Raw genomic sequence first — 69,891 nt, 5'->3', positions numbered from 1 at the left:
CATGGCTGACTCAATGGACACGAACTTGAGCAAACTCTGGGAGATAGTGAAGGACAAGGAATCCTGGTGTGCTGCAGTCCATGGGGTTGCAAAGAGTTGGACACGACTTAGCAACTGAAAACAACAAAACTGTCATAAGAAAGTACTACAGACTGGGTGGGTTAAACAGAGCTGATAAATTTATTAAATAAATTAACAAATGAGGAAGAGTATACAAATCTCCTGTATAGAAGTTCACATAATTGATGTAGATATTCCATTCATCTTCTCCCGTAAGAACTCCAAAACTGCAGTTTACTGCTGAACAACCATCAATGGGAGAATGTTGGATCCCAACAAAAAAAGATACCCTATGTCCAAGGACAAAGAAGAAGCCCTAACAAGATGGTAGGAGGTGCAAAATCCTGTCTAGAATAAAACCCTATAACCCATTCTGGACCATTTTATTTCACTGATTTCTAAAATGTCAAAGTTCACTCTTGCCATCTCCTGTTTGACCACTTCCAATGTACCCTGATTCATGGACCTAACATTCCAGGTTCCTATGCAGTATTGTTCTTTACAGCATCGGACTTTACTTCCATCACCAGTCACATCCACAACTGGATACTGTTTTCACTTTGGCTCCATCTCCTCATTCTTTCTGGAGTTATTTCTCCACTGTTCTCCAGTAGCATATTGGGCACCTAGTGATCGGGGGAGTTCACCTTTCAGTGTCAAATCTTTTTGCCTTTTCATACTGTTCATGGAGTTCTCAAGGCAAGAATACTGAAGTGGTTTGCCATTCTCTTCTCCAGTGGACCACGTTTTATCAGAACTCTCCACCATGATCTATCCAGTGAATGAATACATTCAAGGGATTAAATCTGATAGAGTGCCTGAAGAACTATGGATGGAGGTTCATGACATTGTACGGGAGGCAGTGATCAAGACCATCCCCAAGAAAGAAAAATGCAAAATGGCAAAATGGTTGTCTGAGGAGGCTTTACAAATAGATGAGTAAAGAAGAGAAGCTAAAGGCAAAGGAGAAAAGGAAAGATATACCCATTTGAATGCAGATTTCCAAAGAAGAGCAAGGAGAGATAAGAAAACTCCTCCTCAGTGAACAATGCAAAGAAATAGAGGAAAACAACAGAATGGGAAAGACTTGAGATCTCTTGAAGAAAATCAGAGATACCAAGGGAAAATTTCATGCAAAGATGGGCACAATAAAGGACAGAAACAGTATGGACCTAACAGAAGCAGAATATATTAAGAAGAGGTGGCAAGAATACACAGAACTATACAAAATGGATCTTAATGACCCAGACAACCATGATGGTGTGATCACTCACCTAGAGCGAGACATCCTGGAATGCGAAGTCAGGTGGGCCTTAGGAAGCATCACTACAAACACAGCTAGTGGAGGTGATGGGATTCCAGTTGAGCTATTTCAAATTCTAAAAGATGATGCTGTGAAAGTGCTTCACTCAGTATGCCAGCAAATTTGGAAAACTCAGCAGTGGCCGCAGCACCGGAAAAGGTCAGTTTTCATTCCAATCCCAAAGTAGGGCAATGCCAAAGAATGCTCAAACTACTGCACAACTGCACTCATCTCACACGCTAGCAAAGTAATGCTCAAAGTTCTCCAAGCCAGGCTTCAACAATACGTGAACCAAGAAATTCCAGATGTTCAAGCTGGATTTAAAAAAGGCAGAGGAGCAACAGATCAAATTGCCAACATCTGCTGAATCATCAAAAAAGCAAGAGAATTTGAGAATTCTGCTTTACTGACTATGCCAAGCCTTTGGCTGTGTGGATCACAATAAACTGCGGAAAATTCTTAAAGAGATGGGAATACCAGGCCACCTTATCTGTCTCCTCAGAAATCTGTATGCAGTTCAAGAAGTAACAGTTAGAATGGGACATAGAACAACAGACTGGTTCCAGATTGGGAAAGGAATATGTCAAGGTTTTATATTGTCACCCTGCTCCTTTAACTTACATTCAGAGTACATCACGCCAAATGCCAGGCTGGATGAAGTGCCAGCTGGAATCAAGATTGCCAGGAGAAATATAAATAACCTCAGATATGTAGATGACACCACCCTTTTGGCAGAAAGTGAGGAGGAACTAAAGAGCTTCTTGATCAAAGTGAAAGAGGAGAGTGAAAAAGCTGGCTTAAAACTCAACATTCAAAAAACTAAGGTCATGGCATCCAGGCCTATCACTTCATGGCAAATAGATGGGTAAACAATGGAAACCGTGACAGACTTTTTTTTCTTAGGCTCCAAAATCACTGCATATAGTGACTGCAGCCATGAAATTAAAAGACACCTGCTCCTTGGAAGAAAAGCTATGACCAACCTAGACAGCATATTAAAAAGCAGAGACATTACTTTGCCAACAAAGGTCCATCTAGTCAAAGCTATGGTTTTTCCAGTAGTCATGTATGGATGTGACGGTTGGACCATAAAAAAAAAGCTGAGTGCTGAAGAATTGATGCTTTTGAATTGTGGTGTTGGCGAAGACTCTTGAGAGTCCCTTGGACTGCAAGGAGATCAAACCAGTCAATCCTAAACGAAATTAGTCCTGATTGTTCATTGGTAAAACTGATGCTGAAGCTCTAATACTTTGGCCACCTGATGCAAAGAACTCACTCACTGGAAAATATTCTGATGTTGGGAAACACTGAAGACAAAAGGAGAAGGGGACAACAGGGGATGAGATGGTTGATGGCATCACTGACTGGATGGACATGAGTTTAAGCAAGCTCTGGGAGTTGGTGAAGGACAGGGAAGCCTGGCATGCTGCAGTCCATGGGGTCACAAAGAGTCGGACAGGGCTGAGTGAATGAAGTGAACTGATTCTGTTCTCAAGGAGGTGGAGCATATCTTCCCTCTCCTTAAATGCAGTCTGTGCACAATGAACTCCTTACAGAGTATAGCATGGAAAGGGATAAGAAAGACAACTCTAAGGTGGAGGCCCTGACAAACAGTACCTCAGTCAGGTATTCCATGCCAGCATCAGTGATAAATCATATTAATGGTATGTACCTTTGATATGATGTGATGAGATGTTCACCTGTCTGGTCATTCTCCCAAAATCCATAACCATAATCTAATCATGAGGGAAAATAAGAGGCAAACTGCAACTGAGGGACAATGTACAAAAGTCTTGACAACTGACTGGTATGCAAAACTGTCAAAAGCATCAAAAACAATATAAGCCTGAGAAATTGTTACAAACAAAAGGCTCCGCAAAGACGTACAACAATTAAATGCAATTATGGTATCTTGAATGGGATCCTGATACAGAAAAGGGGCAACAGATAAAAATGAAGGAAATCAAAATAAGTATGGAATTTAGCTGATGAAAATAAAATTCAAGAACTACACCAAATGTACGAATGATTCCTTAACATATCCTTGTTCTTGCTAAACTTCTTCAAGCAGGATGAATTAGAAAGAGGATAGGCTTTGCCATTAACCAGACCAAATCTGATCTTCACCCCTTGATAGCTGTTGGATCCTGAACAAGTTACTTTTAACTTCACTATTTCCTCATTTTAAAAAGGTTCTATATCTACTCCATAAGATTATTGTTAGGATAAAATGAGATAACTGTACATAACCTAGCACAGTAATTGGCACATAGTAGGGTGTTCATTGGAGGGACTGATGTTGAAGCTGAAACTCCAATACTTTGGCCACCTGATGCGGAGAGCTGACTCATTTGAAAAGACCCTGATGCTGGGAAAGATTGAGGGCAGGAGGAGAAGGGGATGACAGAGATGAGATGGTTGGATGGCATCACCGACACAATGGACGTGGGTCTGGGTGGACTCTGGGAGTTGGTGATGGACAGGGAGGCCTGGCGTGCTGCAATTCAGGGGTTGCAAAGAGTCGGACATGACTGAGCGACTGAACTGAACTGAGGAGCTCAATAAACGCTAAAATCCAATCTGTTCGCAAAGTTGCAATGAGACCTAGTAGTCAAAAAGGGCAGTTCTTGTATGTCATGTAGAAAGTTGAATGTTTACTTTAAATCTCATGTTGCAGATTAATACTTTGCCATATGACACTTAAGCGGTAGATATCACTTGTCAGAAATTAAAATATTTTGAATGCAATATGCATGCCCTGGATGAGGAATAAAGCCTTTCTCAGCTGTTAGAACTTTTCATAAATCTTCACCTTGTATTAATTTGGTCTTTGCTTATTTGGGATCTAATTATATCTTGCCTATTTGAAAAGTTCTTTCTGAATATCCTTTATCTTATTAAAAAAGAGAGCAGGTAAAAGTGAACGACCATTTAATTCACTATAATGGTTGATTAGAAAAGTCATAGACAATGCATTTTGGTCATGAACTGTGCCTTAATAAAAAGTGAGTTTTCAGACTTCCTGGTGGTCCAGTAGTTAAGAATCCACTGTGCAATGCAGGGCATTCCCCTTGGCTCGGGAAACAAGATCCCACATGATGCAGAGCAGCTAAGCCCGAGTGCTGCAACTACTGAGTCTCTATGCCATAACTAGAGAGTCTGTGAGCCACAGCAAAAAATCCCACATGATGGAACTAAGACCCAACCTGATGCAGAAAAATAAAATTTTTTTTAAGATTGTCTTTTTTAAAGTGAGTTTTCTTTCTAATTGCAAAAAAAGGAAATTCAGTAACAGCAACCAAAAGCATTCCAGGCCTATATACCATACTGAAGTACAAAAGTATAAGCCAAAAGTAAAAGTGTCTTCATCTTTTATTTAGATACCAACAACAGAATTGATATGAACCTGAAAATATGTGATAATCATAATTTTTTTTATAAAAGAACTGTTAGTAGCAAAAAGACATCAACATGTGAATAGCAAAGCAGTGCACTTTCCAAAGTAATTTCCTGTTACATATTGACTGTGGGAAAAAACTCATTTCACTAGAGTAGTCCTCTCATATTAAGAGTTAAGAGCACCCTCTAGTGGCAGGTCAAGGATTTTACAGAATGGCCTTGCAGAAACCAAAATGCCTTTTAAGTTCTTTTCACTCTGAGCAAAAAGTACATTTCATCAAAGGAAACTGGGGAAGTTCAGGGGCAAATTTGCTAATTAACTTTATCAAATAATTTCATGCACACTTTTACTGTTCTTAATAGTTATGTTAGGTAGAAAGTTAAATAGTTGGTAAAGAATCCACCTGCAAGTCAGGGTACCCTGGTTTGATTTCTAGGTCAGGAAGATCCCCTGGAGAAGGGATAGGCTACCCACTCCAGTATTCTTGGGCTTCCCTGTGGCTATCCGCCTGCAATGCAGGATACCTGGTTCCATCCCTGGATTGGGCAGATCTCCTGGAGAAGGGAAAGGCTACCCCACTCCAGTATTCTGGCCTAGAGAATTTCATGGATTGTATAATCCATGGGGTCGCAAAGAGCTGGACACAACTGAGCAACTTTCACTTCACTAGAATGAGCACCTAGGGGTGGCCTAGCCAAAAAGTATGCAAGCTGATCTCTAAACCCCATCCCAGACACAGAGGGAAATCTCACAGATATGCAACAAAATAACCACAGAGACTTTTACAACTCCTGCACATATTCCCTAGGCACATAGTGGATACAAACTAACCAGAGGGGCTTCCTCAAGTAACCCTAGACAGCTAGGAGTCCATTGCTGCTGCTGCTGCTGCTAAGTCGCTTCAGTCATGTCCGACTCTGTTCGACCCCATTGATGGCAGCCCACCAGGCTCCCCCATCCCTGGGATTCTCCAGGCAAGAACACTGGAGTGGGTTGCCATTTCCTTCTCCAATGCATGAAAGTGAAAGTGAAGTCGCTCAGTCGTGTCCGACTCTTCATGACCTCAAGGACTATTGCCTACCAGGCTCCTCCATCCATGGGATTTTCCAGGCAAGAGTACTGGAGTGGGTTGCCATTGTCTTCTCCAGGAGTCCATTAAGGGTTTATAAATACTCTATACATTTATACATCAGATTATAACAGACTGAAATATGGAAAGATATCTGCAATAGAGCCTATTAGATAACTTGCAACTGTCAATCAGCCTTGAGCATATGCCCATTTGCATTCCCTTTCTCGATCTGTGGTGGGTACAAGCCCTACTTTGCACAGGGCACAACCAAAAGGAGGAAAGGGGAAACATAAAAAAGGGAAAGCCAAGCAGCCTTATTACAATGACTCCTCTGGAGTCAGTCTACTCCTGTGTTTTGGGAGTGAATGTTTAACAAAATATCTATCTGCTTGATCTGTAACTGAGCTATAACTGGTCATTTGCTTTAAACCCTTTAGTCTGCTGTTCCAGATTTTTGTTGTGAAAGCAACTGAGAGAGAGATAAACTGACCTGACAATTACGTTTTGTGTTATTTTTCAATACATGTAGTTTTGATAATCACATTCAAGCAGTTTCCTGGTGGGGGGTGGGGGGTGGGGGTGGGGTCCAGTGGTTAGGATCCCTCTGTACTCCCACTGCTGCAGCACTGGTTTCAATCTCTAGTCTGAGAACTAAGATCCTGCAAGCAGTCTGGTGTGGCCAAAAATAAAATAAATAAAAACCACAAGACCTTCTAGAACTAACACTCAAAAAAGATGTTCATCATAGGGGACTGAAATGCAAAAGTAGGAAGTCAAGAGATACCTGGAGTAACAGGCAAATTTGGCCTTGAAGTACAAAATGAAGCAGGGCACAGGCTAACAGAGTTCTGCCAAGAGAATGCACTGGTCAGAGCAAACACCCTGTTCCAACAACACAAGAGAAGACTCTACACATGGACATCACCAAATGGTCAACATTGAAATCAGACTGATTGTATTCTTTGCAGCCAAAGATGGAGAAGCTCTATATAGTCAGCAAAACCAAGACTGGGAGCTGACTGTGGCTCAGATCATGAACTCCTTATTGCCAAATTCAGACTGAAATTGAAGAAAGTAGGGAAAACCATCAGACCATTCATGTATGACCTAAATCAAATCCTTATGATTTCAGTGGAAGTGACAAACAGATTCAAGGGATTAGATCTGATAGACAGAGTGCCTAAAGAACTATGGAAAGAGGTTCATGACATTGTACAGGAGGCAGTTATCAAGACCATCCCAAGAAAAAAATGCAAAAAGGCAAAAAGGCCTCTGAGGAGGCCTTACAAATAGCTGAGAAAAGAAGAGAAGGAAAAGGCAAAAGAGAAAAGGAAAGATATACCCATTTGAATGCAGAGTTCCAAAGAAGAGCAAGGAGAGATAAGAAAGCCTTCCTCAGTGATCAAGGCAAAGAAATGGGGGAAAACAATAGAATGGGAAAGACTAGAGATCTCTTCAAGAAAATTGGAGATATCAAGGGAACATTTCGTGCAAAGATGGGCTCGATAAAGGACAGAAATGGTATGGACCTAGCAGAAGCAGAAGATATTAAGAAGATGTGGCAAGAATACACAGAAGAACTATATAAAAAAGATCTTCATGACCCAGATAACCACAATGGTGTTATCAGTCACCTAGAGCCAGATATCCTGGAATGTGAAGTCAGGTGGGCCTTAGGAAGCATCACTATGAACAAAGCTTGTGGAGGTAATGGGATTCCAGTTGAGCTATTTCAAATCCTAAAAGATGATGCTGGAAAGTGCTGCACTCAATATGCCAGCAAATTTGGAAAATTCAGCAGTGGCCACAGGACTGGAAAAAGTCAGTTTTCATTCCAGTCCCAAAGAAGGGCAATGCCAAAGAATGTTCAAATTACTATGCAATTGTACTCATCTCACACACTAGCAAAATAATGCTCAAAATTCTCCAAGCCAGGTGTCAACAGTATGCGAACCATGAAATTCTAGATGCTTAAGCTGGATTTAGGAAAGGCAGAGGAACCAGAGAGCAAATTGCCAACATCTGTTGGATCATCGAAAAAGCCAGAGAATTCCAGAAAAACATCTATTTCTAATTTATTGATTACACCAAAGCCTTTGACTATGTAGATCACAACAAACTGTGGAAAATTCTTAAAGATACGGGAATACCAGACCACCTTACCTGCCTCCTGAGAAAGCTGTATGCAGGTCGCGAACCAACAGTTAGAACCGGACATGGAACAACGGACCAGTTCCAAATTGGGAAAGAAATATGTCAAGGCTGTATATTATTACTCTGCTTACTTAATTTATATGCAGAATACGTCATGCAAAATGCTGGGCTTCATGAAATACAAGCTGGAATCAAGACTACTGGGAGAAATACCAATAACCTCAGATACACAGATGACACCACCTTATGGCAGAAAGTGAAGAGGAACTGAAGAGCCTTTTGATGAACGTGAAAGAGGAGAGTGAAAAAGCTGACTTAAAACTCAACATCCAAAAAACTAAGGTCATGGCATCCGGTCCCATCACTTCATGGCAAATAAACGGGGAAACAATGGAAACAGAGACAGACTTTATTTTCTTGGGCTCTAAAATCACTGCAGATGGTAACTGTAGCCATGAAATTAAAAGATGCTTGTTCCCTGGAAGAAAAGCTATGACCAACCCAGACAGCATACTGAAAAGCAGAGACATTACTTTGCTGACAAATGTCCATCTAGTCAAGGCTATGGTTTCTCCAGTGGTCACGTATGGATGTAAGTTGGACTATAAAGAAAGCTGAGTGCCAAAGAATTGATGCATTTGAACTGTGGTGTTGGAGAAGACTCTTGAGGGTCCCTTGGACTGCAAGGAGATCTAACCAGTCAATCCTAAAGGAAATCAGTCCTGAATATTTACTGAAAGGACTGATGCTGAGGCTGAAGCTCCAATACTTTGGCCACCTGATGCAAAGAACAGACTCATTGGAAAAGACCCTGATGCTGGGGAAGATTGAAGGCAGGAGGAGAAGAGCACGACAGAGGATGAGATGATTGGATGGCATCACCGACTGGATGGACATGAGTTTGAGCAAGCTATGGGAGTTGGAAGACAGACAGGGAAGCCTGGCATGCTGCAGACCATGGAGTAAAAAAGTTGGACACAACTGAGCGACCAAACTGAACCTCAATTCTTTGAAGATAGAGACAGGCTATTAACTGAATGGGCCATTTATTGTCAGAATCATGGGGGGGCGTGTGTGTGTGTGTGCGCACGCGCACGTGCAGTATTCAACTTCAAGGAATGAAAACGCTGATAAAACCTCACTGAAGAGAGACACGGAGAAGGCAATGGCACCTCACTCCAGTACTCTTGCCTGGAAAATCCCATGGACGGAGGAGCCTGGTAGGCTGCAGTCCATGAGGTCGCTAAGAGTTGGACATGACTTCACTTTCACTTTTATGCATTGGAGAAGGAAATGGCAACCCACTCCAGTGTTCTTGCCTGGAGAATCCCAGACAGAGGAGCCTGGTAGGAGGCCGTCTATGGGGTCGCACAGAGTCAGACACGACTGAAGCGACTTAGCAGCAGCAAAAGATAGACATGTTTGATGAAGTCCAACCCAAGTCCAATTTTTACTTATCCTTTTCATCTCCCTAAGTCAAAGGTCATCAGAAGCAGAAATACTCAGGAGAACAGAAATGTCTTATCCATCTGAGAAACAATGAACCTTTCCTGATCTCATTTCATCTTTTCAAAGGGGGGCCTTTTCTAATATATCAAATAAATGCCTTCTGGTTTTATACTCTTGCCCTTCTCCTTCCTCTGAACTCTTCTATACTCATCCAAATCCTTGATTCCTCATTACTTATTAAATTAAAATTAGTAAATAAATGTTCTTCCTCATCAGTTATTTCTACAAAGGCACCGATGTCATCTTTGGATAAACCTCAACAGTGGTGCTGGGATGTGAGGTTTGCCTATAACGACGGCTCAGCTGCTTTGGTGCAAACAACGTTCAATAACACACACGGGAACAACTAGAAAGTTTCGGGAATGTTCAGGGGCAGACATCTGTCAGGTTTCCACAAAGGACAGTGCCGGGGAACCGGGAAAGTCGCCGAGAACTGTGACACGAGCTGCAGATGGAAGTCTTCCTCCCTGCAGTCTGACAGTGGGTCTCCTCCCTTGACTGTAATCAGGCCCCCATCGCTAGAGAACGTGTGGGACGCGGAGCCCGCAAACCTCACCCGCCGGCCTGATGTGTGCATACCCTTCCGGTTCTCTGGAGCCTGGATCACCGTCTGCTCTACTCCGGGAGTGCCGGCGACCGAGGCCTGAGCCGCGCCCGACGCCCGCACACGCAGCCCGGGCCCCGCCTCACGCGCCACCGCCCCCCAGCCCCAGGCTGGCTCGGGGCTCCGGCCCAGGCCTCCCGCAGGCCGAGGCGCCGCTCCACCTGGGAGCGAGGAGCCAGGGGTGCGCGCGGAGAGGCCCGGGGCCGAGCGCGAAGCTGCAGGTCCAAGGAGGGGAGGGAAGGCTCAAGGAAGGCAGAGCGAACTCAAGCCTGAGTGGGACCTACCTAGCTGAGCCCCGGGCGCCGGAATCCCCGCCCCGCCCGCGGGCGCGCGCCGCCGTCCCGGGGCGGGGCTTCTGCCCTCGGGGGCCCGGGGCTTCCCGGGAAGGGCCGGCCGCCAGACCCGGGTTGCCCCACACCTGCACTCAGTCATGTCTCCAGGGAGAAGCTGCCAATTGTTCCTTCCCTTGAGAAGGAAGCGTGGAAACAAAATCTGTAAAACCTTGACAGGCCCCTGACTCCCAAGAGTTCCTCCTGAAATGACTTCCAGGGAGAGTGAGTCATAAAACAATATTACCTTCTTTCATATAATTAATATAATCATTTAATTTTTAGAGTTTCTCTGTTTGTCTTTCACGGATGCTTTCAAATAAATCAATCTAGAATATATTTTATTATATTTTATTTATTAAAAATTCCTACCTCCTCGTGAGAGTGCTGCGATGATGAATTAATATTTGCTAAGTGCTTAGAAGGTGAAAACTACATAAAACTTGATGGAGTTACTCTATTATTATTGATAGAGGAAAACTAACTTGATGGGATTGGTAACCCGTACCATCTGCTTTATTAACTGAAATTACACTGTAAAAAGGCTTTGCCTATTGAGGCAAAGTGGTCAAGTGCAGAAGTAATGATCCAAGTGATTCAAATTCCCCACAAAACGGAATCCTGCTTTGAAAGAAAAGTTGAGTCTCCTGACTGATTAGGTTTTGTTTTACTCTATTATTACTGGTGCATTTAAATTAATTAGGTATATAAATGTAATCAGCTGGACGACTTCTCAATTTCTCCTTCCTGTGATTTAAAATGAATTATTTGATGGCCAGGTCTTGCATTAACGAAATGAGAATTAAATAGTGCTCTCCTTTCACTGCAGCCCCCTATTTTACTTTAAATTCAAGTATTGTGATAGAAATTTAAATAAAATTCCAAAGAATGTCAAGTTTTGTATATGCCACCATTAGTTGCACAACATTTCTGATTAATAGAGAGGGATAAGGTTAAAAATGTCTGATTTTTCTGGTAACCAGAACAAAAACAGGCATTATGTCTAGACTTGGATTTCCAGTTAAACTTACTTCTACTATATTTTAACTATTAGGACAATTGCTTTAAATCACCCTCTTTACTTTGCTGAAGTAACATGGTCATAACCCTGGAAATTACTTGGTACCAAATGTGTTTCAAAAGTAATATGAAGGGTTTTAGGAATAAATAATTTTTTCAATGCAGTTTTTTAATGTATTAATAGTGTGCTGAAATACCCAGCAAACAGCTCATATCAATCATTATGAAACTTCCCAATGTTTAAGCACAGAAAGCATTAAAATTTATACAATACAACAAAAGCAGACCAAATCACTATTGTCAACATGATAGTCAGAATCATTTATATCATTTATTAAATTAGTGCAGCCATCAGAAAGTGAAGTAATACTGTGAATTCACTAGAGGGAGCAATTCTTTTTAGTAAATTAGTATTATTTATGTATTTAGTCAGAGAATTGGATCTGGACATGTAACGTAAATTGAGGATAAAGATATGCAGAATTCAAGGAGATCTCAGTGAAGATGCACTGCCATTCCAAGGGCTGTTGAGAGATTTTCTTGAACATCTGAGAAGAAAAGAGAACTTGAAAACACAAGATAAAGTGCAAGATAGTGATATTCAAACTGAACAACTGTCAGGGTTTCCATTTTGTTTTAATTTCACACATTCATACTTTTAGACAAAAAATTACTGCCTATTAAAATTGGCATACATATGATCCATTAAAAATTCAACATCAATCACAGTAACAATGGCTAGTTTCCAAGTGTCTGAAATAAATGAAAATAAACTTCAGATTCAATAAAAAAAAAAAACTGCTTATTCTAGTTAGCAATATAAGTGACAGATGTTCAGACCTACTCACATTTCTGTTGCACATTTCTGATTTTTAGCTGTTTGTGATTCGACATCAACAATTCATTTATATTAGCATCCTATTTGATATATTTCATGCTTGGGATTTTAACCAGAAAAACGTCAAATGATTCTGTATTAATTTAAAAATTAATTTTAAATTTATGTGAGTTAATAAATAGTATTTATACAACTGTGCCTACCTGTATAGTTTTTAAATTACCTATAAAATGATGTTTAATGATACAGATTTGGCCCTTGAAAACAAAATAAGCTGAGTTGCTATTGTTGAATTGATGCCAAACTTGGTAATACTAAAGATGCTACATCTAAAAATAGTTGTTTTATTTCATTTGTAAAATAATTCATTCAATTCCTAATTAGTGAATTTATACCTGACTCTGTTAGGATCTGAGGATATACAAAGATATATAAGATCTAGTTTAATTCATAGTTTTTTTCTTGGTTTTAAGATAAAATTTCCCCATAATTTAATTACATTTACGTTTAAAAATAACTGTGCCTGCTAAGTCACTCAGTTGTGTCCGACTCTTTACCCACGAGGCTCCTCTGTCCATGGGAGTCTCCAAGCAACAATACTGGAGTGGGTTGCCATGCCCTCCTCCAGGGGATCTTCCCGACCCAGGGATCGAAACCCGTCTCTTATGTCTCCTGCGTCAGAAGTCTGGTTCTTTACTACTAGAGCCACCTGGGAACCAACCCTCCCTCGCCCTCGCCCACCTCCACCCGCGCACACACACACACACGTATGTACTTTAAAATCTCCCTCCAATCTTTTGTTGAAAGGAGTGGCTTTTCTGCCTTTTTTTTTTTTTAATAAATGGAAAACCATCATACGAGCTCAGAGCTAAAGAAAACTTTTGCGTGCGTGCTAAGTTGCGTCTGACTCTTTGCAACCCTATGGGCTATAGCCCACAAGGCTTCTCTGTCCATGGAATTCTCCAGACAAGAATGCTGGAGCGGGTTGCTGTACCCTCCTTCAGGATATCTTCCTGCCCCAGGGATTGAACCTGAGCCTCTTACGTATTCTGCCTTGATTGGTAGGTTCTTAACCACTAGCGCCACCTGGGAAGCCCCAGCGAAGTTTTACAGTGTTCCAATCAATGTGACTTGTTTAGAATATAAATGGTCGATTTTAGCAATTGCAAGTATTTACTAGTATTTATTTGCATGTCGATGGGCCAGACATTCTTCAAACTGCCTTCCTCAAAACACTTTTTAAAGAAATGCTATCTGAATACCTGAGCTGAATACCTCCTCAGTCTTATTTTTGACTAAAAATAAACGGATAAGTAACCATGAATCCCTGGCAGTGTGACTCTCTCTTCTTTCCCATTATACCATCTAAAATTGTATGTATTTATTTCTCCAGTGTTGTTTTAATGCACTGAGTTAATGATAGACTCTTATGATCTATAATGTATCAAAAATTCTATGAAATTATACTCTAAAATATGAAGATACAGACCATTTGTTGCTCTGATAGTGCCAATTAAATTGTAAATATCAAAGCCACAAAGGGAGAACCAATTTATTAGGGTGAAGGATCACACAAGTTGAGGCTGGATTAATTATCTTTAAGGCAAACACTGAAAATTTACTTTAAGCTATGTCTTAAAGAAAAGGGATATTGAACTTTCAAAATATTCTGTATGTCAGTAACAATGAGATATTTTGATATTGGCGTATGATTTATTTTTTAAAATGGTTGAAAAAAGAGAAATACATTCATTGTACATTTTAAAATTTATTTTCTTTTTAAAATTTTAAGAAATTCCCTAGCAGTTCAGTGGTTAGGATTCTGTGCTTCTACCGCAGTGATTATGGGTTCAATCTCTGGTCAAGGAAATAAGGTCCTGCATGCAAAAAAATAAATAAATAAAAATAAAAATTATATGAGATTAGCTTCCATTATAGGAAATAAATACATAGCAATGCAAAATTATATTCCACATTCAAAGACATTCAACATTTTAGTTAGTTTGTACTACAATGTCCTTGAAACTAAATCTTCAAACATAGGTCAACAGTGCCTTTTCAATTAAAAAGCCCTCAGCCTTTCTAAGAAGGGAACTAAATATATTAATTTTTCAGTATTTTAAATATTTAACATTGCCACATGGCACATGTAAGTAGCCATCTAGTATGAAACAGTGGATGCTCCTATCATTCATTACCAGAAATACACCTTCTTATGTTTTCTAGATTCTAAACCCAGACCAATTCAGTTTTTAAAGAAACTGCATTTAATTGCAATATATGTTGAAAATGAGTATTCTCCATTCTTCTTACTGATAATTAATATTACCTCATTTACCACCACTACAAAGAGTGGAAAGCCTATTTGGAAAGCCTTGGCCCTTTGCTTTTTGTGTATTTGCAGTTTATAAATGTTAATCCCAGTGGATCCCAAGGATAAGTGTAGATTCATAGGCTAGAAACATTTTGTAAGAAGTGAGAAAAAGCAGACATTCCCTCTCAGTTATATAGCAAAGAACTTAAAAACTTTGAACTACAATCTAAAAATCTTGCCATATTAATTAAGATTTTGAAAGGCAAGTATCCATGTTCAAATGTTGATATATTTATAAATACTTTGCCTTATATATTTTTCTTCTTAATCTATACTGGTAATATAAAATAAAAATAATGATGATAGAAAAATAGCTCGGGAGGCTTAGCCTGGAGGATCATTGATAAGATGTTAAACATCAGCTTTTTCTAAGATGGCAACCTAAGAATGGGCTTTTACATTCCCTGGGAAGGGCTCAGGACACTGAGCCTGTGTAACATAAAAAAAAAAAAAAAAAAAGTTTACTTTAGACTTAAGGTTGGCATTTTAATATGCGTTATTCAATGAACATATGATCACTGTCTTAATAAATTTGGGAAATGAAAATTTTTTTAAAAAGTATTTCACAGTTATCAGAAACATCTTCAAAGCACAATAAAAAATCAGTGTTTGTGTAACATTCGTGTATGTTGTACATAAGTATTAATCCCAATTTATAGATAATAAAACTGAGAAAAGGTTCTTTAATAACTTCAGAGACAATTGGTGAAGAGTATAGTTTTGTTTCCTATGTTTCTGTTTAAAGAAATATTATTACATTAGACAAAATTATCTAATAAAATGTTACAAGCATATTGTTTTTATAATTGCAAATATTTTGTTAGCAATAATTCTGAAGTTATTTAAGGATGAGGACATCAGCTCACCCATCTTCTGTATATTTTTTGTTTTTCTTCTTTAATTATAGTTGATTTACAATGTTATATTGGTTTCAGATGTACAACATAGTGATTCAATGTTTTTTATAGATTATACTCCATTTAAAGTTATTACAAAATATTTACTATATTTTCTGTGTTGTACAATATATGCTTGTAGGTTATTACTTTTTACATAGTAGTTTGAAACTCCTGTGTAGTTTTCCTTCTTATTACTCTAGAAAAAGTAATATAGCTCTTAAGAAACCCCCAAATTGTGCATATTACATTAAGATTTAAGAAACCTCAGCTCTTTTCACAACTCTGTTATCAACAATTATATGACTGTGCTTAGTTTATTGAAAGCTTAACAGTTACAGATACATATAGGGCACATGATGGATCCCCCAGATGTCCCTCAAACAGTAGATAATGAAATGATTCTCAGTGCAGAAAATGGTTTTATTTATGCTCACCTTCTTTGTACTTTGTGATGTACAAGTTGACTTTAAATCTTATAAATCAATCTAATCCACAATGTCCTGCTTTAAATGAGGCCAAAACAATTGAATCTTAGCTTCAGAAAATACATCTATCCCAGGGAAGTTTTTTAAAATCTTCGGAACTAATACAGTATCTTTCTTCTATAGTTATCTCTCTGCTTTGTTTCTAGATGCTCATGTAATTGGGAAAACACTAATTATATTCCATGGACCTGCAAAATGTCTACTGTGTCACCTGTGATGAAACTGCTATAAGATTTTAGAGGTTCATGTAAGGGAGTTCCTATAAATCTGCTCTTTACTGCAAGTAACTGAATAAATATATCTTAAGACAGATGAGAAAGTAGCCTTGAAGACAGTTTGCAGAGTTTATCCAACATCCTAATCCAGGATTTTTCTGTTCTGCATTTTCATAGGTGATGATCTAGCCTGTGTTTCAATTCTTCCAGTGAAGACATTGTTCTTTAGTTAGAGCACTAGAAGCATCCAAAAATGCTTCTCTGTGTTATTTAACATCTGTTCTATAACTTTTAGCCTTTTGCTCTTATTCTCCCCTTTTAAGGAACATAGGACATGCTGGATGTGTCTATAACCTGCTTCCTGTGCTAATACTTTAAACACCTGTACAAAGGCCATGTCACCCCCAAGTCTACGCAAAGCATCCCCAGATATTCTCAGGCACGCCAGCTGTTTTCACACACTCTTCATGTTACATTTTGTTGTCTTCACTATCCTGATGGGCTTTTAGTGCTCTCAAAGTGTTTGCTAATGTCTTTCAAAGCCTATGACTCACACTATATACAATATTTTAAGTTGATGTAAGTCTAGAAGTGAACTATTACCATAGCTGATATGGAACCTTTGTTCAGGTGATGCAGTCAAAAAATACAAAATATTCTTAAGCAGTCATTTCAACTATTGCTTCATCATGAAATTCAGAGAAGGCAATGGCAGCCCACTCTAGTACTCTTGCCTGGAAAATCCCATGGATGGAGGAGTCTAGTAGGCTGCAGTCCATGAAGTCGCTAAGAGTTGGACGTGACTGAGCGACTTGACTTTCACTTTTCACTTTCATGCATTGGAGAAGGAAATGGCAACCCACTCCAGTGTTCTTGCCTGGAGAATCCCAGGGACGGGGGAGCCTGCTGGGCTGCTGTCTATGGGGTCGAACAGAGACAGACATGACTGAAGTGACTTAGCAGCAAGCAGCATGAAATTGCAGTTCACTGATTTAGTTATCTGTTATTTCATTAAAACTGCCCCAAATTTTAGTGGCTGAAAACAACAATGAGCAGTTACTATCTTTCACAGTTTCTGTGGCTCAAGAATTTGAGAGCAACTTAGCTGGGTAATCCTGGTTTAGTGTCTTTCATGAGGCTACAGTTAAAATCTTAGCTAGGTCTACAATCCTCTGAAAGCTTGACTAGGGCTGGAGGATCTGCTTCTAAGATGGCTTGCTTATATAGCAGTCAAATTCATGCTGGCTCAGTTCCTTACCATGAATGTGTCCTTAGGGTTGCTTAAGCGTCCTCATGAAATGACATGATTTCTGACTTCCCTGAGAGTAAGTGATCTAAGAGAGAACAAAGGCAGAAGTCACAATATCCTTTATGTCTTTGTCTTGGCAGCCACATGTTGTCATTTCCATAATATTCATATACTACTGGTTATACAAGTCAGTCCTATCCAGTGTGAGAGGGGAGGGACTAAACAGGGGCATTAATATCAGGCAGCAAGAATTATTTGGGGCCATGTTGGAGGTTGACCCTGGAGTCCATCCTCTATCCCTCACTGACTAATCTCCCTTCCACAGATAAGTTGTACTCATACTTTCTCAAGACCACCAAAAGTTTTATCCCATTACATCATCATCTCAAAATCTAGAATCCTTTTTGGTCTCAGTGAGGTCCAGATATGGATTAAGTTCTCTGGGTATGGTTCTTTGAGAACAGTTCATTGATCTGAAAAACCTGTGAATTAAAGAGATAAGACATCTGTCCACCCACCTCTAATACCCCCCTGAACCCCGCAACATACAATCATGGAGGAAGAATAGGATAGCATCTCTTATGTCTCTTGCATTGGCAGGTGGGTTCTTTACCGCTAGTGCCACCTGGAAAGCCATAACCATTATATACGTTCCTGTTCAAAGGGCAAAAAGCAAGAGAAAAATAGGAATCCCTGGTTCATAGTAATTCTATAGTCTAGCTAGGCAAATGCTGGAAGTTCTTTCATTAGAACTTATTCCTACTGCTTATTGGGAGTGACTTTCCATGACTCTTGGCTCTGACTTTCAAGCTCTTGGTTTCTGCCTTCTGAGTTAACTGATTTTTCCATGAAAGGTGGCCTAGGTTTGGATCTGTGTAGTTTTCTCAGTCTGGTTCCTGCCTATAGGTCCAAAGCCTCTTTTCCTTTTGTTCTTTCTCTGTTCCGTTCAGTCCAAGCTGCTGCTGTTTCTAACAATTAAATACTTTTTTAAATGGGTCTCCCACAATGGCAACCCATTGCAGTACTCTTGCCTGGAAAATCCCATGGACGGAGGAACCTGATAGGCTGCAGTCCATGGGGTTGCAAAGAATTGGACACGACTGAGAGACTTTACTTTCACTTTTCACTTTCATGCATTGGAGAAGGAAATGGCAACCCACTCCAGTGTTCTTGCCTGGAGAATCCCAGGGACAGGGGAGCCTGGTGGGCTGCCATCTCTGGGGTGGCAAAGAGTTGGACACGACTGAAGCGATTTAGCAGCAGCAGCCTGTGAATCTTACCATATTTCATTATACAAAAGCCACACCTACATATCTGCTCGAGATAATCCCTTATCTATGTAGAGTTTCTACTGAGATTACTGATGGACAGCACCCTTAAGCTTCCTTGAAGCGCTAATTGTCTGGCCAACTCTCATGAGTGATAATCTTAGCTCTTTCTAAAATCTTAGCAAAGGATTTTATAGTCATATCCTCAACTTCATTTTTATACAGTGATTGTCTGACAGTGCCTGGAGTTGATCTTTGCTTAGAAGCCAATTCTTTGTTTCCCATTGGTTCGCATCTTGAGAGGCTGGGAATTTTCAAGACTAACAAGTCTTGGCATTTTTTGGTTTAACAGTTGTTCTTTTAGCTTATCTTCCCCCTCCTTCCTTTGACCATAAACAGTGAGAAGAAATCAAGGAGCACCTTTAGCACTCAGAATGAACACTTTATCATATATTTTACTAGATCCATTTTTCTAGTTCCTACATCACTGCAGGTGACAGTGTTGCTCCACTTTTTGTCACTGAATTAAGAGTGACACTCTTCGAGTTTCCAATAACATTTTCCTCACTAGCAGCCTCCTCAAAAGCCATCAGACTTGTAATAACAGTCTGTTCAAATATTTTCACCTTGCACTGGTACTTTCTTCAGCATCTTTTCACTTTCACTTCTGCCGCTGCCTCACTCCAGTGCCTCTCCCTCATCTACTGCTGCTGCTGCTGCTAAGTCACTTCAGTTGTGTCCGACTCTGTGCGACCCCATGGACTGCAGCCCACCAGGCCCCTCTGTCCATGGGATTTTCCAGGCAAGAGTACTGGAGTGGGGTGCCATCACCCAAATCTACTAGCATGTACCAAATTACTACAAAATTCACTGGCTGAAAACAACAATATCTCAATTTCCATGAGTTAGGAATTTGCAAACAGCTTAGCTAAGTGGTTCCTAATTCAAAGTCTACTGTGAGTTGGATTCAAGAGTATGGCTGAGGTTGTAGCCATCTGAAAGGTTGACTAGGGCTGTAGGTTCTGCTTCAGAGATACTCCCTCACATGGTTGGGAAGTTCAGACTGGGTGTTGGCAGGCAGCCTCAGATCCTTACCATGTGGGTTTCTTCATAAGGCTGCCTAAGTGTCCTCATGACATGGCAGCTACTTCTCCCCGAGAGAAAGTGATCCCCCCAAAAAGCTGCTATATCTTTTATGCCCCAGCCTTGGAAGCCACACATTATCATTTCCACAAATCCTACATAGATTAACTTTATTTAATGTGAAAGGGGACTGCAAGATGTGAATTAGAGGAGCCTGGAATAATTGGGATCATCATGAAGGCTGTCTGCTTTATTCACTAAAATCCCTGATAACTTAGCTTTTAGGAGTTTCTATTAAGCCAACTTCATCACTTTGGGTGTTTATTGATTTTTTTTACTATAATAATTACCTATATCATTAAATTCCAGTAGTAGCTTTAATTCTATATTTCGACCTATTCAGATCTTTTTGAATGTTAATTCTGTCGTATCAGCAAGATTCCTCAGCTTTGAATGATTGATAAGTGGGTTATATTGTGGAATTTTAAAAGTACAACTTATTGATAAAAGAACTTGCTAAATACTTGTGCCTCTAGGCCTATTTAGACTTTTAAAGTTGATAAAGTAAGTACATATATCTTAACCTGCACCATTATAGAAATAACACATACATTATTAAGTTAATTTTCTATAAATAGGGGTCCAGTCCTCCCATGCACCATGTCGATATAGTATGCTAAATAATGGGCAGCTCCAACTTCATCAGGAAACTCTAACACATTTTGAAAGACTGATGAATCAGATAGACAAAGCCCTCAAGAAATACATACTAAAGATTATAATGTTTTAAATTTTCTAATTTGGAAACCCAAAACATGTAACCTATTTGCTATGGATGTACACAAAATATTAGCCTTTGGCAAAATTATGAGGTGAAATAAATTCATTATCCTTTGCCCACTAAACTGCTTTGTCATTGTTTTCTTCCCCTGTATTTAGCAAGATGCCCTATGCCCAACTGATCCTTAAAAATAGCTTTTGATTAATAAATTATTAAGAAATCATGAATTTCCCTCCCTCAAGTTTCTTGGTACCCAGTTCCTCTTGTCTGTATCAACACCTTACCTAAGTCCAAGATAGGAGAGCTTTTAAAGCTATCAAATTTTGACTATTTTTGATTTTTAAAAGAAGTTGGACAATCTAATGACATTTAAGGAGCTTTTGTTTTCGAAGTCTGAATCCATATCAAGCTATCTAATGGTATGAATTTTCTTATACAGTTGACAAATAAATGAAAAGTTTTTGTCAAGTTTTGGCTGCCTTAAAAGTCAGAATAGGTTGCCACCAACTTGCTGCTGCTTCTGCTGCTAAGTCGATTCAGTTGTGTCCGACTCTGTGTGACCCCATAGATGGCAGCCCACCAGGCTCCCCCGTCCCTGGGATTCTCCAGGCAAGAACACTGGAGTGGGTTGCCATTTCCTTCTCCAATGCATGAAAGTGAAAAGTGAAAGTGAAGTCACTCAGTTGTGTCCGACTCTTCGAGACCCCATGGACTGCAGCCTACCAGGCTCCTCCATCCATGGGATTTTCCAGGCAAGAGTACAGGAGTGGGGTGCCATTGCCTTCTCTGCCACCAACTTGACTTCTCAGTAAAATCATTCTTGGTTGAACGTGACAGTTGGGGAATTTTTACCAGGAAAACCTAAACTTCCTGATGTTGGGATTCCAAAAATGTATTTCTCCCTATCTGCCTTGCCATGATTCCTTTTCCTATTCACCCAACTTAAGAAATTACTCTTCAAATGAATAGCATTTCCATATTTCTGCTAATGGCATCATCATTTAGTCAGAATAACTGAAGTTTGTAACTCAGACACTTTAAGTTTATCTGAATTTGTCCTTTCCATAAACCCTCTCATCCAATGTAGTTTTTTGGTTACCTTTCTTAGCTCTGTCTCCTCTTTTCTCACTATCAATACCACGGTTTAAATCTTCCACTACTTCCCCAGGTTGGATTATTTTTGGTTCACTAAACTCATCCCATAGTTGCTATTAAATCTTTATCATGCTGTTTCCTTGCGTGAAATGCTCTTCCTCCATTTCTATTAAAACCCTGCCCATTTTTCCAAAGTCAAAAAAAAAAAAATCTCAAACACACCATCTTCATCCTCCCAACCAGAAGTACACTCACTCTTTTCTGAAAGCCCAAGGTACTTTGTACCACTCATAAGATACTTACTCAGTTCTAACTTCAGTTCAGTTCAGTCGCTCAGTTGTGTCTGACTCTTTGCGACCCCGTGAATCGCTGCACGCCACGCCAGGCTTCCCTGTCCATCACCAACTCCTGGAGTTCACTCAAACTCACATCCATTGAGTTGGTGATGCCATCCAGCCATCTCATCCTCTGTCGTCCCCTTCTCCTCCTGCCCCCAATCCCTCCCAGCATCAGGGTCTTTTCCAATGAGTCAACTCTTCGCATGAGGTGGCCAAAGTACTGGAGTTCAGCTTTAGCATCATTCCTTCCAAAGAAATCCCAGGGCTGATCTCCTTCAGATAGCTTTCATTTATATGCTTACGTGATTTACCTCTTCTTGTATATCTTAAACTTTCTACCTACATAGGCTGTATCATTCTATGTGTCATAGTTAGCACATCTACATTACTTAGAGGTGTTTCTGAGTTGGAGCCTTCATGGAATGAGTTGAGTGTTATACATTGATTCAGGTTAACAAGTAGAAACACAGTAGTGTGGTTAAGAGAAAAACCTTTGGAGGTCAAACAATCCCAGGTTTAAATTTAGTTTTACCAGTTTCTAGTTAGGTGACTTTAGGCAAAGTAATCTCTTGGCATCTCAATTTCCTCATTAGTAAAATGGGAATTTGTTGTTGTTTAGTCGCTAAGTTGTTTCCGACTCTTTTGCAACCCCAGGGACTAGCCCATCAGGATCTTCTGTCCATGGGATTTCCCAGGCAAGAATACTGGAGTGGGTTGACATTTCCTTCTCCAGGAGATATTCTCGACCAGGGATCAAACCTGCATCTCCTGCATTGGCAGGTGGATTCTTTACCACTGAGCCACCAGGGAAGCCCAAAATGGGAGTAGCAGTACCTATTTCATTGATTTGTTATCATAAAAGATGTTGGATATAGAACACTTGCCTTAATAAATTATTATTACCTTTGTAACCTCTATTGTTTCTAGCACAGAATCTTACAACAGTGTTTGATAACTTTTTATTAAATAAATTATTTAGAAAACAAAACATTATGAATGTATTAAATATTTAAAATATATGTGTATATTTAACCATTAAGAAAAAAATTAGAAAGGTAGAGAATACAGAATAAAAACTGGAAAAGTGAAGTAAGAAGTCAATAAATTACATTTTTTTAAAAAGTAAGCAAGAAAAAATTTAATTTTTGATGCAGACTTATAGTCTTAACTCTACAGAATATGCTAGGAACACCTTTAAATTTTCCAATGGGAAAAATCTAATTACCCATTTTTAATTAAAACAGTTCACATCTTAAATTACATATAAAATTTATGTTTAAATACTGTAAGTTATGGGAGGCCCAGTCAGACTCCAGAATCTCAGCCACTGAGGAATTTCTGTGCTGGACCACCCACTGCAAAAGTGAAAAGTTAGTACCTTTGCCAGTGTGGAAATTTCTTCAGAAGAGAGCTCTAAACTGTCATAACCATCTTCCCCCAGGAAGACCGAGGTAGGGAAAAACACATGAAAAATTACTGGACAGACACTACTTGTCCAAGTTTCAAAGTAATAGTCAAAGTTGGAATTAATGCCTTTAACACTGCAGCTCTCCCAAACTTAAGTCTGTTTATATAGATTTGGGCTGACTTGTTTCAGTCCGCTTCGCTGGAGGATACAGACTTACATGAATAAAGCTAGAATTTCAAGGCAAGTCACGCTATTTAGTTATAGTTTAATTTGGACTTTTTGTTCATTTTTCATCGCCTTTTTAAAAATGTCTTTAGAAACAAGTCATTCAAATAGTAATATTGAAATAGCATTTGCATTTGAAATCTTGCTTCAAGTTTCTTGGGCTAACCTTTTATTATGAAAGCAAAAGAGACACCCACATGATGCTTAAACCTGGAGAAGGTATAGAAAGGTGCATAGAATGAGCCTTTGCTCATAACTTTCCTAATTCATAAAGACTAATATTTAACATCTTTTACATGAAATGTATTATCTCATCTATAATTAGGAACAGTCTGAAAATCTGGTTTCTTAAATTAATGCAGAACAGATGTTTGTGATAGTGCCTGAAATATAATAGACCTTCAGTAAATATTATTGTGTTGGCAAAAAAGCTGGACAGGTGTGAGTGTGTGTGTTTATGTACACAACTCTCCTTCACCCCCTCAATACTCCCCAGGCAGTGTTAGCAAAAAGCCACTGGAAGATGAGATTTTCTACATAAGTAGAAAGTATATATACTTTATACTTACTTTCTATGTAAATATAACTTACTTATAAGAAAGTAAGTTATACTAACTTTCTACGAAGTATAACTCTGGAGCCCCTGGGGACCTGAGAAGTTTATCTCAAATCCCAGCTCCAAAGACACTTTCTTCCACTCTCGTTAGGGGAGATGACTGTTTATGGGGGTGGAGTGGGCACGGCTGAAGTAAGAACTCCTTGGGTTGCGCTAACAGAAACTAGAATTGAACTACCATGGGCAAAACAAGTAATATGCTGACCTGAGCAGGAAAATCTCAGGAAGGGCGTGGATTCAGCTGGACTTCCAGGATCACAGGAACAGAGACATCACTAAACTCTCTCCAGCCAGCTCTCATTTCTGCTCCTCTGAGTCAGCTTTCTCTTACTAGACACGGCAACCTTCTGTTCTGAAGAACCTGACTTTTGATGTCTCATCTCTTCATTGTGAAAAAGACTGCTTTTCTTCTTTATATCTCATTTGAAAACTCTCAGGATAGGACCAGAGTTACCAGCCTTCTGACTAGAATGACAGAATTTGAGTAAAGAGAAGAGCAGTTCCTCCTGAAGGTAGTCAGCTCTGTTTACAGGAGTATGATGCTGGACAGACAAAGAAATTATTCTTAAAATTATATATGTAAAAATAAGAATTATATTTACTAAATATGAAATTAAAATTTTTCCAGTTGCTTATTTTCTATAAAATACTTTTCTGCCTCTTAGCATCTATCTCATATGTCTTCTGTCTCAAATTTTTTTATACAGCATTGTTAAGTCCAACTCTTTATTCTCTTCAAATCTGTACTTAAGATTCACCTCCTTGAACTTCTGATAAAATGTGGAGAATTGAACACATTTGTTTATTTTTATTTTCCCCTCAATACAATTAAAATGGAAGCAGAAAAGGGAAAAATAGAATAAACCTCTAAATGCAAAGGAAAAGGGGAAAAGACTGTAACAGATGAAAAGTGAGAAACTTTCAGAAGACAGGAGGTAGATACAGTGCACCAGTTACCTATTGCAATGTAACAAGTTATTCTATAACTTAGCATGTTAAAACAATAAATATTTATTATTTCACACAGTTTTGAGGGTCAGGAATCTGGAAGGAGTTTAGGTTGCAGTCAAGCTGTTGGCCAGGGCTGCAGACATTTGAAGAACTGGTGAATCCTCTTCCAAACTCACATACATGGTTGTTAGCAGGAGTTTTCAGTTCCTCACCATAAAGCTGCTTGTGAAATACTAACTACAATGGGGGAAGTGTGACAATACAATAGAGAAACTAACAGACCCCACCTTCATTACGGTATCAATGTGACATCACCAAATATTGTCTAAGTGGACATTGCGCGCCTGAGGACATAGCTTCACTTCAATAACATGGAAGATACGCAAAGTGAATCTAATCACCTGAAATTATCATGCACACACACACACAAATGAGACATTCTTCAAAATAACTGGCCTATAATCTTCAAAGGTGTTAATTCATGGAAGTGTGTTGTATGCTGTGATATGGGTGTGGGAGCACACAGGAGGAGCACCTTAACCTGATTCAATGCCAAGATGTCAGTGAGGCCTTTTCCACACTAAGGTTGTCTAGGCTGAGATCTAGAGTCAGTCTCCAAAGGGGCAATGGAAGTGAGAGTGAGAAAGAGGGAAGCAGGTTTTAGTCTACAAGACCAAGAAAAAAGTCACTTGATCGTATGCCAACTGACGTCTCTCTGTGTATGTATCCTTTCTTTAATAAAAGCAAGTTTGCTCCTTTACCTATCATACCTAAAATGTCACATTTCAAAATATCTTTAGGTTGTGTTTATTGCTTTAGTCTAAGAAATGTACCGTGAAACACACGTGAAAAGTGTAGAACAACTTTACCTTTGATTGCCTTAGTCGCTGTAATCATCATTTTTTCAAACACTATTCATCTCAAAAACTGAGCAATATCATTCTCATAGCACTTTTCATATATTTCCCTAACATATGTGCCTCTTATGAAGGGTGTTTTATGATCACATCAACAGAAAATGATGCAGAAGACTAAATTCCTTCACACTGGTAGTTTGCTAAGTGGTTATGAGAACCAGCCTCTTGTCAGATTGTGCCTGATTTGAGTCCTGCCCTAGGCTCAACTCTGCCATTCATTAACCAGGTAGCCTGAGGCAAGTTACTTTTGAGCTTAAATTTTCTCACCTGTCAAATAAGAAAGTAATAGTACCTAATTTATAGGATTGTTGTGAGAACTGATTGAGATAATATATGAAAATCATACTGCTCATTGACTCAGAGAAAGAACTCAATAACTCAGATCTTCTGTATCACTTTTTATATACATTTAGAAAAATTCCTAGTAAAATAAAATCAAAATACAATCATAAAAATATATGTAGAGTGCTATCAAGATAATATTGGCCCATTATTTTATGAGTGTGTAGTTTTGTTATTTTTTTTTTAAATGATGGCAATGGCACCCCATTCCAGTACTTTTGCCTGGAAAATCCCGTGGATGGAGGAGCCTGGTGGGCTGCAGTCCATGGGGTCGCTAGAGTCGGACACGACTGAGTGACTTCACTTTCACTTTTCACTTTCATGCATTGGAGAAGGAAATGGCAACCCACTCCAGTGTTCTTGCCTGGAGAATCCCAGGGACGGGGAAGCCTGGTGGGCTGCCGTCTCTGGGGTCGCACAGAGTAGGACACGACTGAAGCGACTTAGCAGCATAGTACCTGGACCAATCAGAGATATTTGTCTACATTATCACATTTTGTAAGTTCCCAATCATCCTCCTTCTTGATTTTTTTAATCCTCAGTAATCTAACCCTCCTTAGAGTGCCTTGTAAGAGACAGCCAGGCCAGGACTAGTGATTCTCCAGCAGAAACTGGGATTTTTGAAAGGTCTACAGGCACTGCAAAACCAACTACACTGTAACTCCCTACCATTCCAATCTTTACTTGTTTGTTCATTTATTTGGCATGATAAGGCAAAACACTTATTTTCTGGTATAATAAGAAATATTAAGTGCTTCAGAGGTGTCTTATCAAAAGTAACGCCACTCTCCCATTGGTATACTGAAGCATGTTTATTTTTTACAGTAGCAGCTGGAAAGTGGGAGTGGATGGGATAAGTGATCTAAGGGATATTTTGTCACCAATAAACTAATAAAAAATATTTGAAGCTTACTGGGCAACAATTAACAGAGATAAAATTAGCTATGGTTTGTTTAGCTTATGACTTTAATCAGTGTCTAATTGGGTTAACACTTTTTTGTTGTTTTTAGGTTGACTAACATTCTTAACTTTTCAAATTTCTTCATCTCTTACTATAAAAGTGAAAATACAACTTATTCCAAGTATATTTTGATGCACTGAATTTTACTGTATATTTGTGAATACTGAAACTGTTAAAAGCGTAAAATAATTGTGAGAGCTGGAGATTATAATCTCTTTATTAATAAAGTGATCCTAGGTTTTGACACTGTAAGCTGGAAAATTCTGTCATCTATGTGTCTCTATAGCCCCCTCCACACTCACACACACACACACACACACACACACACACACACATCTCCTTTCTGTCTCCATCACCACACACATGTCCCAAGCTATGTATTTTTTAATTTTTAATTTTAGTAAAGATATATTAAACATTAAAATATCTACAGTATCTTATGAACCCCGATAAGAAATATATGATTCATCATCATCCTAAAAATGCTGACATAAATATGATAGTAATGATGATAAAAAAGATTAAGATGAAATTTCTTCTATAGAATTCTTTTACATATTTGATTTGTCAAGAAAAGATTAGAGATCAATTAGAATTAATCTGAGATTTAATTTATGACAATTTAACATTTTAATATTTTTGAACCCTAATTTTGTGAACAAAGTTTTAATTATACTGTTTGATCAATTCGCATTTATTGAACATCTACTATATAGCAAGTACTATGCCAGGCTCCCACAAAAAGCTTAAAAGAAAATGACCCCCGAAATCTTAACTCACATTAAAACATCCCACATGGTAATTGACAAAGGCATAATATGGGGGGAAAAATAGTTTTCTACAATGGAATATTACTCAGCCATAAAAATAATGAAATAATGCCATTTGCAGCAACATGGATGGATTAGAGATTGTCACACTAAGTGAAGTAAGCCAGACAGAGAAAGACAAAAGTCATGTGATATTGCTTATATGTGGGATCTAAAAAAAAGTGATACAAATGAACTAATTTACAAAACAGAAGTAGAACCATAGGTATAGAAAACAAGGGGACAAGCAGAGGATGCTTTCTCCTGGTTACCACAGGAGAAAGTCAGTGGATAAATTAAGAGTTTGGGAGTAACATATACAAACTACTATTTTTAAAAAAATACTGCTAAGCATCTTTTGCAGCACAAATACTGCCAAGATAATAACAATAGGATATAACACAAGAAAATTAAATGCTTTTTTAAGTGGAAAAATTCAGAGAACTCACATTAGTATATAAACTCTACACAGGACTATTATGTTTTCTCCTGCAATGTATAATTTTTACAATGTGTACAAACCCACAAGTGATAGTTTCAGGCAGAGAAGGTACTTCCAAAATAAGAAGAGTAAACTGAATTGAGATTTACTACTTTGGTAGTCATAATGCTAAGGTTAATGCTGCCTGGGATGAAAGGAGTGTGCTCACCGAACCTTCCAGGATACCCAGGATGCAATGCGGCTTTTTAAAAGAATGTGCGCAGTGCCTGATGCTAGGAAAAGGCAGACTCCTGTATCGCGTGCTTTACCTATTGGCTCTGACACATTTACTGTTTATTCAAGCACTCCATATTTATAAATACAAATGGTTTACAAGAAGACCCTCAATTAAATAAAACATTGCCTATCTGGAAGAGTAAATACTACAAACACTCTGAAGCCTTAATTCAAATGGGGACAAGCAGAGGATGCTTACTCCAGTAGCAGCTAGAATTCTGGGGAGAGGCTCCAGAGATGGGCGAAGGGCAAAATAGGAATACATGAAGAAGGCAGGAAATAATGGGGAGGTGAAGAAAAGGGATGTGGAGAGATACTGAAATTCCACGGATGAGGCTGTACAGTTAGCTCTTCCTGCTTCCCTGTTCCCTGACAAGGCACTGCACGTGATGCAAGGCCTGGCAGAGATTTGGCGTTGCGAGGCTGCTCCAGCCACTGCGGCCTCATCTTCTCTCTGCCATCACTGTGGCCCTCACTCAGATTCCTTTCTTGTCAAACTTGTATCCAATCACCCAAGCCCTGTAGTCTATGACCTCTTGGTCAAACTGTCTGTTACCCAGGACACAAATAGATTGAGGGTGTCAGATAACATGGTAATTTGGTGAGGGAGGAGATAGTGGGAGGAGATAGTTGGAGCACTGCAATACCCTTTATAATACCCCTTTCCCCAACCATACACATCTTTTAAAGTATTAATAAATGTCCTTTATCCATCTATGTTTCTCTGTATCTCTAAGTCACCAGAGGGCAATTGAGCATGACTCCTACCGTTTAAAAAATTCATTTCCTTTCATCTGTTCATTCTCTCTGGGAAGCTAAGGGTTAGAACATTTGAGTCAATTCTCTTTTTCTTGGGGGAAGAGGGGTAACACAAAGCTGGGTGATGACAAAGTGGGCTGTATTGCTCGATGGGAATCACAAAGAATTTTGTGTGCACTGAAGTTAGAGCTGTGACACTGCCTGAAGCAGTGGACATCCTGCAACCACATCTTAAATTCAAAGCCATTTCTTCTGGAACTGATTAGTACCCAACTAATACATATACATAATACTCCCACATACTTGATGCCTGCTGATTCTCTGAAAAACCTTGTTCACCATTGTCTCAGTTACCACCCTCCCCCATCCCTGGAAACTCTCAGTTTCAACATGAACACACTGAAGGAGAAGCAGTGGCCTTTGAAGAAGCTAGGACATGACCACGAGAGTAATGGAATGATGCAGAGTTCATCCCAGACATCCACGCCACCACAGCCACTTCATCACACACCCAAACACAAAGATTTGGGTGAATGCTCTCAGTAAAAATTATGAGCTGGTACGGTGGAGGTGGGGAGGGGAGGGAAGTTCACCTGTTCAAAAAATATTTTCTGAGAGGTTATTATGGGTCAGGCAATCTATTCTGAGTAAAGCAGCTATTTTGCATAGAAATAAACCAATCTTCTTAAGAGGTTCAAGAACTGTTGTGCACTTTGGTTGGCGAGTCCTGAAAGCTTTTGTAACATCACATCTTTCTCGTGTTTGTAGACACTTTCTTTCTTTCCTTGAATCGGGGAGAGGGAAAGGAGACAGGCAGAGACAGACATACAGAAAGGGAATCACCTTCGTAACGTTTTCAGGTGAGGGCACAAGAACTCAGGAGGCGCACTGCTTTTCCAGCTCTTGTTATCTTCTTGTAGGTTCTGTACGTTGGACTGGGCACGTGGATCTAACACGCGAGTCAGCACCCTTGTAACTTTCTATCATTTACGTTTAAAGAAACAAGAGGTCTGAGTAGGAAGAAGGCAGGACCGGGCGAGTGCGGCTTGGCGTGGGACCTGAACTTGGGATTTCAGCCTGAAATCTCCGGCCAGGGCTTTCGCGGTCTCAAGACTCGGGACCCGGACACCCGCCCCTTGCACCGCCCACTGCACGCCTCCACTCGGGACCGGCTCCGGCTCAGCTCCCTGCCCACCCAGCCCTGCCTCCCGGGGTCCACCTGGAGCGCCAGAGCTAGGGCTCGATCCCCGGAATCAACCGCTCAGCCTGGGCTCTCCAGATCCCCTGGGCTGCATCTCGTCCTGGAACAGTAGCTGCTCCCACTAACCTTTGGAAGAGAGAAAAAACTGTTCCAGACCTTTCTGTGTACCTCAGGTGTGGGAGGAAAGGACATAAGCTTGTGTTAGAAGGTGTAGACATTAGGTTCCTCAAGGAGAAAGACTGATCCGAGAACTCTGAGCCCTTCAGCCCCCACTAAACCCCAGCCGCCGGCATTGGTCCTTGGGGAAGTGGCCGCCAGGAGGGTCGGTGCGTCGGACTGGTAACATGGCCGAGGCAGCGCTAGACGCCGAGCTCGCTATAGGCTCTCTCTCCCAGGATCGGATAGATGATTCATTTTTATATGTAATGTTTTACTCCACTCTATAGCTCCGACTGGTTAATGTTCAACCCCGGGGCTTGGAGGGGCAGCTTGGAGGGAGGCAGCCAGGGAAGACCCATTCAAGGTATATGGCCGCTTGGGAGCGAAGGCGAAGAAGCCCCAGAGAGGGTGAGGGGGATGCGGTGGGGCGGGGTTGGGGGGGGGGGGTCTCCTCCTGCCAGGGCCTCCCTAAGCGGATTCCCAGAGGGCAGAGAAGCAGGCGGATCCGCGGTCAGAGCCCAGCGCGTCCCTGGAAGCGCAGCCGGGAGGCCGCGCCCCGGCCGGGCCCCTACCGCCCACGACGCCGCCGCCCAGGCCCTGAGCGGCGCGTGCAGGGGCGGCGGGCTCTTCGGCCCAGCGGGACTCTAAGGGCAGGCTGTGGCGCCCTGGCCGCCTGGGTCCGACGCTCGCCCGGGGCGGCAGGCAGGCGAGGCACGCCGCGGGAGGCGGGGGGGAGGGGGGCGGGCGGCGGCAGCTGCGGATTAGATTCCAGTTTTGTTGTCCGGAGGGACCCGAGAAGAGTCCCCGGAGGTGCGTAGGTTGCCCTCTGGGCCGCCGCTTCTCCGGGTGCCTCTGAAAATACCGTCAGGGTCATGCGAGGCGGCACGTCTGGCCACCGCCCTTCTCCCACGTCGCCGGCCAAAAAATGGAACATCAAGATAAAGCAGCTGTTGTGGTCAATACAAAGTGGTGCTGGAGCCACAGTTCGGGCGTCCAGGGAGGCCCAGGGTGATGCCGCCTGCCGGGAGCACGTTCAGGTGCGGCAGCGGCTCCTTCGCGGGTCCCCCGCAGGGCTGGGCCGCGTGGCCCTGCAGAATCCAGGGGTCCAGAACGCCCGGGTCAGCTGTCCAGGCTGGCACTCCAGGCGCGGGGCGCTTGACAGGCCGGCGGGGCTGCACGAGGCAAGGAGGCTCCGGGCTGGGGAGGGGAGCTTCGCGCCGGGAGCTGCAGCCCTGAATTTGCAGACGGGATTTTTTTCGCCCCTGTCGGAGAATCTGACAAACAAGACCCGGCCTCATCAGATAAGAGTGGCTCCTATGATTTCATGGGTTTTAGGCTGGGGTGGAGGCACTGAGGTTAGGAGAGCCGTGTGAATGAACATCGCCCGGAGGCCCAGCGCCCGCCTAAGAAGGGTTTTATTTTACTTTCTTTTGTTGAATATTATCTTATTTCCTAACAAAGTGACCTGTCGTCTGTCGCCCTGGGCTCTGGCAGTTGGCAAATCCCTTTCTGTGGCGCTGGGGACAGCCGGCAGGGTCTCCACCTCTGCCGTGGCCACATGCAGCGGGGTGTATCAGTCAGACTCACGGTCCATCCAACACAGGCGGCCGCGTAAAGTGACACTAGAGAAGTCTGTGCCAGTTCATCCGGGAGGACCGAGAAAGATGCCACCAAGTTTCACCTGGGTGCAGTAACCCCACCCAGATATCCGCCTAGAGAAGCAGGGTTGAGTGAGTTGGGTTGTTGGTACTAAGCAGAACGGAGAAAGTGCCCCCAAACTAGGTTACCATTAGTCGTGGTTCCAAGTCACGTTCCATATGCTGTTCCACCGACTCTTCGGGGACAGCAGAAATTACTCCAGGTCTCATCTCCCCAAAGGAAGGAAGATAAAGGTTCCTGCCCAGGACTGCCTGCAGGGGGGACTGCTGCAAATTATTGGAGGAGCCAGAAAGACTTCGCAGCTCCTGGACGGAGGAAGCATTGATAGAGGGAGTCTCGGAGCTCAAAGGAAACTACCCCAAGCCTTAGTCCTGGTACAAGTGAGCGGGTCATTTTCTAAGTTGTTAGAGAACAAGCAAGCAAGCATATAAACAAAAAGCCCACTTTGGAGTGGATAAAGAAAACAGAAGAGGGGGAAAGATAGGGGGAGAAAAAGATAGAAAGCAAGGGGTGGGGCAAACACCTTAAACATTTTTGCAGGAACAACAGAATAGGAGAAATGGCTCAGGAAAGATCCATCAATGTCAGGGGATGGTGATACACACCCTGCTCAGGGAGGGCCCAGTGAGTCTGAACTTCTCTTAGCCCTTCTGAGAGGAGAAAAAAAATGCAGCTCCCCACACAGCCCCCTAAAAGTAAACACCTTTACCGTATACTCATTAATGTTTTTAAATTTTTTCTTTTAACAGGAGATGGTTCTTTCAATCAGTCGTTGACTGAGTAACTTTAGTTTCCACTATCTCCTGTTTTCTACAACTGCCATTGAATTGTTAACAGCGCACTGTTACAACAGGAGTAGCAATGATTTTTTTTAAAGGTAACTAAGTAGAATTAAATACATCTTTAACAGGCTATTTTATTTCTTCCAGGCCTTCTCTAATCTTCAAACAAAATCTAAAATCAACATTTATATAAAGTGCATAAAATGCTCAGCACGGAAGTGAATGGAGTTATGCATCCCATGCACAATAAATTCTGTTTTCTATCTTTTCAGATAGAAAGACAATGAGAAGTTCTCCTTTTAGGGGTGGGGTGGGGCCAGTGATAAATAAACTTAAGATCAAAGTAAAAACCTGAAAAAGTAAATTAGCAACGTGTCTAAAATCGGATTTCCTCATAACCCATTTTTAAAAAAATCTCATCTTCAATTATTATTTGTTTTCAATTTCAGTTAAAATGCAACTTTCAGATTAGGAAGGCTGGGAGAGAAAGGAGAGCTTTTAAAATTTCCTTCTGAAAATCTGCTATAAGAAATTTCTCCCGTTTACTTCCAGACCTCTCTTTCCTCCATCAGCCACGATTCTGGCTTCTCCTTGTGCTCAGATTAACTGCAGCTTGCAAAGGGGTTTTATAAGACAATCAATAGGGACTCTATATTCATAAATGCCTCTGATCTGATTACACATTCCCCCCCCCCCTCCTTTTTTCCCCATTCCTCTCAAAAATTTAAGCAGCGAGCCGGGGACTTCCAGCTTTGCAGCTTCTGAGAGCGGCCGGAGGCTGGGGAGCCCTGGCGACGGCGGCGAGGGCGCCCGTGGATTAGGGTGTGGATTGCAGGACAGACCTTTGTTTGGTCACATTCTCGACGGGGGTGCGGGGGAGGGTCGTTCTCCTTCGAGATCGCGCTAGATTTTTATAGACTCTTCTTAAAAGAACTCGCCGCTCTTCATAGGGTTAATTTATGGGGCTTTCGAGGAATATTGGGACTTTTAAGACTCTATTTTTTTTCCCATTAATTTTTTTTTTTTTGGTTCTACTCCTAAAGTGACTCCGGGGTTTCAGCACCTCGCAGGAAGAGGGTGGGGGTGGGAGAAAGAACAGGGCCAGGAGGAAAAGGGGAGGATGAGCTTCCTAACCAAACCGCCTACAGGGCCAGGCTGCACAACGTATTTTTAAAAATTAAATTTCTAATCGTGTTGTGGGCCGTAAAACTCAGATTTAGGAAGTGGGGGGAAACTGAAACAAATGTGGGCTCTATCTACCTTTTCCCAGATCTCCACCAATTTGAATTCAGTATTAGGGAGAAGACGAGTTTGGGCCTTAAAAATGTTAAGTTTAAAAAAGGACGACAGGCCAGAGAAAGGATTAGAGTAACAGGTGAGGGGGGCGGGAAGGAAAAGCCCCTGGACCGCGAACGGTCTGCGCGGGGTTCCTGCTCCAGCCCTTCCCAGCTTCAGGGGCCCAGAGGTGGGCGACCAGGACTGAAGGCTCGGGATGCCTGGGTTCCTGGGGGCCCCGACCTCCAGCTCGCCATCTTTGATCCCAAGAGGAGGAGGCTGGTGTTCACGCTATAGATTACGTTAAAAGTTCCTTTAAGCACTTTAATACACAACTAGCTCAGAAATCATTAAGAGACCTAGAGAAGGAGAAAAAATACCCTCACACTCACCGGTAATAAATGTTGACCTGCAGCAAAAATCGATTGAGTGGAACCGAGGTGGTGGCAGTAACGATGGCTGGGGAGGTGGGGGGGGGACCCGCGTGGAAGCGGGAGGGGCGAGGGAACCGACTCCGTCAGCTCGGGAACTAGGCTTTTCTCACTTGAAGGGAAAAGGAGGTGCAGAAAGGGACTGAAAGCCGAGCCAGGGTGGGTTGGGAAAGGGAGGTGAGGAGGGTCATTCTCCCTTCTAGAAGTCCTGGGAAAGGCGCTGAGGTGGGAGAAAGGGCCTCTCTTCAGTCTCCCAAGTCTCCGCCCCCAGCCCGCACCACTCAAGTCGGGGAAGTGACAAGTCTTCCCAAACCTCGACTTCCATTTTTGTTTCCTGCGGATTGATTGATTTCCTCGAAATAAGAGTTCTATTTCAGCACAAGCAGACTAGGCCGAGATCCACCTCCTCACCCAGCGCTCCCAAGTCACTCTTGGGCCTGCAGACGCCAATCCTCCCAGCAGGTCTTGTTGGCGCTTCCAGCCCCCCAGCCCCAAATCCCCTCTCCCCGTCCCCTCCCCCGCCGCCCCTCCCCCGCGCCCGAGCCCGGCGGAGGCTCCGCGAGGCTGAGACCGACGAGCACCGCGGCTCTAGAAGCCAAAGTCCGCCCGTGGGGACCGTTTTCCTCTCCACTGCTCTCAAGTGAACAACAAGGACGGAGGTGAACCTCGTCCAAAGGGCTTTTATCTGCCCACCACTGCCGCGTGATCCCTCCGCAGGTCGGAGGCAGAGCTTAAAAAGGAAAGAAAAGAAAGTTAATGTGCATTAAGCACTGGTCTTAAATCGGGGACATTATCTGCGATGTCTTTAAGTGGCAGCAGCAGTCGCATGCAGAACAAAGACTCAGGGTCTGAACTCCAAAAGCTTATAGGTAGAGTCTCAGTCAGATAAAAGCAACCTAAGCGCAAAATCACAGGTTTTCTCGGCCCCAGAAAACGCGCGGCTACTTTTCGCTCCGGATTCCCCAGGGTGATGTTTGTCGTCGTCGCCCACCGCGGGGGGAGGAGGGGCAGTGATCCGAATAGCAAAAGACCTCAGAACTTCCCCTCCAAACCCCCGCCCCCAACACACCGAGCTCCCTTGCGCCACGGTTATGAAGTCTTTGGGACTAAGTAGTATTTGCTACTGTTTGTTACAAAATTAAATTTCACATTAAAAAAAAAAAAAAAAAAGCTGAAAACCACCAACAAAAGAAGAGTGGGTGCTTAACGCTCTTTTAAACACACCGACCTCATTCCCCGTTTAGATGTCAGAGGATGGGAGGGAGGGCCAGGGCTGTAATTCATCTTGATTTGCTTCATTGTCCCGCAGTTTGCAAACTATAATCCTGTATAATTTCAGGAACAAGCAGGTTTAGAATTAATGGGTCAATATTATTTAAAACAAAACACGGGGAGCATGACCTTTGCCTCAACTACATATTGCTCGACAAGACTCAGGAAACTCCACTCTAACCTCTCAACCCCTGGGCTCTTTGAGAAACTAAAGGGCTGTGGTTATTAGAAATGGGCTTTGTTTCTTTTAAAGTCTCAAAAGGATTTGGAAATAGTAATGTAATATAACATGAAGAATCTCTCTACTTAAGCCTGAAAGATAAACGTGGAGGCCTAAATATTTTGAACTGGAGGTGTTTCCTTGTAAACTTATAGACCTATTCCTCTTGAGAGGAATGTATATAAACTGTACATGTATACACACATACATACTTCTCCAGAACAATTTACTGGGTGTGCTGGTTCCCTCCCCAAAGGAGTAAACCTGAGAGTCATTCCAAGCTAAGGTACTTTCTATATTTCTTTCTCCTTTCTTCTTTCTCTCTTATATTATTTGCTAGCTAGCAATAATGGAATCCCTTGGGTTTCAGCCAAAGAAAAATCTGGGCGACAAGAACAGACTGCAGCTTTTTTTTTTTTTCCTGAGTGCCTCTTTTTTCTTTTGAGTTTCTGATGAATGACTATAATTTATTTCTACCAAATTTAAATAAGTCCTGCTGCCTTGTGTATTTAACTAGGCAGGCAGAGGGAACTGGTTTGTTTAGGAAGTAGTGACTGAGAAACCCTGGCCAGGTGACAGAGGAGGGCAGAAAGAATCCAGACCAATTTGTATGCAGTATATTTTACTCCCATGAAATAAAACACATTTTTTTTTCATATTTGCTGAAAAGTAAAACAATAATATTGTACGAAATGTTATACACAGGGTAGGTTGTACATAGCAGTTTCAGAAACATCATTGCATCCACCAGAGAAACTATTCTAAAACTGATATTCACACATTTTTTTATAATAATAATATGTTAGAAACATACAGTGTGGCATTTAGTATATACATTCCTTTGCTCGCAAGCGAAAAATCCTAATCGCTTCTGTATAACATGCTTTATTTTAAAGCCTAACCTTTAAAAACACTGTTGTGATATTACTAACAACTGCTTTTTATAAAATTAATTTGACATTTCGATATATATACATCCTTTCAGTCATTTTAATGTTAACAATGCTAAACTTAAAAAATAACAAGCTTATAGTAATGTTAAAATGTCATATCCAGTCAAACATTTGTGTGTCCTCGAAACTGTTGGAAATACTTTTAGTGAAAGATGTCAGACGTTGAGAAAATTCCTTTGAAATCAAAGGAGCTCTCTTTAATTCAGTGGTTTCCTTTTCTCCCTATATCTTCTCTCTCTCTCCCTTTCTTTCTTTAGTGCCCACGACCTTCTAGCATAATTCCCAGTCTTTTAAGGGCAGAGCTGCCCCATCCACGGTCCTAGGTTCCCCGTGCGGTGGGGCGCGGCTCACACGGGCCGGTCCACAGCGTACTGGCAAGCACTCAGGTTGGATGCCGGGTTCTGCACGCTGGCGTAGCCGAAGCTGGAGTGCTGCTTTGCTTTCAGTCTCAGGCTGGCCAGGCTCGAGTTACACGTGTCCCTATAAACGTACGGAGGAGTCGGCGGCGCGTAAGGGCAGGCGGGCGTCGGCACCGCGGAATTCAGTGAAGGGCTGCTCAAGTTGTTCAAGTTATTCAGGCTGTTGAGGCTGGAGCCCGGGACGCCGGTCACTGCTGAGGGTACCATACTGGACGACATGCTCATGGACGAGATGGAATTGGGCGGGGAGAACATGCTCTGCGACGACAAGGGGTTGACGTTCATAGAGTTGAAGAAAGGGAAGCTCTTGGTGGACAGGGAGGCCGAAGTGAGGCCCTTGGCGGCCCAGTTATTGTACGAATATCCCGGGTACATGTCGTCGTAGGGCTGCATAAGCCCGTTGAACTGCGGCCCAAAGCCATTCTTGCACAGCTCGGCCTGCTGGTTGCGCTCCCGCTTTCTCCATTTGGCCCGGCGATTTTTGAACCAAACCTGGGGATGGAGGGCAAGGATCGAACAGACGCCACAGATCGGATTAGCAAAACCTTGCTCCCGGAAAGCACTAGCAATCCCCCCTCCGATACATAAGTGTACACCCTCGCCGCCACAAGTTTCCTCAGCCGCCCCCACCCACCTCCCCTCCCCTGCGCCCCAAGCTGCCAGAGCCCCGTCCCAACACAGAGGCCCCGACCGGTTCAGGCTTGCGAGTCCGGCCTCTGAGTCGCGCCACAAACCCCAGCTCAACGCCAGGCGGCCTGCGGGTGGCGTGTTCACTAACCCCGGTCCTCCTCAGGGGCCAAAAACACTTACTGAAAAATAAATGCGGAGCAGCGGGCTCTCTGCCCAACCCTTCCCCGGCCACCTTGCAAACTTGCTTGCATTCCAAAGCCACAGACCCAGGGATGAGGACAAGGGGCTGGGAGGCCCGTGCTCTCTCCCACAACCCCTCCTCCCCTCTGGGATCTTCACTCCCGCCCCGCTACTCCACAGAACGAGCGCCCTCATCAGGCACCCGGCCGCGACCCCCTTCCTCGCCTAGCCAAAAGAACCAAATAAAAAGCAAAAGCCCACCTCCCCAACAGCTCATTAAACCCCATAAGTTTGGCGTGTACATCTCCGGGAACCCTGAGCGAGTCTCTCCTACAGCCTTCCCCACCCCTCGCTCCGCTCCATCACACTCTACGCCCACCCAGGGCAGGCCCGCGCGCCCGGCGCTGCTCCGGCCCGGCCTAGTTGCAGGGCTTTGCCGGCGGTCGCCCAGCCCGGCCAGCCCCCACCCGCGTCCGATGGCCCAGACGCAACCCCGTTCTCAATCCACATCGGGCCCGCCCGTCGCCCCAGACGGCGGCTTTTGTGTATTGGAGTGAGGCCTGGCTCGAGATTTCCGAGCTGACACCGGTGATGTTTCACATTACACATCTCAGCCAGGCCCAGACGCCTAATCCGCTTTTTTTTTTTTTCTTTTTCCCTTTCATTCTCTATTTCCTTTTTATCCCCCTTCCTCTTTGCACCCGACAGCTATAAAAAGCAAGCTTCATTCCCCACTTGGCTGGACAAGCAGCGGCCTAGAAGGAGGCAGGCGGAGGGAGCGAGAGCCCAGCGCAGCGGCGGCAGGGGACTCGCGAGGGACTGCTGAAAAGCGGAAGAGGGTGGGGTAGGGTTGGGTTTTTCCAAAGGGTTCCGGAGACCCCATAGATTGTTTTCATTTAAATTACTTGCCTTTTCTACCCTGGCCGCCTAAACTTTGCCCAGGCGAGAAGAGTACGTGCGAGGCCCGTTCCCCAGAAGCGCAGGAAAGCTAACGAGAAACTGACCTTGCGCAAAAACCACGCGGCCCTGGCCTGAACATAGGTCTGCGCTGTTAAACTAAAACCATTTCCAACTTCATCCTGGTTCCTATATCCACTAGCTTAGCCTCATTCCCTACACAGATGCCACTCAGAGACTGCCTTCCTCTCTCTGCTTTGGGAGCGCATTTTGGTCTATTCTTTTCATCAATAGTGTTATACAGTGTTTTCTCAGTTCTAATTGGGGGCTCTTTTTCCATCCAGAGCTTTTTTTTTTTTTTTAAACAGCAAAACCTCTGGATCTTGCTATGTGTTTTCTACTTCCAGAATCCTAACAAATTTGGAGTTTTCCACCGACCAGCACAAACCAGGATATTGCTACCGTGTAATTTATTTAAGTTCATTTTTGCCAATTCATTAAGCACAGATTTGCTACAAAGGTAAGCCTTTTCTTTAATAAAACTATTATAATTGGGAGGAAGGGTGTAACAGTCTCCTGAGAGAAGATAAATAAACCAAGTAGAAAAGTCTTTCTTCTTTTTTTCTTTCTAAGAGGACAGCAGGATAGCAGTTCTGTGTTAAAACTGCTTCCGCAGATCACAAAACCGAGTATAGGGTGTGGGAGACAACTGAGTGGCAGAAAAACCGCAAAGACCTTGTGATGAGGGTGAGCCGAGTAAAGAAAAGGCCCGGCTAGGCCGGGCACGAAAGTTCTCCAGGGAGGGCCAACCCTTGCGTGTCTCAGGCGGGTTTTCCTTGTTAAATGCGCGCAGGTCGGAGCCTGTCCTCAGCTCCCGGCCTGGGAGGGATTTTATTAGCGCTCGTCTGGCGAAAGCACACCGGGAACACAATGCCCTGTGCAGCGGAATGCACGCGGCCCCGTTTAGCGGAATGCACGCGGCCCCGTTTGGGAGCGCGCTGTGTTAGGGGGCGGTGAGCCGGGGCCGCTCCCGGCGCCTGCTTCAGGCTCGCGGCTGGTCTCGGAAGGGGGAGCTGTGACCTCACAACTGGGGCCTCCGCGAGGCCTTCTGCCTTTGCAAAGGCACCCACCCGAGCTCTCCCGGACGGGTCTGCCTTTCACCCTCCCTCCTGATCTACAGGGCCGGCACCCCAGCAGCGCGCTCCCCGGCTCCGTACGGGGTCCTGCCCGGACTCGTGCTTCCGTTAGGTTGGTGACGGCTCTGCCTTTCGCCCTCCCTCCTGGTCTACAGGGCCGGCATCCCAGCAGCGCCCTCCCCGGCTCCGTGCGGGCTCCTACCCGGACTCGTGCTTCCGTCAAGTTGGTCCACACTGCGATTTCTTCGCGCGTGGACATGTCCGGGTAGCGGTTCCTCTGGAAAGTGGCCTCCAGTTCCTGCAGCTGCTGGCTGGTGAAGTGAGTCCGCTGCCGCCTTTGCCTTTTCTTCTTGGACGGGTCTTCGGCTCCCACGTCCTCATTCTTTCCCTGCTGGCTCTTATCTTTCTCTGAAAACGAAACACAGAGGTCCCCGTCAGCATGCCCACCTGCTGCCTGCCAACGCCAACTGGACCAGGCGGCAGAGGCCAGAGCCGGGCTGTCTGGCGGGGGAGGAGTGTGCGAGCCGCCGCTCCGGGCCACGGAAAGCGCTGCGTCTGCGGGGTGTACAGACGTGAGTGTGGGTGTGCGCGCCCCATTTCCTCCCCTCCCCCAGCGCCGCACGTTTTATTTACATGTTTATCTCACTGCTACGGCACATTCATTTTTATAGCCTGTGCTTTCAAGTGTATGTATGCGCTTCTGAGCGGACACATCAAATCTCTCGGGGCACCCTCACGCGCGTGTTTTACAGAACTCCCCCGGTAGAAAGCTCAGATATCGATGCGGTTTCCAAAGGCTAGGAAAAGTACGCTTTGGGATTCGGCGAGGCACCAAAGTTCCTCTGCCCTTTAGAAGAAGAAGAAAAAAACAAAAACAAAAAACGCCCGTTCTTCTGAGGCGTAGTTTCACAACTATTTTTCTAACAAGCGGAGCTTATTCGGAGCTGAAAGCCGAGAGAAGAACAGGGACCGCATAAGGGTTGGGGAGGGCGGGGGGCGGGGGGGGTGGGCGGCCTCTGAAGGTCTAGAACGGAGATGCTGGGATTTTTGTGACCCAGAAAAAGGAAGGGAGGTCAGGGTCGTAATGGGGGGAGAGGGCGGTGCAGAACGACTCGCGTGGTTCGCGCCACCCCAGCCGGGCAGTCAATGCAGAGCGAAGGGACGCGGGATACGTACAACCCTGGCTCCGGAAGTTCTGCGGGGAGCGAGCCGAACGACCACTCCCACCACGCCTCCCCCAGGAGGGGCCGACTTCCTCGGGGCCGCGCGGCGCCTTACCTGCGGCCTCGGGGCTGGGGGTGTCAGAGATGGTGTGCACCTCCAGCCTGTGCTTGGAAGAGTCCAGGGAGCGGGCCTGACCGGGAGCCAGGACCGAAGCCATGGCCAGCGGCTGAGGATGGTGACAAGAGGAGGACGAGGAGGCGGCCAACAGCTTGGTCCCTGCTGCTCGGTGCTCCAAGTGCAGCGGGCCTTTCATGCAGTTCATGGACGAAGGAGCGCGCCGCCCTACGAGTCCTGGGTTGCTGCCCCGCCGAAGCCCCGTGGCCGCCGCAGCCGCCTGCTCCGCTTCCCGCTCCAGGCACGGAGTTTCCTCGCGGTGGCCGCCGCGGGCGGAGCCGGGAACACAACCCGCGCGGAGTCCTGGAGCCGAGCCGCCCCCCGGCTCCTTGCGAAGGCTCAAGCGAAAGGATCCAGCGGCCGAAAGTCAGCGGGTCAATGGAGAGACATGGGGATGTGGGTAGGAGAGAATGGTTCGGAGCGTCTTTGGGGAGCAGGCTTCCAAGCTCCAAAGCGAAACAAGAGTGGGCAAAGACCCCTTTCTTCCCTCCCTCCCTCCCCCTCGTACCCCTCCAATAAGGAAAGCTAACGCCGTTCGCGCTCTGCCCGCCCCCCGCGCGGCAGCCCTGACAGCGAAGTGTCAAGAGTGACAGGGACAGGTAGCTGATATTAGATCTCCCGTGGCGGCGGCGGCGGCGGCGGCGGCGGCGGCGGCAGCGGCGCGGGCCTCTGGGCGCACCCTCCGCGGTGCGCACACGCACACCCCCTCGGGCAGTAGAGCTCGAGCCTGGCCTCGCCGCAGCTCAGCTCCCAGCACCCAGACGAGCGACGGACCCGTTCTGCGGCTCTAAGCTTCCCTGTTGGCCTAACATCTTAAAACCAGAGGCGGGCTTCCTGGTGCCGAGACGTCACTCGGCCGTTGCCCTCCCCAACCCTCCCCGACCCTCCCCGCCTCCGCCTCCTCCCAGACCCTTCGCCGGCTGGAGTGACGTGGCTCCATACCAATCAGGAGCCCCCGAGCCGTGACGGCGGGCCCATCCTGTCTGCACCTATCAGATGTGCGGGGCCGGGCTAATACCTCGGTGCGCCCGCAGAGTCTACACCCGCCGGCTCCCGGGAATTCTGCTCCGGCCCGGCCCAAGACGATCCGGCTTTTAGTTTTGATGGGGAGGTGGAAAGACGAGGCTGGGAGTAAACAGCTCTTTGGAAAAAAGCGGAAAGGTCGAAGGCTGAGGGGTACAAGGATCAACAAGGCAGGCACCCAGCACCCCCCTCCCCTTTTGCGTCTCACTACACTCATTCCCTACCTAGAGGTGTTTTTCTCCCCCTGCAAGGAAAGGAGACATACTACTTAAAACCAGAAAAAATTTAAAACACCAACAAATCATCTCTCCGATCTTAAATTTTCCAAACAACCTGTCAAGTGAATGCTCCAGCGCTAATCTGAAGAAGCTTTACTTTAATTGCAAAGAAGACAGAGCCCTGAGAAGAGAGGCTAATAAATTAGAAATCAGAAGCAAATGGACCCGTCAAAAGAAAATTACCTTGACTTTAAACGAACAACTGTTTGGTGGTTCACTCTGGATTTATACAAGAATAAAAAGTCGCCTCAGATCACGTTCTCTGTAATGCTTATTAGTCCCCAGACAGAAAACACACAATAGAACAGAAACCCTAACCCAGCATTTTCAAAATGCTGAAAGCTTATCCATTCTACTTAACGTTGATTAAGACACATATCCTAGGGCTTTCAAATTCCTTATACACTGTATTAAGCACCTCCTAACCCAACAGAGAATCTTGCTTTAAATTTGACTCTCTTGTTTACTTTATTATCAATCAGATTCAAATCCATAAAGCCTGTAGAATCAACAACTTTGAGCTAATTATATATAAAATATGCTTTTAATGAATTTCCGTACAATTAAGAATGTTGCCAAATAACCAATTTCAAGGATAATTTTGAAGTCATTTTCTATTCCTAGGGAGCTCAAGGCTGTCTTGAATTGTTGGAGTCCAAGCAGGCAGAGAAGTAGGCTGTGGGTGAAGGGCAAAAGCCTAGGAGGACACTCAACAAGGAAAAATAAAGCCTCGTTCATTTATTTGAGACAAAAGGAAAAAACACCTTTGGGGACACGTAAATCTTTATAGCACTATTTCCACAGAAATTAAAGAAATAAATCCAAAGATATTATTCAAAATAATTTGTGAAAGTCCTTTTGTCCTCTGGCTTAGGTCAGCTGAAGAGCACAAACTAATCTCCCCCGGGTTTCTGCATTGACGATTGCTTTATTGTGGAGTTAGTGTTATCATCCCTGAATGTGTATTTGTTTGACATTACAGTCAATGATTTGCAACACCAGTATGAGGTATCTTCAAAAAACTCCCTCCTTGTTCTTGTTCCCAAGATTGAGAAATTCATTCAGTTTGAGGCGGAGTGGATAAAGCAGACAACAAATATGTTTGTAACTTTTGTGTCTCTCCTTTGCCCTGCTCCCCCACCTCATGGTATCTGCAACCCCTCCCCCATCTTAAACAAGCTTGAGAGCAGTCCAAAGGACCAAATGAGAATTTTTTAGTCTCTGCCCAAAGTATCATCCTAGTGTAAGAAGATTTTAGCTAACAGGAGGAGCTTTCTTCATAGGAAGCTTTAAATCAGCGTTTCTATTTTTTTTAACCTTTTATTCCAGTTAACCCCATTCCATGCACACACACACCTGCTCAGAGCAGAACACATCCCCATGTGACAGGTCTGCATTAGCTGAGACTCATCCATCCAGCTATATTAGGTTCTGAAATCTTATCACTAAATTATACATATTACATAAGCAGCCTGTTGGTAAAGAAGGTTAAATTAATTTACATTCTGCTCATTATCGGGTGCTTAAATGACGCGTTTTATCCCTGAGATTTGGTAGACTCTCCTTCTCAGACCCCCCAGTGTTTCACCGAAGACAATGCTCTTACATTTGTAGTGGTTTTTAATCTGATAAGACTCTAATTTGCTTAAGTCTTTTAAATAAGGGTTTTAAATGTTTCTAGCCATTTTCTTATTGAATTTCCTCTAATTCCCTCAAGATCATAAAGTATATGCGTAAAGTAAATATCTCCTCCCACTGCACTGACAGCCGATGACCTATAACTAAGTCAATATGAATCCAGTTCTTTTCTGCCCAATATGTTTACTAATCATATTCCAATACCTTTTCTTAAACCTCGGCATAGCTACAGTCCCCACAACAGCACATGCTCATGCCTTCATATCACAAAGAAACTCCATCACATCAGAGAATGAAAGATTCTCCTCCACAGTGAACATACTCTCTTCCTTGTTTCTTCAAGTTTCAAATCCTGGAGTTACAATTTTTGGTGAAGGCTCTGAGTGGTTTTCAAAACTCAGAAGAGCTGAGAAGCTCCACAGAGCCATGTAGATTTCTAAGCCCATCTCTCATTAAATGCATGGAATTTTGATTTAAGCTCATTGGCTTTTTCAATGAACGGAACTTTCCTCAAGGCAAATACACACGTATGAAGGACCTAACCTAGACTCCAAAGTGGGTGAAAAACCCAAGGGCAAGTGGGAGCTCCTCACAGTGCCAAAGTGTAGGAGATGTTGCAAGTGCTGGTGATCAGCTTGAAAGCCCAAAAAGATAAGAATCTTAAACTGTATTGATTCACTGCAAAGTCAAGTGGCGAATAAAGAAAGAAATTATTTGAAGAACTCTGGTTAAGTGAAAACAAAATCATGCATATACCCCTCTATAGATAGAAATGAATGTACATAATATATCCTCCCCTCCCCCCCAAAGGAGCAGGGGAGGTATTTCTTTGCATTTTTCTAGCCAGAGGTTCAACTCCCTCCTAATCTTCAGATCACTTTACACATTGATACTGGGTGACACCCTGCCAGGCCCACCCAACATGTTCACTCCATGGTTGGTAGGGGTGCTCCAACATGACAAGTCTAGAAGAGGAAAAGCAAGTGTATAGTACAAGAAACACTTTTCAGTTAAAACTGTAGTGGTGGTGGGCAATTTTTAGATTTAGTCTACAAAAAACTTGTGGGTGCACAGGTCTGGGCAATATAGATGACAAAGGAGTTGAAAGTAAGGGAATCTTAGGTATGTTGCAAGTTCAACACTACTATTACATGACCTATCCCCCACCCCACTCTTTAGCTGGTTCTAGAAATTACTGTGGGACTTCCCTTGTTGTCCAGTGGCTAAGGCTGTGCTCCCAGTGCAGGGGGGTTGAGATTTGATCATTGGTCAGGGAACTAGATCCCACAAGCAACAACCAAGGCTCAGTGCAGCCAAACAAATAAATTTTTTTTTTTTTAAAAAAAGAAATGACTATGTCTTCAGCAGCCATCACAGAAATTGTCATTCCAGAAAAAAAAAAAAAAAAAAATCAGCATAGTTGGTCCAGGGAAGCTGCATGGCTGGGGTGGGCAGAGGACAGGAAGCGCAGTATGGGTTTGGTTTTTCCACTCAGAAGATATCGTTTTGATCAGGTTTTCTTGCTTATTCTTTCAAAGAAAGACCTTTGAGGAGGGAAATGTGTGACACAGGGTTAGGCATGTTTCTAGCTGGTATTTGCCACCGATTACCAGTCTTAAGGTCTTATTTAATTTCACACTCTTTAGTGTTAGTTGCACAAAGGCCCTCTGGCCATCTCCATGAGAGGGGTGAGGCAGCACCGCTAACCTCTCTGCAGCGGGCAGCAGAGATGTGAACTGGGACCCAAGCGAGCGACTCGAGACTCTGGGGGAAAAAAGTCTGTCCTCAAAGCCCATATGAAAGATAGTGAAATTAGATGTCTCCTTGAGCTGTCAAGCCATAGAGGGGTGGGAGTCTTGCTACGGTCCAGATTAGCTCAAGGATGAGATCCTGCCGGACTCAGCTCGAAGGCTTGTGACAGGCATGAGTGTGTGTGTGTGTGTGTGTGTGTGTGTGTGTGCATGAGCATGCAGTGTAGGGTGCAGAGCTCAGAGGGAGACCTTGCACCTTGCCCGAGAAGTGGCTCTGCCTCCCCTCCTTCCTCTGCCTGGCTTTTCTCTGCACACAAATCATGCTGGAAAGGGCCTCTTTGCTGTTCCCAGACCTGAGCCATGCAGCTGGAACACCCAGAAATTAAAGGTTTATTGTGACTGATCCACCCCCCCACCCCAGTTCCGTAAATGCAATTTTAAAAAGTGCAGGTTTGCAAAAAGTGGCAGATTCTTTCAGAATCAGAAGTCTGTAGAGGTACTGAGCAACACCCACCCTCTCTGGGTCCCTGAAAATGGTACCCATCTCTCTGTCCCTCACACAACCACCTCAAGTCTGTGGTAACTGGCTGGGGGGTTCTCTTCACCCCACACTGGCAGGGGAAGAGAAGAGCCAGAGATTGGAGGAAGCTCTGGGTCGTGTTAGTGGGGGTGCTACAATCACTAAGCAGGCACGCGGTAGTGCCTTTTCACAGCAGCCTGTTAATGCTACAGGTTTATTAGGTGCTCATTTAATCGCAGAACACAACTACACGTGGAAAAATAAAGAGAACGGTATACTTGTGTATGGGATACAAGAAAGACAAGGAATGAATAAACATCAATCTCTAGGTCCAGAGAGACAGAAGTGACATGGGACTAACTAAAGTCACTTTTTAAAAAACTGGATTGAAATGCTTCTCTCTTTTTCTCTATTTTTCCCCTCTCCTGCTCATGTCTGTCTCCCTTTCTGTTTCTCTTGTTCCCCTTCTTTCTGTCTTCCCCTCTCCCAGACATGCTGGTAGCTAACATTCAGCATTAGTTGTCATGGTGACCATAAATCACATAAATCCAAAAATACCCACCTATAATCTGAGATGAAGCTTTTATTTCCCTAGTGAAATAATATTTTAAAAGCTGTCAGCTGACCCCCCCCCAAAAAAAAGGAACCCACCTCATTGTAGTAACCCAAGTAATATATTACTTCTAAAGGTTTAAATTAAAATGTCAGCCTGTTAAAAACACGCTGGGAGAATCTTGGGCACTCTTCATGTCAGATCCTCACAGTGGAGTTGACTCCATCACTCCTGATCACTCTTTAACATGTATACATAATTTTGCCTACTACTTCTCCTTCTATTAATTTCTTCCATCCCCTCCCAACTACCTTAGTCCTCACCGATTGTCTGCCTTGGGTTGTAAAAGAATGGAATCTCTATCTTTTTTCAGAAAGGCACTTAATTCTTTGCCTGACTCAGAGGACCTCATATATTGGTCCTCTGTGATCAATCGCTTTTCTAAATGAAAAATGGGTGCCTTGGGGGGAAACGTGCTGAACTGGGCCACAGTGAAGGGTCGGGGGGTGGGGGGCTTTCTAGAGGAATTGAGAAGAAAGAAACGCAGAGGGAAGGGCTGGTGGGGGAGAGACAGAGTAGTGGAGTATGGAGCTGGGCAGCCAGGTTCTGTGGTTAAATCTAGCCCGGGAAAAGTATGCATATTCTCCTACTCTTGCCTTTTTTCTCCTGAGAGGAAACTTTCCCATTTGAAGACCCTCAGTGCAGGGTGGGAGGGAGGAGGGTGACGACCGCAGTTGGGCCTTTTGTCTTCCACCTTGGGCTTGTTGTCTTTTGCCTATCTTTGGATTATAGGGTATTCGCCTAGATGAAGAGCCATTAATTACCCATTCAGTCAATATTAGGAAGACGACAAAGCTTTTTACATAGGATTAAGAAGACATCAGATTGTTCCATTAGTATATTCCTGCTCACGAATAAGCTTTCGTTATACATTTCCTTTTCCCCGGAGTCGCTCTAACAACTGCTGCATATATTACCGGCGGGCGGTGCGGGTTAACTGCAGAGCCAGCCCTGCGCACCTTGGAGCGCGCACCGCGTCGGCGGCACCGAAGAACGCGACCGGTCAAGACTGCCTACCGCTGGGGACTGACTACTTTCGGACAATTTCCCCTCTTGGGGAAAACATATCCACACACACAAAGGAGAGGCAGCTCTGCGGATAAACTGCAGATTTGGCGCTGGGTGGGCTGTGAGTAGAAAAAAAAAAAAGGAATGCTCTCCTTCCCCACGTCCGCTCTTCCTCACTCTCCTCCAGCACATCCCGGTCCCCTTCCCCCTGTTAGCACTAAGATTAACACCACCCTTTTAAATACTCCCCTTTCTCTCTGACCAAGCTCAGGTCCAACCGCCGCCCCACGCAGCACGGTTTTGCTTTTTGCTAGAGGTGGTCTGGGCTGCTTTTGTGGGTCTGCTTGTTAGCATTAAAGTCGTTTGGTAATGGCGTAGAGAAATCGGGTGACTTGCTTTGGGGGACATTAGGAATCAGTGGTGAATGTGCTTCGCGAGCACTTGGTGATTGAATGAATAGGGCTCTGCGGCCGTTAAGGCGTCGGGGTTACCCCGGGTGCTCTGAGGAAGACGGAGAGCCGGCTGCTGCCTCGGGAGGCGGTGTGTGTCGCGGTTGGGGCCTTGGCGTCCTCGTCCCTAGGGAAGAAAGTGCGCGCACCAGAGGCCCGGGGCGAACGCTTTCAGCTCAACTGCTTTGCCAGAACGATTTAAAAATTAATCGAGTCGCTGGGGGAGGCCCGGGGAAGATACCCGCCCCAGGTCTGGTCGCGAAGCCAGGCGCCGGGACCGATCTCGGCAGGTCGGTGGATTACAGCCCCCAATCCAGGGTCACTACCCCGAAATTTAAAGGTTATTGGCAGGGGAGGATCATTCCATCCTCTTCCTGAAGGTCAAGACAACTTTTTGAGTTCTGCCAAACGGAAACTCGTTTTGGGACACCCAAAGAGAAGGAAAGCCAAGGACGTCTGTTCTAGGGAGATGTTCCAAGCGGGCCTCTGCCCCTTCTGTAAGGGGGCCGGGAAGGGGGGAGAGTACTGTTTAACGTGTCAACTCTTCCTCTCTTCACTTACCATACCTAGCCGCTCCTCTCTCCACCCTCTCTCAAACCTCTGGCTTTAGGAGGTCTTCAGCCTACTTCCTGCCCACTCCCGTTTAAGGGTTCGAGCCAGACGTTGGGTCATTCCAAAGGGTATCAAGAGAATGGGGACTCAACTGGGATGGTACACAGAGTAGGGGCCTCCAGGAGGTCGACCCTGTCAACTCAGAGAACGTTTTCAGTCTTCAGTGAGGACAGGGTGTTTGGGGGAAATGAGGAGAGGGTAGTGCCAATATAATAATAGGATATCATGGCCCTTTTTGAAAATCGCATGTCATTATAAACTTTTTTTTCTTTTTAAAAGCAAGTAAGCTAGTTTTTAAGAATCAAATAATCATAGTGACCCTAGTCAGTTATTTCGCTTAAAAAAAAAAAAAAGCAAATAAAACCTATTAAAGAGTTAAGGAGAAAAAATCTTTTCTTTCTTTCTTTCTTTTTTTTTTTATTTAAAGGAAGCTGTGGCTAGGAGTTTGCATACTCCATAAGTTAAATTTACTTATATTCATTAAGGGGACTCTGGCAACCTTCTTTCAGTGGTACTATGTAGCTTTGCCCCACTCGTGTGACATTTTTGGTCTACCCAATTCCCTAGAAGCCAATAACATCAAGATTTTCAGCATTTTTTCCTATCACGTGTCTCTTCTTAATTAATGGCATTAAACATGTTTGGGCAGCAATTTTCTTCTTCAGTTCAAAAGGCAGAAAACACACTATTGGCTGTGTGGAGAAGAGCCTTTTCCAGCACTAAAGTAATCCGGGCCTAAACGTAATGGTTAAGAAAAATCATTTATTATTTCTAGCTCTTTATTTACTTGCTAATTATTAAAAGCAAACACCCAGGCCCACCTGCCCAGGATGTGACTTGTGACTGACTGCAGCGAACAGGACTCCCCGGCTCTCCCCCACTTCTTGCCCACATAGGAAGCCCACATCCCACCTCAGACTTCTCGGTTAAGAGGTCCTAAACTCCCATGGTAACCACCTGTCCTCAAAACCATTCCTGGGGGCAATAAACAGGTAGATGCGTGTGAGAATAGGAAAAGACATTTGGCATCTCTCGGCCCCGAAAGCAGGAGAAATGTCAGCCTCGGCTGGGCGGCGGCCAGCCCGCGCTGTGCGAAGCGACATTGGGGAGCTCCCCTAGTCCGGCCGGAGCCAGGGCTCAACCAGCACAAAGCATTTTCTCCGGGAGTCATCGCTGCTCTTGATTTTTAACCATATCCCAAACATACTCCGGTGTAATAATTTATTTTTACGACCGATTATCAAACAGAAGAAGAATTTAACACAATCTTAATGACAGAAATCACCCGACGTTATCTCTGCAAGGCCCCATTTAACCCCATGGGGTTAATCCTGGACAAGTGAGCGTTTAACTGGCCCAGCAGGAGAACTAGCGATATTTCGCGGTGTCGAGGCCGGTTAGCTCCATACCACTTTGGGCGTTTTATTCCAACAAATGGTGCTTTTCTCTCCGATTCACTGGGAAGCCCAATGCGGAGTCTTTGTTTTCTTCTTGGCAAGTTTACTTGGCGGGGGTCCCAATTCGCCCCCCTCTAGCACATATTACATATGTATCTTTACATTTTAATCCAGAAAGTGGTGGTTAGGGGCGGAGGTCTGTGTGTGTGTGTGTGTATGTGGGTGGGTGGGTGGTTATGTCCTCACATTATCAAAGGTCAACAACCTCCTAAGAATAGGCACTTACTTATTAAGGAGCCTGGAAAACATGGAGAATAGACGAACGGCAAATTTGAGTTTTTCTTGTATTCCTAAGGAAAGGTTGTCCCTTCAACCTCCCTCCCCCTCACACACACACCCCTAAAGACCACGATTCAATTCAACTGGGTCTGTGCATAGAGGACGTTTTAAGTTTTACGCTTGCAGACTTCGAGCAGCAATAGCCCTTGACTCTTCCAGAATAAAACCAGACCATCGATCGCACCGCCAAAACCCAGACCCTGCAACCAGCACCACAGGTAGGTGGTGCCACCGGGTCACACACTCCATTCCCCCCTCAGCTGCTGCGCGCAGTCGCTGCCCTCCGGCTCCGTAGGGCTGTTGTCAGCTCCTCCACCTAGCCACCGGGGCGAACCTATGCTAACCCAAGCCTCGCGCGCTGGCCTTCAGCGGTAAACCCCGCACCCACAAGCCTGGGCGGGGCGCGGCCGAGGGCCGCCGGGACGGGGTGGGCCCTGCTGGTGCTGCATGCAGTGGGACGTAGTGAGCGACAGAGGTCGCTGTTGGACCACTTTTCCACTCCAGCTAGAGGCACGGAGGTAGCTCGGGGTGTGCGTACATCAGGCCACTCATCAGGAGATCATCAGGAAAGAGGGAGAGGGAGAGGTGATGGGTCTCAGGAGTGCAGTATAATTTCGGGAAAGGAATTAACGTTCCTTGGACGGCTGCTTCCCGTCCCAACCCGAGGCCAAGTGTCTTAAGTTCCGAGCAGGCGCGCCCCGTCTGGCGGCCTCGCCCGCGTGCGCCTCACTCGAGCCCCGGAGGCCGGGAGGCGGGCGCCCAGCGCTCGGCCTGCGCCTCGCTCCAAGTCTTACCGTTGGCGCCGGGATGCTGCCGCGGGAAGAGCTTGCTGCTGGCCGCCTCTTTCCGGCTCTCCGGAGAGTCCGTGAACTCGACCTTTTTGATTTCGGAGTCTTTGGAGAAGAGGCATTCAACGGCCGCCGGCTGCACGCCTGGGCCACGCGCACCCGCCCCACGTGCAGGGAGAGAGACGCCCCGGACGGCGGGGGAAAGTATCGGGGTGTGGAAGAGAGTGGGGAGGGAGGCAGGAACGAGGAAAGAGAGGGACAAAGAGCAGAGACCCAGTTAGAGGAAAGAGCGGAGGACGGACCAGTCTCCGGGACCGTCTGGCAACCCGGCGCAGGGCGATGTTCTGTCTCCGCGCCTCCCGGGCTACCAGCGGCTCTCGCGAAAAGCAGGCCCGAGGCTTGGAGACGCGGCGCGCGGTTCCCTCCCCACCCACAGCCCCCCACTAGGACAGTCCCCCGGCGTCCAGGTTCTGATTTCCTTCCTGCCCTGGCCGGCCCCTCCGGGAAGTGCCCCTCGCGCGGCCTCGCTATAAGACCAGTGCCCTCTCGCCGCCCTCGCGTGGCGCGGTCTCAGGTCGGGTGACCCTGGCAGAAGAAACGACTCTTACCTAATTGCACACACGCCGACACTAGTTTGCGGCAGTTGGTCTCCATTCCCCGTTACCTGCAAAACAAGAGAAGGAGGCCCGTGAGAAGCGGCGGCGGGCGGGCGCACAGGGCTCGCAGGAGGCTACCTGTGGGGCAGACGACTTCAACACAAGCCATCAGGCGCCTCTCCGTACTAGGTTTCAGGAGTGTTTCTCGGACCTGGCAGTCTCTGGCAGCACGAGCCTGGCTTCATCCCCACCCTTGCCCCAGGTCCTGGACGTCTGAATGTTTACCAAAGTGTGTGTGTGTGAGGGGGTGGGAGTGTGTGTGTGTGGGGGGGATCTCTCTACAGAGCTGCCGCCAATGGGTCCAGGGGCTCTTGGCCGATAAAGCCGCGTTCTGGGAACCCAAGCTGTGGAACTACTCACAGGGGTGCCTGGGTCAGGGGTTAAAAGCCCGTCTGAACACGAGGACAAGCTTAGGGGGGGGGGATACAAAATTTTGGTGAAGAGGACTTTCTCCGTGGGGAGCTGTGTGCGAAGGCCAGCACAGCGCTTGTCCTTTAGCTGAAGCTCAGTAAACATTTATAGAGTGTTAGAGTCAAGTTGTTCCTGTCCTAGATAGAACCCCCCCCACCCCCACCCCCCACCCCCGTCTCGATTTTCTGTAATTCTGAAACAAACAGGACTCCAAGGCCTAGGATGCTCAGAGCGGACTGGCTTCGGGCCTCTCTTCTATCAGAAGCCACTTTTCCATATTTAGCCACACTTTCCCCTGGAGATACTCACCCGGTCATTTATTTACCCAAAAGTATGATTTAAGATCGCAGAGTAGGGGAACCGAGGTGGAGTGAGTTAGATTGAGGAGAGCGGGCAAACGTCCCCGGAGCGTTTATTGCCCGCCAAGGGTAGAGAAATAGCTCTGAGAGAACGGCTCCCCCCAGTTCTCCCCCTTCTCTTGCCCGGCAAACCAAATCTTTTTTTAAATTTCCAACCACAACGCAGCGAGCCAGGCGTTTAATGCGCGCCCCCTTCTCCGCCACAGGCAAACCGGGAGAGGTGGGTGGCAAGGGGGCTCTGTCGGGGTGGGTAGAAGAGCGGCGGCTGCTTTAAAGACAGAAGAAAAGAATGAAGGTCCCAGCTCCCCAGGCCCCTCGGATCTCGGTGCCTGCCTCGCTCCACGCTAACCAGGGTACGCCGGCGGCGGGAGGGCACCTCTCGCACGGATCCAGGGCTGGGGCTTCGGGCGGGCGTTTGCCCGGTTGTTCGAGGGGCAGAGGTTGGGCAGGGAGCTGGGGGGGGAGGGTCTGGCTTTGGCCTAAGTCGCATTTCTAGGTTCCTCGGCCTCTCCTGGAAGGAGCCGGGACACAGGGGCCTCGGGCCAAGGTCGCTGCCTAGCGCAGCGGCCTGGGGATCCAGGGGGTGGGGCTCTCCAGGCGGTTCCCCCACCAGCCTGGAGACGCGGGTGGACGCGGGCGGGGGCTCTGCCGATCCTGGCGGGCTCGGGGGCCCAGAAGTAGCAGTTTGGCGGTTCCAGATTTAGTGATTCTGCAGTAAAATCACAGGATTAGTCCCTGATTGAGATGTCTGTTCGTGAGATATTACAAAATTCATTATCACAGCTTTCTACTAACTCGATATGAAGTAACACAGATGGGATTTTATTAGTCCAGACTTCAAATGTTTACTTATGATAATTTCGGGGAAAATTTGCATGTCATCATCATTTCGATAATCTTTTTTTTTTTTTTTTAACTTCTGAATTGGCTGCATTATTAGCCGGTAGCCAGAGCTTTGCAGATGGTAACCGCAGATAGTTTTTATTTTTAAAAATAGTAAAATCTATAAAAGAAAAAGATCGGATTGCTCAGTGTAAAGTCAGTCGATTATTACACATTCTCCCCCACCCACCCCCCCCACTCCCACGCTTCAGTGCTGAAGACCAAACAAAGCAATACAAAACAAATCTTCAAGAACTCCTCTCTAAAGACTGAAAAGAAGGTCAAGGCATGTTCCTTAGCTCACTCCTACATGTCCTTGTGACTTGGGGATTTATTTTGCAGTCAAAATGAGTCCTGAGATTTGCACTTTTTTCCCCCTCATATAATGACCAAACCTGCTAGATGAATTGAATCTAAATAACTGGGGAAGGTAATTTTTTAAAAGAGACCTCCAATTCCCTCCCGTCTGCTGATCCTTAAACTTGCCCTGTCAAGACAAGTCTTACAAGACAAATTTGGCTGCCAGATTTAGAGAGGGGCTTCAGTGGCTAATCTCACAAATTAAGATGAGCAACTTTTCCTGTTGGAAAGGTGTTCTCACCCCAAAAGTTCATGTCCTGGTTGGAATGTATATGCCAGGCAATCTTGTTTTGGTCAACTTGAGTTTTCTATTGTGAGCTCACTAAAAAGCACAACACAGCTAATGGGAACACCCTGAACCACACTGGCTAATGCAAGCAGGCAAGCCCTAAGAAATAGAACAATTTGCTTAAAAATAATTTCTGATGATTGCCATAAGATGAAATTGTAGGAATGAAACATAGTCCTAATAATTCCACATCCTTTCACATTTCCCTCCTTTCCATTCACATTGTTATCCTATAACAAAATCTTTGATGAAAGTTTAAAAATAAACATGATAAGAACATATGTTTTAAATGAACTAAATTAGTGAGATTAGTCAGTAAATTAATTTGCAGTAGGTAATCATTTAAGGAAATTAAAATACTGCTTAATGCAGTTCTGTATTTTAGCAGTTTAAGCCTTCTTTTAAACCAATTAATATTGGTGATTTAGGAACACTTGGGGACAAACATGCTCAACTTGAGGAACAAAGCACCTGAATAATTTAAGTGTTGTTTTGCTGAGGTAGAGCAAAACATTCCATACATGAAGTAGCTATTTCATTTTTAGGCAAAGTTTGACTATTGAAACTTTGGATGCTTATTTTATGTAATATCAACAGAAATCCTCAGCCTATATTGCTTATGTGCTTTGTTTCCTTTACATAACTGGTGTTTGTATTTTTAGATGGATTTCCTCCAAAATGATGTTAAAAGCAACATTAATTCTTATTAATGGCCTAAAAAGAATGTGAGGAAATATCTCTAATCAAATTAATTTTTCATAAAGTATTTTAGGATGTATGAACTCCAATATTATTTTAATTCATGGTAGTAAAAGTTTAAAAAATTTTTAGTTTAATAAGACATATTGCTTGCACAAGTAAAATAAAAATCACAGGACCCTATGATGGTTTGACATCTAAATTGCTACGGAAAAGAAATCATTAAATTGTAATAAAAAGAGGAACATATTTCTAAGATTTAGAATCATAATTTTTCCCTTACTGGATGGTTGGAAAATAGTCGTCTCCCCTGTATCCATTTAAAATGTATCTCCCAAAGTGCAAGATTGGAGTTGACTGGTAATCAATTTAAAGGATTTATAATCCGAAGTAATTGTGTGAGCTTGGCATTCAGGCCTGGCTCCCAGGTAATTCGCTTGGGCCTGAGAGGTCACTAACTGCCAGTTAAGATGGAATCTTTTTTCCAATTGGTAACAATGGGAAGGGGGCTAATCTTTCAGTAGCTGAAACTTTGTACCCGGCCCTTCATCTTGAGAATGCTAATCCTCTGTCTGAGGATTTGTCCCTGCAGTGTTGGCACCAAGATTTAAGGGAAGATACCTCCTTTTAAATGCCAGCCATGGTCTCGCTTCCCACTCGACTTCAGCACCCCATAGATTGTTAGTGTCTGTGGCTGGGGACCAGAGGAACAGGGCTTTGCAAGGTCTGTTTGCCAACTGCGTTACCTCGGGGGGAAGACAGCCCCCAAGAGCCACAAATCACCTTCGGAGAAGATTCTCCAAAGTGGAACAAATTTCCAAACTCGCATTATCTCACATCCCTGCGGGAGAGACGGCCTCCACTTACCCGCTACCGGGAGAGAGCTGCAGTCTGCGCGTCCCGCCGCGTCCCGGAGAGATTTCCAGCGAACCGAGACGCGGACTGCACCGCCGGCGCCCGAGAAGCCCGGGCCGAGAGGACTGCGGGGCTCCCGAGGGTGCCAAGTTCCGATAGGGGTCCAAGGGCGCGCAGCGGCCTCCGGAATCTAGCCGTCACTGGCAGTTTCTTTGCGCTCTACTCCAGCTTTCTCGCTCGCTCTCGCACTCTCTCTCCCCTCCCTCGCTCTCATCCCTCTCTCTTCCCTCGGCTCCGACTCAGTGTGGGGAGTGACGTGACGTCAGCAGAGATTCCACCAAACTCCACTGCACAGTGGCGGGCGCGCGGGCGGGCGGGCGGCCGAGCCGGCAGCGCGGCGGGCGATCAAGGAGCGAGCGCGGCGCTCAGGAGGGCGAGGGGGGAGCCAGCAGGGGCGACGGGAAACCCGGCAGGAGCAGGAGGTGAAGGCCCGCGGGCCCAGGAGCCGGGAGCCCGAGGAGGAGCCCGGGGAAAGAAACCAGGCGAGGGAGCCGGGCAGGGCGCTCAGACAGGAGCGGACAGAGCAGCAGGCGCGAGCACTCCCACTGTGGAAATGAGGGCAAGAAGGGAGGATGGGAAGGAGGAGAAGAAAAAGGATTCTGCGCCAAACCAGGAGCTCTCATAAATCAGAGGGGAAGGGCAAGGGCGTCGGGGAGACGTCGGGGAGAAACGTTCTCCTGGAGAGAGAGAGAGAGAGAGAGAGAGAGCGAGCGAGCGAGTGTGTGTGTGTGTGTGTGTGTGGAAACCCGGACGGGGAGGGAGGCAGGGACAGAGAAAGTGGCCTAAGAAATGGAACAAAGGACAGTATGCCTGGGTTTGTTTGGGGGCGAGGCTTGTAGGGTGTGAGTTTGATATGCCTGTGTGTGACCTTCTTTCAGGCCTTGCAAGGGTGAGGAAAGAGTTCATAGATACCAGGGATTGCGGAGGAAGGCCGGAAGCTGGAGAGAAGGTTGCGGGATGGGGTGAAAGAGGATGACAGCAGAAATCTGGAAAAGTGGGATGAGCAGGGGGTCGGTGGGATGGCTGGGTTTGGGAAGAGGGTAGGAGGGAGACAGCTAGAAGGGAGCTACCGGCTTGTCCTCCGCGGAAGGCCCAGCACAGCCGGCGGCGACACCATGTCGAGGTCAAGGCGAGTGGACCCGGCGCACAGCACCCGGTGTCTGCGCGCAGGTGGGCACGGCCGCGTACTGACCGGTGTGCACCGAGGGATTGCGCTGGACAAGGCTCCGGTGCTCATGGAGTCTAGAATTTCCTCTGCTGTACTTACACTCAACAAGTTCACTCCGGGTCACGGCTATCTCATTTTTTAAAATGACGAGGTTAAGGTTCCTGGCGGGCATGGTATTAAATTGCAAGGGATGGCAGTGGGGGTGGGAAAGGAAGCTCCCCTCAAATCCACATTTGCTCCTAAAAATCGAAGAACGTGTGAAAACAGAAGGGTAAAAACAGAAGGGGCATTTGCCCCTCGCTCTCCGAAGCGTGCCCTACTTCTAAACCCTGATTTTCTGATTTCTTGACTCCAGCAAGGGCTTGTGTTTTGGTGGCCAGAAGATATTTTCGCTGTACCCCGCCTTTGAGTGGTAGGACTATAAACACCAGTCGCTGGAAGACCAGGTGGGAAGGCTCTGCCAGGCAAATTGGACAAAGTTCTTTCAGTCTCTAGGGCATCCTGTTAGTGTAGGTTTTTGGAAAGTGTGGGAAAACAACCACAGCTCCTGGTCCTATATTCTCATTAATATTATTTCCTGCATAGGAGCAAAACTCAACCAGGCCCACCATGAGAGAGGCCCCCCATCTTTGGGTCTCAGGAGAGGATAAAATCCCCTCTAAAAGTTGTATTGCTCTTCCTACATCAGTATACCAAATCTCGCAATTTTAAGAAAATATAATGACGCCAGGAGAATGTGTGTGAAATATATACATCTTTGAAAGCCTGGTGTTTAAAATAACCCAGGTCACCATATAGGTGCTGGGCTTTCCCTACATTTGGGAGCTGTCTGGAATATGTTATGTGTTTTCTTGAATTACTCCGTGTTTTGAATTCATTTGAGTTAGCAGTAAAAACAGGCAAACAAACTTGCTCAATTTGTTTTGAGTGCTAAATCCCTTCACTTTGAAATAGCTAACAGTCGACAGATGGACTCATTTTATGGAAAGGGTTAGCCTCTTCAGCCAGGAAGAAAACTGACGAGAAGTCTAGATTTTTAAGCCATTTCTAACCTCCACATAACATCCGTGAAAACTCAAACTTTCTCTCTTTACTGGTGGAAATTCAAGACAGTTTTATTTAAGGGGAGAGAAATGAGGGGGAAATGCCCGCGTGCTGTTTTTACTTTTATTTCCCCTCTGTCTCGGAGGATTTCTATTTCTGATTTCTGAAATCGTGCTGAGGCAAGAAAATCAAATTTCTCCCAAGTCCCACGACTGAAATCTAAGGTCACAACATATCACATAATTTAGTCCAAGAAAGACATTTTCCTCTCTACCCATCAAAGATTTTTTGCCGCCTCCCCAGACCCCTGAGTTATGGTTTAATGTCTGCCTCCTTCTTTTCTTTTATTTTTATAGAGATTAAGAGACGCTCAGAGCAGAACAACCTTGCCTTCATCTGGAGGCAAGGATGGAGAATCTCACGGAAAAGTGGGGAAAGAGTGAGAAAACCAGAGACAGTCGGAGACGCCCGGGGAGACAAGGGAAAGAGAAAGGGACTGCGCTGGAGAGACGCGCAGATAAGCGCGTGCTTTCAGTATTCCGAGGTTTGCAAACCGGGGCTGGGATGGAGGGGCTCCGGGAAGCTCACACTCCCCTCGCCCCCCTTCTGTCTGGAGTCTCGCCTGCCAGGGGCTAGTTAACCCCAGTCCCGGCCGCCGCAGACACCGCGCCGTGCTTTTGGGTCCTCGCCTCGCCCAGCGCCAGTGCAGCTGAAGTGAGCAGCTGGTGGGAAATGCAAATGGCTCCTGGAGAAATAGAAGATACAGAATGATTCTCATTCCCTCCTCGAGTGTGTGGAAGGAGCTGGACATACGTTTCATGCTCCTAATCCTTCTTTTACATTTTTAGTCATACTCCTATTAAACAACTAATTAATGCCCAGAACCACCAGGGAATACATTAGGCATGCAGAGGAAAGGCAGGGTGCTGGGTGTGTGTGTGTGTGTGTGTGTGTGTGTGTGTGTGTGTGCTACAAACCACCGACCGAGCTGATTTAAGACGTGGATTTCAGGTTTTTCTCTCGTCGGAGCAGAAATGGAAGAGTGGGCCCTGGCAATTGTATTTAGATTCCGATTACTTCAAATTAGAAGGGGGTGGAGGGAGCGTTCAAGCAAAGCAAGCAATTCCCTGCCCTGCAGATGTAAACAAGATTGTAGCATCAAAGGTACCAGCTCCTTAAGGGCCAGATCTCCTGGCTGGGAGCCGTGGTGGGGAGACACTGACCTTATATCAGTGAATTTCAAGGATGTTACACTTTTACATAAACAACCCTAGCGCCGATCGCCTGGTGAGATTCACTGTTCTAGATCATCTTACAAATTTTTTCCCCCAGAAGTAAATGTGCTTTTCACTTTTCCAAAATTTTGAACTATGTCTAAAGATAATAACTTTCCATTAAACCTGTGCGCTGCACCATTTTTCACTGCCCATTCCTTTTGTCTTTTTTGATGATCAGGTTTAATGTGTGTGTTGGGGGGGGACAGAGAATTAGACATAAGGCAACCCCTCACCCCAATAAATCAGCATAGGAAAAGTGGTGCTGGTTACATGGGTTCAGCAAAGTTCTAGTGAGATTCTGAATTATGCCCCTCCCTCTAACACTTTGAAACAAGTGACAGAACTGTTAGAATAAGGAGCATATTGTGAAACTCAGGGAGGACATAGCATTTTGTGATCAAAGCAGGGCAAAACCAAGGACAAATGTGGGGTGACCTCTGCCAACTTCCTCTCACCCAAGAGTTAGGATTTAGGAAAGGTACAGTATTATTTTCAAGCCCGCGGTGACTGGCTGCATGCTACCATTTACTTTTTTCACTCTGGATTATGATTTCAGCTCTGGCAAGCAATTTCCCCAGCTCCTTATCTGAAAACAAGCGAGTATGTAAATACCAATGGCTAAAGATGTTTAACTGCCTCAAACATTATTGATTTGTTGGCTGTTCTAAATTTTCTTCCCAGTCCAGGCCTTATTTCCAAATTTATTCAGGAGGTCTGATCCTACCTCCGATGCTACAATACAATAATTGTTTTTTTTTTATAAGGGTGTTAAAGATGAACCAATTGATTTGCATATAAATTAAAATTACGATGTGTTGCCTATTCCGGTGTTTTATAATCATTTCGAAATTAGTACTTAACCACTTGAGCTAAAAGAATATATCAATGTCTGTATTGACTCACTAATGAATTACCTAATTAAAACGTCTCCTGATATTGGGCTCTGGAAAGATTGTCAAATCAAGGCATATTAGGGGAGAGATGGTTATTGGTAGGGGAAAAGACCAAGGTCTGGAACTCAGAACGGAGTTTCCGGTGATTCCAAGTTGTAATTTTGGAGCACGGGCCCTTCTCTGTTGTTAGTGATTTTGTGCTTATTTGTAAATAAATGAAGTGGAAGAAGCGCTCCGGAGGCCGCCGTCGCTCAGGCCGTTTGCTGTGGCAGGACTTTCCAGCTCGGACCTAGAAGCGCTCAATCCTGGGGCCAGCTGGGCCAGCGCGGGAGGTGTGTGGCCCCGCTGGCGGCCTGGCCAGCCAGCTCCTCTCCTCTCCCCTCGCCCGCCGGCTGGCGAACGGAGGCAGCGCTCTCTCGGCCCGAAGCGAGAGCTGGAAAAAGAGCCGACTTTTAATAGATATGCTAACTGAGCACTTACCTTCGTCCTGAGAATTGGAATAAAAGGTAGCTCTTCTTAAGAGAGACGGTGCAAAGGCACGCTAGGAGTTCAGAACAGGCTGGCGGCGGGAAATCTGTAGCCTGGGGGCTCGCCAACATCCCCTTTCATTTCAAGCACTTATTGATTTGCTGTTGTCATCTTTGGCGACGCAGAAGGACACTTGAAAGAATTTCTGATGGGGCTCTGATCTGAGAAAGGAGGTGACCTGCCCAGGCGCTCACCAAAATTCTTAATTACCACATCAACCGCTTTTTTAAAATCCCCCATCCTACCTCCTTCCCCCGTGGCAACTGGGTTTGCTTATTCTGAACTTTTTAATTATTCAGAAACTTCCTTCCCTCTCATTGGCTTCCCTTTTGCAGCGGTTTTCAATACAAGTCTTCCCTTCCTCCTCCCTTCCCCCACGGTAGGGTCTGTATATTGATCCCCCTGACCTTTGGCGCCTCCGGGCCTTCCGAAATCTCTCAATCTTTTTTAGATTTGAGGTTGGAAGTCTCCACCGTCTCCACTTTGTGCACACTCTCAGAGATAGGAAGAGTTACACAGACTGCCCTCAAACCCAGGGGATGCAACAGATGTTCCCTTTTCAGTTGTCTCTCGAAATCTGAAATGCCTGCCTATTTGCACTTGGGATCTCTCCTCTGCATTCACCTTTCAAAGCAGTTTGAACGGTTGTGTCCATGTGCCCACAACATCTCCACCTACATTCTTTACCAAATGGTAAACAAAGAGGAAATCATGCTGTAGATTGGTATACAGATTGCATTAGGAATCAGAATCCCCAATTTCAGGATTCCTCATTCAACTCTGGTTATCATCTACATTCAATCATTCCAAGCAGGAGACCCTCAGGAGCCTGCATCATGGAGCATCAAGTAAAGCCGCAGTAAAAAGAATAATTTCAGGGTCATTTTCTTAGAATGCTAGTTATGTTTCTGAGTTTTGTTTGCAACCACCTATTTTCAGTACATGCAGAGTTAGGAAAAATATGTCAACATGGTTATTGGTGTTAAAGAGGAGAAATAACCTTGGGTTCAACAGTGAAAAAGAGACCCCTAAAGTCTACAAATCTCAGTGGTTTGATTTTGTTTATAATAGTGGGAGTAAATAAGACACAAACTGCCTTATATGTTTTATGTACACCTACTGATCTGAGTCCCCATTTAAAGCAGCTATACAGAATTTCTTTTAATTTACTATAGTGACTTTAGAAAGTAGAGCCATATGACATGGTGAACTGGGGGTAAACCCCTTGAGTTGATGCTTTCTGTAAGCTCAGGGATTTAATATTGTTTGCGTATGATCTTTTTAGACCCTCTGCTGGGGTTTGTTAGTTCTCACCAGACTTCACATCATTGTTTAAATCTACCTTCACTGCAGCGCAAGTTCAATTACTGTTCTGAAGTAGACTTTCCTGCCAGTTTAATCTTGGTTTTCAAATAACAGAAATCTTTAATATAAAAAACCCTCAGTTTTTACTTCCTTCAGAACTTCTGTTTTGTTTTGCAAGTATTAATAATTAGTGTTACTATATGTGTTCCTTTTCCTTTTTGAGGAATGGGTTGTGTCCACTATCACCACCACCACCAGAGATAACAACATACAAAAAGTAAGCTCTTTTTTGTATAATAATTGGTACTTGAACTGCATCTGACTTAGTGTCATCCTACAAATGTACCTTGTGAACTTACTTATATGCAGCATCAGGAATAGCTTTTCTCACAGACGATATGCTCTTTTCTGGGTTCTCATTTCTGGAGGAGTGGCCTTTAGAGCAATGAAGGCGGAAGGGGGCATTGGAGATCATCAGACACTTCAGCAGGAATAAGCCTGAGTCGAGTGAAGTGACTGATGCAGTGGTCAGGTCTCCCACTCTGACTTTCTCTTTAACTGGAGCCCTGAGTTGCTCACTCTGGGATCCCAAAGCACTCGGTATGTGTGTGGAGTCCTGCATCGTGGTCTTCACCAGGTTGGTTGTTTTATAGGTCTCTGGCTCAGTGATATTCTTTGGTTGTAGTTCTCATACTTACTGTCATAATGTCCACATTTAGGTTCTGATGCATTTAGGTGAAAACTGCTCTGTTAGTAAGCTCTAGCACACAGAAGAAACAGGACGAGTGAGGACTCACCAGGACTCAGACATGTTTAAATAGTATTAACTGTGTAAAAGCTTCTGGCTCTCCCAGCTCTCTAAACTTCATGTGGACCATGAGAAAATGCCTCTGGCTAATGAGGTCTGATAAATTCCACATTTAAGAAATAATAGCATTTGTATTGAGAACAAAGTGAAGTCAGGAAACCTGATACACACCAAATGGGTCTGGCAATTTGAATTGCTAATAATGGTAATAGCTAATATTTATAGAGTGATTATTTTGCCATTGTATTGATCATCACATTTATTTTTCATACTAATGTTGTAGGGTATGTACTGTCATTTTACAAATGAGGACAGTGAAGTTTGGAGTGATTGTATCATTGGCCCAAGGTCACCCACCTGAAAAGAGCAAGAGTTTCTAAGCACCGGAGTGCAGAGTGAGTAGGAAATTACTTCATATCACGTAGGCAGTAAGTGGCACAGTGGGAATTTGAATCTAGATTTGTCTGTCTTCAGAGTTCCAAATGTTAACAAGTACACTGATAAGCAGAACTGGAGGGTCAGAAGCCTCTGAGGGAAAGAAATATAGAACTTCCACATGGAACATTTCAAAAAACAAAAGGAAACTGCAGAAACAAGAAAAGCAAATATATTACCTGGGGGATAGAGAAAGAAATGTCTGAAGTGCGAGAGAGGAGGAAAAGAGAATTGTCTGAATAAAAGAAAGGCCAAACTCCAGTATCTGTCATGGGCCAGTCATCCCAGGAAAGAGAAAGAAGTTCAGGGATGTTTGTGAACAGTAGGAAAATTAATGGTCAGGTTGGTCTGAGCCTAATAAGACCCGGGAATCTAGTTTATAAGATCTCTTTTCCCAGAGATTCTAAGGGAGTATAAAATATCTAAATTAAGGTTTGAGTAGTTTTATCCCAGAACCAAAGAGAGATGAATGTAAGGATTGAGTAATAAGAACATCCACGTTGTAATAAGAATAAGGACAACATGCAGGTGGAGTGGGGAGTGAAATCTAGAAAAACCTGTTAGGAATCTGGTTGTTGTGCTAATCTGTGCCAGGCTCAAAGGAGAGATGGATTCCTACCTATCTTTACCTACTTCTGTCTGATTTGTATCCTAAGAGCTCTATTACTGTAGTCAAGTCACTTGAAATTTTAAATGAGATGACTTCCTATGCTGAAGAAGAAACCGTGAGTGGAGGGGTGTCAGGAGACAAATGAAGGGGAGAAATAACAATCCCAAGGACACTGTCTGTGGGAACATCCGTGGACCAGTTGCTGGTAGAACATTCGCCAGGAGAGGATGCCAAGGAACCTTCCACCAGGACCATTTCATCACCTCAGGCCCGTTACTGACCCCAAAGGTTCTTCCCAATTCAAGTTTGTCTCTTTGTCAAAAAGGAGCCACCATTGATTCCACATGGCTTTTTCCAAAAGGGAGAGATTCATATAAGTGTATGCATGGAGTCCCAATTTTATATAAGACAAAAAAAGGGAAGAATCAATCCAGTTTCCTATTTTCTGGCAATGAACATCCCATTCCTTTGGGATGTGTGTAGAGTAAGGAAGCATGAAGAGTAAGTTCATATAAAGGAAAGTGGCATGTGAGTTCATTTCAAGGGGGATCTCAACTCATTCTGTCACAGGAATCCAGACTATCTCCAGTAAATGCCATGGTATTTTTGAAAGAAAAATTTGAGGACACACACTCTTATTTTTCATCTCTATCCTGTGGGTCTCACAGTATTTTCTTCCTAAACAGGGAAGAGAAATTAGGCTTCAAAGGAATAAAGAACTAGAAAGGATCTAGAAGATGCCCTCGTCCAATGTTTAAATTACTCCCAGAAAGATCATCAGTAATTCTTTACAGCATAGAGCACATTAAGGTCTACTGGTAATGCATTTGGATGCTTCACAATTTCATATATACACTGTGTATCTGTCTGAAGAGATTGATATCATGTCAAGTAGCTCCAATGAATAGAGGGCATGAATAGAGGACCTTTGTAAATGTTTCAAAGGTCTTTTATCCTCAAAGAACTATATGAAAACATTATTAGCTTCATTTAATAGATATATAACTTTATTATAGAGACTTTTAGAGAGTTATCCCTGGTTGTGCTGCATGGCGCTGGAAGAACTAAATTAAAGATGAAGTCAGAAAATTCTACGTTCAAGGCTTTCCTAGCAGACACATCACTTCTTGGGGCTGGTTATCCTCTTTCTGTCTGAGTAAAGCACACGTTTGTTTGTAACTCTATCTGTGCTTCTGTTTGTCTGCCTGTGAGTAGTTTATCTTTTAATCCATCACTTTATCTCCTTGCTGGCTTTTTAATACACCATAAGTTAACCAATGTTGATGAAATTTCACCCTTCCCATGAGTGCTACTTGAGCAGATTGAGATGGTTGTCGTATTTGTCAAATATCACATGTAACCAGCAGTGCTGCTGCTGTTTAAGTGCCATGATCTTGTGCTTATGTGGTCACTGTACACACACCACACCTTTTGTGACAAGGGGACCGCCTCCACTTATCAGCACGTTTGATATTTGTGCTGGCCCTTGGGCGGATGTTGATCATTTTGTTCATGTCACTCATGATGCTGTAACAACTGCCCTTTTGTTTGGAAGTGTGTTTTCTCACAAATGCGTTTAGTTTTGTTTCCCAAGCCTGACTTCAAGACACTGAAGTCACCGATTCATTTTATAATGTTTAAATTTCCTGAAAGAAAATGTTGGAGTAATATTGGGCCAAGTATGATTTTCCATGCATTTTCCTTATCTGGATAGAAATGTTCTTTCTTTTTTTAAATTCACATGTTCCACAATTTGGTAGGGGGGCAGGGTGGGGAGTTGTTTTTCCTGAATGTAACCAAAAGGATTCTTATTCATTTTCTTTTATTTTTCCTTCTTTTCTGTTTGGCTGTGTTATGTGGCATGTGGGAACTTAGTTCCCTGACCAGGGTAAGACTTGTGCCTCCTGCATTGGAAACATGGAGTCCCAACCACTGAACCACCAGGGAAGTCCTTTCATTTTCTTTCTTTCTTTTTTTTTTTTTATATTTGCTCTCCTTATTCTCCCCTGAATTATTTCTTCTTTATCTCAGATATGCATTCCCTGGAAGATAACATCTTCCTCTCTCACAGGAGAGCAGCTGTGAATTGTGTGGGTTAAAGCTGCCTCCTTTCAGTTCTTTATTCTTTTTGCCACAGTTGGCAACTCATACTTCTTTTTCCAAAGCATTAATGTCATTTTACTGGTTTCTGATTTACAGAAATCAAGTAGGGTCTACAAAAGTCAATGAAAATGAAGATAATGCTTTTTATCTGGAAGGATTTATTTATTGTTTTCTTATATTTTAGAAAGAGGACATAAATCATACTCTTTCCTCATCTTCCACCCTTTCCAAATCCACAAGAATATGTGGAATACAGAGAAAAAATCACAAGAGGGAAAGGAATGACTCAACTCAACTAAAATGAGAAGAAAGGAGAGGAGGAATCTAAGATTGTGGTTCAACAAGATGATTCAGTTAATTTGGTAGGTTCATTTTGTGGTAATTTGCTAAGCTGAGCTCTGGAGGATGGAAATGTGTTTCTAGATCTTTAATGGGCATAAACTGAGTTTAAAAAGGCCAACCAAATCTTTTAATTATATGCAAATGATCACAGAAAAAGAAAAGAGAGATGGCTAAACAGATGTGGTAGGGTGCAGGGTTGGGCAAAGATGAGAGAATATTAGAGTCGGCTGCTTTGCAAATTGATTTAGGAGACTGCTGAGTCTTTCGCTTCCCAGATTAAATTTAAATAGTATTACATTTTTAAATAGAAAATTTACTTCTAATTTCAGATGAAGTTAACATCTCACCTCTTCAACATTATTTGTATTGTAAGGAATATCGTGATTTAGTTTAAATATTGCTATCTTAGTTTTTTCCTTTAATTACATCTTTTGGAGATTTGAAAAAAAGTAAGAAAGTACACTACTCCCAGGCCCTTCCAAGGACTATTTCACTTAAAAGCTACAGTTCATTTGCTGAGCTAGTCCTGACCTCAGAAATCTCCTGGAGTATAAGAAATGGCAAGGAGGAGGATTTGGATCAGGTTCAAGGCTGCTCTTGTTTTGCTTTGTTACCAAACCAGCAAACCTGAATCTTGCACAGGTATGGATATTTATGAGAGTTCTTCCCCAAAGGGTACATCCTGGATGCTCCGAGTCTGGAGGTCATGTAGCCCCAGTAGAATGAGGAGTGTTCTGGGAAAGAGGAGCTTGAGGAAGGAAGCTGGGATGGAAGTAGTGGAACCTTCAGGGTTCCTTCTCTTCTATCACCAGGTGCAGGAATCTTTGCTGCCCCCTCAGGAATCTGCTTCTGTATTCTGTTTATTACTGATGGGGTCATTGTCCTATGCAGGCCTGGCTACGCCCCATAGATAGTGGAAGGCAAAGACATGCTATGTGGAGTCAAAGAGTTGGGAGAAAACAAGAAAGCCACCCTTTCTTTGTAAAATTAAAAAAAAAAATTATATATATATATATATAATCTCTAAAATAGGATGAATTACTGATCTGGATAGAATTCATGGATTTTAATTGATTCATTATGTCTGATTTCCCACCTCAGGTGATAAGCAGATATTCAAAAACTGTGATTGATGTTATTCTGGATCTTTAAAACAACTGATAACCAGGCTGTGATATAATAGCCATGTGGTTTTTTTTTTTTCTTTACTACTATTAGGTTTTAGTTGAACTGAAAAAGATCTCAGTTGTTGGAAGTCATTGACTGTGGTTTTAATTATTATTTTGAACTATGGATTTTTCTGAATTTTTTATTCTTGCCAGAATTTTTTTCCTTTATATTTGAGTTCATACCTACATAAAAACACTTATGAGAATTAAGCTGTCATAAAACATTTAAGAAAGCTAAATCAGATATTTTTATTCTACTTAGAAGTAAAACAATTAAACTTTATAATAGAATTTTGCTTCATTTAATTTTTATCCTTTTTAATTAAAAAATGATTTAAAATAGTCACATGGTTATGAATATATTCTCCCTGTCTATACTCTGTATTCTATACATAGAGGAATGAATGTGTGTTTAAATATTCTCTCCTGACTGCAGCCATGAAATTAAAAGACGCTTACTCCTTGGAAGGAAAGTTATGACCAACCTAGATAGCATATTCAAAAGCAGAGACATTACTTTGCCAACAAAGGTCCGTGTAGTCAAGGCTATGGTTTTTTCTGTGGTCATGTATGGATGTGAGAGTTGGACTGTGAAGAAAGCTGACCACCGAAGAATTGATGCTTTTGAACTGTGGTGTTGGAGAAGACTCTTGAGAGTCCCTTGGACTGCAAGGAGATCCAACCAGTCCATTCTAAAGGAGGTCAGCCCTGGGATTTCTTTGGAAGGAATGATGCTAAAGTTGAAACTCCAGTACTTTGGCCACCTCATGTGAAGAGTTGACTCATTGGAAAAGACTCTGATACTGGGAGGGGTTGGGGGCAGGAGGAGAAGGGGATGACAGAGGATGAGATGGCTGGATGGCATCACTGACTCGATGGACGTGAGTC

At 44.3% G+C, this 69,891-nt stretch overlaps 2 protein-coding genes and 1 long non-coding RNA gene across 5 annotated transcripts; 1 reads left to right on the top strand and 2 right to left on the bottom strand.

Annotated features, from left to right (window-relative positions):
• Positions 1–32,098: 32,098 nt before the first annotated feature.
• On the bottom strand, positions 32,099–36,588 carry LOC101906682 (uncharacterized). The gene is made up of 4 exons (XM_059887883.1): positions 36,518–36,588; positions 35,983–36,019; positions 35,251–35,676; positions 32,099–32,416 (listed from the first exon to the last, which is right to left on the bottom strand). The coding sequence occupies exons 1-4, from the start codon at positions 36,586–36,588 to the stop codon at positions 32,099–32,101; spliced, it is 852 nt and encodes a 283-aa protein (XP_059743866.1).
• A 798-nt stretch (positions 36,589–37,386) lies between these two features.
• Positions 37,387–57,737, bottom strand: PITX2 (paired like homeodomain 2). Of its 3 annotated transcripts, XM_005207601.5 has the most exons (5): positions 57,274–57,737; positions 53,359–53,414; positions 52,757–52,894; positions 41,199–41,404; positions 37,387–38,645 (listed from the first exon to the last, which is right to left on the bottom strand). In XM_005207601.5, exons 2-5 carry the CDS (start codon positions 53,402–53,404, stop codon positions 38,082–38,084), a joined length of 954 nt encoding a protein of 317 aa, XP_005207658.1. In that variant the 5' UTR covers positions 53,405–53,414; positions 57,274–57,737; the 3' UTR covers positions 37,387–38,081. The 3 variants fall into 3 exon arrangements, with proteins under 3 accessions (XP_005207658.1, XP_005207659.1, NP_001091460.1); XM_005207602.5 differs by lacking the exon at positions 52,757–52,894; NM_001097991.1 differs by lacking the exons at positions 52,757–52,894; positions 53,359–53,414; positions 57,274–57,737 and adding an exon at positions 42,275–42,707.
• Positions 57,738–58,574: 837 nt separating this feature from the next.
• LOC132345475 (uncharacterized) lies at positions 58,575–60,955 on the top strand. Its single transcript, XR_009494820.1, has 2 exons — positions 58,575–58,935; positions 59,890–60,955. It is a non-coding gene; the product is annotated as an uncharacterized lncRNA (long non-coding RNA).
• The last annotated feature ends 8,936 nt before the right edge of the window (positions 60,956–69,891 follow it).

The sequence above is a fragment of the Bos taurus genome, chromosome 6 (assembly GCF_002263795.3).
Source record: "Bos taurus isolate L1 Dominette 01449 registration number 42190680 breed Hereford chromosome 6, ARS-UCD2.0, whole genome shotgun sequence".
Classification (NCBI taxonomy): domain Eukaryota; kingdom Metazoa; phylum Chordata; class Mammalia; order Artiodactyla; family Bovidae; genus Bos; species Bos taurus.
The sequence above is the reverse complement of the archived record's forward strand: the minus strand, read 5'-3'. Positions and strand labels throughout refer to the sequence as shown.

Coding starts and splice junctions, on each gene's coding strand:
- LOC101906682 (XM_059887883.1), bottom strand. CDS start 36,588: ATGAAGCAAATCAAGATGAATTACAGCCCTGGCCCTCCCTCCCATCCT. Junction 36,020..36,517: donor ACATCTAAACGGGGAATGAG/GTCGGTGTGTTT, acceptor TTCCTTTTTAAG/CTCTGCCTCCGACCTGCGGA. Junction 35,677..35,982: donor GGAGGGATCACGCGGCAGTG/GTGGGCAGATAA, acceptor ATCTCGGCCTAG/TCTGCTTGTGCTGAAATAGA.
- PITX2 (NM_001097991.1), bottom strand. CDS start 42,482: ATGAACTGCATGAAAGGCCCGCTGCACTTGGAGCACCGAGCAGCAGGG. Junction 41,405..42,274: donor CCCCAGCCCCGAGGCCGCAG/GTAAGGCGCCGC, acceptor TTTCGTTTTCAG/AGAAAGATAAGAGCCAGCAG. Junction 38,646..41,198: donor TGACGGAAGCACGAGTCCGG/GTAGGAGCCCGC, acceptor CTCCATCCCCAG/GTTTGGTTCAAAAATCGCCG.